The 72089-nt window shown below is 47.0% G+C and overlaps 1 protein-coding gene, 1 long non-coding RNA gene and 1 pseudogene across 2 annotated transcripts; 2 read left to right on the plus strand and 1 right to left on the minus strand.

Moving 5' to 3' along the window:
* LOC124694979 overlaps positions 1 to 3348 on the plus strand; it is an 8562-nt pseudogene extending 5214 nt beyond the window's left edge.
* Positions 3349 to 32012: 28664 nt separating this feature from the next.
* On the plus strand, positions 32013 to 54958 carry LOC124694980 (disease resistance protein RGA5-like). The gene is made up of 2 exons (XM_047227898.1): positions 32013 to 32813; positions 53026 to 54958. Exons 1-2 carry the CDS (start codon positions 32014 to 32016, stop codon positions 54956 to 54958), a joined length of 2733 nt encoding a protein of 910 aa, XP_047083854.1. The 5' UTR covers position 32013.
* A 2913-nt stretch (positions 54959 to 57871) lies between these two features.
* On the minus strand, positions 57872 to 58750 carry LOC124698617. Its single transcript, XR_007001022.1, has 3 exons — positions 58644 to 58750; positions 58186 to 58573; positions 57872 to 58096 (listed from the first exon to the last, which is right to left on the minus strand). It is a non-coding gene; the product is annotated as an uncharacterized LOC124698617 (long non-coding RNA).
* Between the last annotated feature and the right edge of the window lie 13339 nt (positions 58751 to 72089).

The raw sequence follows: 72089 nt of genomic DNA on the forward strand, positions 1-72089 counted from the left end.
TAAAGATCTTGCTCATGTGACCTCTTTTTTTTTCTTACGCGACGTACACATACCGTATCAACATAGATGGGTATACATTGGCTGGATATGGGTTTCAGCGGACCCAACATAGAAAAAAAAATCCAACTACAACTCTTCAACTTTATTTAGGGGGGAGCACCGGAGCAACCCTCGTAGGGAATAGGGAAGTGAACAAGATCAAATCAATTGACGTCCGCCAAATCAACTGCTTACCCCGCGTGGGAGTAATTCATTTCGCCCTTTGTGAGCTGTGGCACTGTTGGCGTATCAAGCCTCCATACTATTAACACATTTGCATTATAAGCACTATTTTTTGCTTCACACAGTTAATGTAGACACTGAAGTTAGTTGGATGTTAGGCCTCCACTGATAAATGTTTCCTTGTTCTAGTGAGAGTACATGTCTTTATTTACTATCTAGTTCAACTAAATGATGAACTGACGAGGACAAGGAAACACAAGTTATTATATATATTGCAAAACGAATTCTACTTGATTTATATCTACTTATCATGGACGATTCAAAGGCTGTTATACTGTGTACAATGTAATTTACTTAGATCTAGTAATTAATAGTACATGTTATCATGGTGTTGACATGTACACGTAGAATTTGTGGTTTTAGGTAATAGGGCTATAATTTCCCAAGCTTATAAGATCTCACTATCAGCTAACCTTTATGTGTTCTCAATGGTGATGTGATTTGCAGGTACTTTATTATAATTGATGATTTATGGGATACGTCAGCATGGGATATTATTAAATATGCTTTTCAAGAAAATAATCATGGCAGTAGAGTGCTAACAACTACAAGGAATTATTGTGTTGCTGCTGCTTGTTGCTGTAAAAGCAGAGGTTGTGTTTACAAGATGAAATCTCTTAATGAGCATGATTCAAGAAGAATGTTTTTTAGCAGAATATTTGGTTCAGAAGATTCCTGCCCTACTGAATTAGAAGATATTTCAAAAGATATTCTGAGAAAATGTGGTGGTCTGCCACTTGCTATCATCAGTATATCAAGCCTTCTAGCTGAGCAACCAAAGACAACATTTGAGTATGTAAGGAAGTCTCTCGGGTTCATGTTTGACGGAAATCCTACTCTTGATCAGATGAGGCAAATTTTGGAGCTTAGCTTTAGAAACCTTCCTAACCATCTTAAGACATGTTCGCTCTATCTTGGCATGTATCCAGAGGACCACGAGATAGACAGGGTTGATTTGTTGAGGCAATGGATAGCAGAAGGTTTCGTGTGTCCAACCCCTGGGCTCGATGCAGAGGATGTTGCAATAAGCTACTTCAATGAGCTTATTAATAGGAGCATGATCCAGCCTGTGGATACTGACATTAATGGAGAGGTGCGGAGCTGCAGAGTACATGATATAATGCTAGATGTCATCAGATCCAAGATTGAAGAAGAAAATTTTATTTCTGTGCTGAATGACCCGGAAGCTGTGTTAGGGATGCACAAAAATATCCGGAGAGCTTCACTCCAGTGCTCTGGTGAAGAGTGCAGAGTGACATCAGCAGTGGTCAATGGGCCATTATCAAAAGTTCGATCAGTCTATGCTTTTGGAGGGTTTTCTTGCCAATCTTTGATGCTACTGAAATATGTCCGAGTTCTACATCTAGATATCGGCTACGGCAGAAATGATATGCTAGATCTCACTGGTATATCTAGGTTGTTTCTATTGAGACACTTAAAGGTGATTGGCAATACGAGGATTGAGCTACCTAGCCAAATTGGTGAGCTACAGCAACTGGAGACACTTGATGTAAGTTTTATCGTCGGAAAGCTTCCATGCGATACTGCTAGTTTGCCCAAGCTATTGCATCTCAGTGTTTCCGGATATACATGTTTTCCCGATGGTATTGGCAGATTGGGACGTCTGCGAACTCTGAGCTTATTTAATTTGGAGAAGAACTCTATCGAGAATATCGAGGGCCTAGGCGAGATGACCAGCCTAAATGATTTTTCTTTTCAATGGAGGGGAGAGGACTTGGTGGAAGGGGCGAGACGTATGGATGTGTTGCGCTCTTCTCTACAAAGGATTAGCGGCAGCCTCAGGATCCTTCACATGCATCCTGTTTCTAGTTCGCGTTATACGGAATTGGATGGCTGGACCACATTTTCCCCTCCACCTATCCATCTTCGAGCGATGAAGATGTGGGGCTGCATGTTTTCGACGATCCCCAATTGGTTTGGTCATCTCCGCGACCTCCAAAGCTTGTATTGCAAGGTCAGGGGGGCAGGGTTGAAGGATAATGGTGTTGCTATTCTTGCAGGGTTGCCATCACTTGTCTATCTCAGGTTGGACTCAGAAGAACCTCTCGAAGAAAGGGTGCGCATCCCTGGCAGCGGCATGGCTTTCCAAGCTCTCAAAGACTTTCAGCTCTGTTGTTGGGCCCCGTTGCTGACTTTTGAAGCGGGTGCTATGTCTGTGCTCAAGAAGCTTTATCTAAAGTTAAAACTGAGTAGTTGCGAGAGTGGTGGGTCTGTGGAGGGTCCACTAGATGGCATTGAGCACCTGCCAGCTGGCCTCAGAGTAATCAACATAGATATCAGCGGTGAAAGAGATGAGGATAGAGAGGCTCTAGAGTCTTCGTTGAAGGAGCATCATCCCGACGCTGCCTTGCACATCACTCATTGGCGATGATTCTCGTCTCCTGCCACTTCCAGTCGCACGTAAATCGTGCACTTGTATGTGTTTGTTTGAACCATTTATTGATTAATTTCTACGTGGAAGTTCCATCCACCTTTAGACTAGTCACAATGGAGAGTATCATACACTAGTATCATGCATATGATACTAGTTTGTGATACTAACCTTACAACGGAATTGCTTCACACACGATCTTTTCCGTCCGATAAACGTACGACGCTTCTTTCTTACATGTGCCAGTTTGTACCTCACCAGCCTTCACCGCAACAGAAGATGTTCGAGGACTGCTCTGGGTGATCAAGTCCATCCTCCACGGCTACAACCTGCGCCTTGACGAGCGCGACCTGTCGCTGCATGACGGGTTCAAGGACGAGCTCCACGCGTCACTCGGGCAGACTGCCACAGGCGTTCGTCGACGGCGAGCACCCAGGCAGCGCCGTTGGGCATCGTGAGCTCCTCTGCAGCAAAGTCGTCATCGGGCCGGTAGGGTGCTTGGGTTGGGGCGGCTTGTGTTTCGTGCCGTGCGACTGTGCGAGGAGTGCTCCGGCAGCTGCAAGGTGTTCCTGGAGGAGAGCTCAAGGCTTTGCCCCGAGTACAACGAGAACGGCCTCTTACGGTTGCATCTGTGCTGCTAAGTTGTTTTTTCTGGGTAGGCAGTTAGGCACTAGGCAGAGTCAAAGAAGAGTCAGAGAAGTGAGGCTGCCAAGTAGTAGTATCGTACGGGGTTATCGGATGGAATTTATCGTATGTATATCATAAGATAGTATCATAGTATCATCATATTTAATGTTTTGTAGAATCTCAATGCAAATGTGTGTACATGATGTGTTTGCTATTAAATTTTCTAGTTTTACGTGCTATGATACGGTATCATATTATGATACCACTCTCATCTCTCATCTCATTAATTGGTGTGCCACATCAGATTTTTGCCAACATGGCATGCATGATACTACTTATGATACTTCCATTGTGGCTAGTCTTAGTATTTCTGCCACACTTCTCAGTTGTCAGCGAACCTTTTTCGACCTTTGTATATTTAATCATGTCTGCTATCTTCTGCAATCATGAGCCTTTTAATCAAGCGAGATATGTACTCCTATGCCGATTTTGTTGCATGGAGAAATGCCTACTGTTGTTCCTGCAAGAAAAATTCGGCTCCATCTAGTGGACGCTGACAGTTACATTACTTAAGCAGGTTAGGGCATCTTAAATGGGGCGACCCATCCCACGCCCGCGCGTCCGGATGGGTTCAGCCGGACAAAAAAGCATCACAATACGGCGACGCACCGCAAATGCGGATGGCCGCGGCGTCCGGAACGACGCAAACCTGTAAATCTGGGCTAGGTTTGCGTGGCCGTGGATGACACGCGGCGTCCGGTCGCGTCTGGCCGCTTGGCTGCTCGCTCCCTTGGGCCCACCTGTCGGTGACCGGGGAGGCTTATTAAATGTGGACTGGAGGGATCTGTCCCTCCAGTCCACTCCCCTTTCCACTGTCCACTCCCCGAGCGCAACCACCGCCATGGCCCCGAAGCGACGGTTCGCTCCCGGAGCCAACGACGAGGAGGCGAGCAGCAGCCGCCATCCTCCGTCGGCGCTGCGGGCCGGAGGAAACCGCGGCGGCCTACACATCGGAGAGGACGCCCGCGGCGGCGCGGCATTGGCGCAACCGCCGCCGCTGCTGCTCGATCCGAAGCTGGAGTCCTCGGAGGGGGACCCCGACCTTTGCGCCGCTCTGCTCATCTCGGCGGCGGAGGAGGAAGCGAAATGGTCGCACCTCCAAGTGGCCATTCGCACCACCGTGATGGAGGAAGAGGCCCGACAGGCGGTGGAGGAAGCCGAGGCCTGGGAGTTGTACGCCCAGGCGCGACGGGAGGAGGAGGAAGCGGCGCGGCGGGAGGAGGCCAGGCGCCGCGCGGAGGAGGAGCGGCGCGAGAAGCAGCGGCGGTAGGAGGCCAAGCGCCGCGCGGAGGAGGAGCGGCGCAAGAAGGCCGGGCGCTGCGCCTGGCAGGGGAGGGAGTAGCGCCTCACGGAGGAGGCACAACCGCTTCCTCGGGTGGCTCCGAACCCCCATTCCGCATGGGAGGAGGCCCTGTGGTCTTCGTGGCCGGAGTCCCCGGCGCGGTCGAGCGACAACAGTGCCTCGCCGCCCGGGGACGCCGTCGATTCCGACACCGACGTCGCCCACAGGGACTAGGCGGCGCACCGGCGGCCACCGCGCCGTCGACCAAACCCTAGCTTAGGGTTTTTTTATTTTGTTTTAAATTTTAAAGCCCATATAGAGGGCTTCTTTTGTTAGTTTATTTGCCCAAAATAAGGCTATGTACAAATTTGCCCAAAATAGGGCATATGCTTAATGAAATTTAGTTCGAATTAACGTTTTAATTTTTTTTTAATTTTTTTCGAATTTGCGCTGCGTCCGCGCGTTTGGTGCAGCGTGCGATCCAAACGGACAAGCGGACGCGGGACGCTGTCCGAATATCCACACGGGCAGCTAGCCCAAAACGAACGACCTAGGCCTTCCGTTTGTGGCGCATGGTTGAAGATGGCCTTACGGCTGGTGCAAACGGACGGTGGCCTCTCGTAAAGAGCTTTGCCGGGGCGTGCGTCGGCGTGTGGCCATTACTGGTCAGGCTTTGTGGGGCTCAGCGTTGCAGCTGGCGTGGGTCGGTGCGAACGTATACACACACGCGTCCAGTCATTAGTGCGTTCCGCGGGTCAACCATTCCAACCAAACCGAAAAAGGCGGCGATTTGCACAAAAATAACCCTTTTATCAAAGAAATGCATAAAATAACCTCCGGGCCAAACTATTTCACTTCACTAACCTTGTGTGTGGCGCCTACGCAAGCGGCGCCACACTATACTGTGTGTGCCACACATCTTGCCTGCGTGGTGTGCATGTGCGTGCGTGACCTACAGCCGCTAACGTGAAAGGCATGTGTGTCGTCCATGGCAAAGGTACCACACAACTCTTTATAAATAAATTTTGTCTAGAGTTGATAGAACATGGTGGTAGCTCAGCTGAATGGAGTCTTTAATGCAAACCTGTAGATCTTGATTTCAAATCCCCAAACCACTTAATTTTATTTTTACTTTTTAAAATTGTCCTTGACATTGTGTATGTTTTAAAATATAGAACCCAGCTCCGTATTGTTTTTAAATATTTTTATCATTTTTATTAAAATCATTTAGGAGTTCAAAATGAAACATATCCTCCTGTTTGTTTTAATTGATACGCATGTACAACATACATATGCACAAATTCTTCACAAGTTGGCATCAATTTAATCTTACCAGAGGTACTACATAATATTTTCTTTAAGTCTCATGTAAGACTATAGATTAGGATATTAATTAAGTAAATTCTGCGTGGGTGAAAATTCTTTTGTCACCAGCAGATTTCTTAAAGGACTTTTTTGCATTCTCATATTCCTTTTACGTTGCATTGATTCCACGAGTATCCAGGAAATGACGCATACCAAAGAAATATTTGTATCCGTATTGTTTCATCAAATATGCATCTTATGATAAACTAATAGCAATGATTTAGCTTGTGTTTGTTTCTCTAATAAGCAGATCGGCCTTGCTATGTATATCTAATATATTCATTTAGATTGTAAAGAGAAGGTTACAGCCACCCAGTTCGTTAAAATGCATATAACTAGATGATACTCTGTGCGTTGCTGCGAGATATTATTATGTTGAACTCTTAAGAACAGTGATGTGCATTCTTAGTGGACGAATAAGAGATAATGGAAAGTGAATTTTACCACTTCAATATGGGATTTTTGTGAGATCAGCGAACCAAATGATAAATATATAGCTTGTCAAACCAATAAAACAATAGCAATGTATTAATTCTAAAATATTTTCTTACAATGGTTTCCAGCAAAACAAAGGTTACAATATGATGCTAATCGGATAATTGTATTTTCCTCAATGACACCAAATTTTCAGCTATGGTAAAGGCTAAGACTATGAAACCCTGTCTTTTTAGTACCTAGCCAAATTGGTGAGCTACAGCAATTGGAGACACTTGATCTAGCAGGATGCACATCCGTCTCCAATCTTCCATCTGATATTCTTAGTTTGCCTCTGCTGTTGCATCTCAGTGTTTACGGACATATAGGTTTTCCCGATGGTATTGGCAGATTGGGCGAGCTCTGCTGTTATTTGATTTGGCGAAGAACTCTGTGGAGAATATCGAGGGCCTACGTGAGATGACCAGCCTAAGAGATTTTGTGGATGTTAGCTTTTAATCTTGATTTTTGTATCAGAATGTTTTCTTAGTACCGCATGTAGTTAGGTGCAATCGTTGTATTCAGTTTTAGAGCCAGCCGGGTATACGTGAGATACGTATAAAGCAGGGGAGTATCCAGCCGGAGGCGAGATGCCGAGATGGTGTCGTGCGATGCAACATGAATGGCGAGACGAAGCTGTGGTACAAGAGCTGAAGACAACATGCTGAATAGGAAGTAGCTGGCGATCTGGTCAAGCTCGTGTTAGCCGTTTGCATATGCATGTAATTAGCCTGTGGAGTGCATGCGTGGGTTATCTTGCTGGTGGCCTTGTGAAGAGGTCAAGTTAGTTAGTGGATTAGTGCATGGATTAGTGGAGTAGTGGAGTAGTGGGTACGGTAGTGGACTAGTGGCGTGAGTTGCATGGCAACGGTGCCAAACCTCTTGTATATGTTAGGATTTAATTAGTTTACTTAATTAAAGGGAATCCTCCCTATGTAACCGACGCTTCGGCAACCGACGCGACGCTCCCTCACACCCCCACGATCTGTCGCGTCTCCTCTTCGCGACGGTTGACCTTGTATAAATACCCGATTGTCAATGGAATAAAAAACACAGTTCGATTCATTTGCTTCTCTCTCGATCGCTCTCAGTTTTCCTTCGAACACGTTATCAGCACGCTCTACATCTGGCGATTCGAGATCGAGAAGAACAGGAGGAGAAGAACAGGGGAAAAGTTATCTACGGGAACAATCCGATGGAAGAGGAATTATGCCTTGTGGACAGTGCTACCACAAACTCCATACTGAGGGAGTTAAAATATTTTCATACTCCGAAAAAGATGAATGGAGATATTTTAACTATCACTGGACGCGATACGGTAATTGTTGGCACCGGACGTGCCATATTTACCCTCCCAAACGGTACACAAGTGATAATTGAGGATGCCTTGTTGTATCCCGATTCTTCACGTACCTTAATCAGTTATCGATATATCCGTAAGAATGGTTTTCACATCGAAACCCATGAAGACAATAAAGAGGAGTATCTACTCTTCACAAAAGATTACGGATATGGCAAGCAAGTACTTGAAAAGATTCCTTCTCTGTCGTCTGGATTGTACTATACGTACATCAAGCCCGTAGAACATGTTGCTTACAAGGTAATTTTCCAGAATGTTGACGCATTCCAAACCTGGCATGATCGCCTAGGCCATCCCGGCATCGGGATGATGAGGAAGATTACTAGCAATTCCATTGGTCATAATTTGCATGAGTCCAAATTTCCTCAGTCATCGGATTTTGTGTGCACATCATGTGCCACGGGAAAGCTTATTTTGAGACCTTCGCACCTCAAGATACAAGCTGAACCACTTCAATTTCTTAAACGAATTCAAGGAGACATTTGTGGTCCCATCCAACCATTGTCTGGACCGTTTAGGTATTTCATGGTTCTAATTGATGCATCTACACGATGGTCACATGTGTGCCTTCTTTCCACACGGAATCATGCATTTGCCAAGATAATGAGTGAAGTAATTAAGTTACAGGCCCATTATACGGAAAGTCGAATTAAATCAATTCGCATGGACAACGCTGCAGAATTCTCTTCACGTGCCTTCAATGACTATTGCATGGCCCTGGGGATTGAAGTTCAGCACTCTGTTCCATATGTCCATACTCAAAATGGTTTGGCCGAGTCCCTTATTAAGAGGATCAAACTCATTGCAAGACCTTTGTTAATGAATTGCAGCTTGCCAACCTCGTGTTGGGGTCACGCAGTTTTACACGCTGCTGACTTAATCCAATTGCGACCTACTGCATATCACAGTACTTCCCCTCTGCAATTGGTACGTGGAAATCCACCTAGCATTTCCCATCTGCGTAAGTTCGGATGTGCTACATACATCCCGATCTCACCACCTCAGCGGACATCCATGGGCCCACACAGAAAACTGGGGATCTATGTGGGGTACAAATCGCCGTCGATTATTAAGTACCTGGAACCTCTTACTGGGGACGTATTCACAGCCCGTCACGCTGATTGCATATTTGACGAGGAACACTTTCCGGCATTAGGGGGAGATTTCAAGTACCAGAAAGAATGCCCAGAAATTGATTGGAATGCTCTTGCCATTTCAGCCTTCGATCCACGTACCCAAGAGACCGAACTACAAGTTCGGAAAATCATAAATTTGCAACATCTTGCAAATAATCTGCCAGATTCATTTACTGATTTAAAAGGTGTCACAAAATCCTTGAATCCGGCCAGAAATGCGCCCGAAAGAGTGGAGGTACCAACTAAAACCACTCAACTACCCGTTCCCAGAAAGAGGGGGAGTAGTACGGCCTCTGACCAGGATCCTGCTTCTCGCAAGCAGCAAAGGAGAGTGAGGAGAAACTCCTCAAAGTCAGTAAGTGCAAGTCAACTCAATGTTGACACACACCTTATGGGTAGTATACACCCAGTGGAAGGGCAACCTCCACAACCCAGCTCCAGCTTGCACACACTGGCTGGGACATCGGAACACCTAGACTCACGCGTATTGGGAAATCACGAAGAGTTATCAACGGTGCACGAGATATCCATCAACTATATCGATTCTCGGGGAATCATTCAACCGTAAGTCTACGATTGTCGACACTTATTTTTCTGCTACAATTGCAAATACCCTTCTTAATGATCATGATCCAAGGACTATCGTTGAGTGTGAAAAACGCTCCGACCGGCCTCAATGGAAGGATGCAATACAAGCAGTAACTTGCCTCGCTTAATAAAAGGAAGGTATTCACAGAAGCAATACCAACACCTCCCAATGTTTTCCCTGTGGGATTCAAATGGGTTTTCCTCCGGAAACGGAATGAGAACAATGAGGTGGTGAGATACAAGGCAAGGCTCGTAGCACAGGGTTTCACGCAGAGACCCGGCATTGATTTCAATGAGACATATTCTCCAGCTATGAGTGGTATCACTTTCCGATATCTAATATCTTTGGCAGTGCAAAATCGTCTATCTATGCAGTTGATGGACGTCGTGACCGCATATCTTTACGGTTCACTAGATTCGGACATTTACATGAAGGTTCCAGATGGAATCTCTGTCCCGGATGCAAGCGCAAAACGCAACATGTACTGTGTAAAACTGAACAAGTCTCTATATGGCTTGAAACAGTCGGGACAGATGTGGTACAACCGACTTAGTGAGTTCCTTCTTCGCAAGGGTTACTCCAACAGTGATGACTGCCCATGTGTCTTCATCAAGAAGTCCTCTTCAGGATTTTGCATCATTTCAGTGTACGTCGATGATCTCAATATCATTGGCAACACACAAGATATTGATGAAGCACGCAATCATCTAAAGACAAGAATTTGAGATGAAGGATTTGGGTCAAACCAAATTTTGCTTGGGTCTCCAACTCGAGCACCTTCCCTCAGGAATAATGGTACACCAAGCTGCCTATATCCAGAAAATATTGGAGAAATTCAATATGGACAAATCCTATCCGTCTAAAACTCCCATGGTGGTTCGATCTCTAGACGTAGAGAAAGATCCGTTCAGGCCGAGGGATGATGGAGAAGAGGTGTTGGGACCCGAGGTTCCATATCTCAGTGCCATTGGAGCGCTTATGTATCTTGCAAATTGTACGAGACCTGACCTCGCATTTGCAGTGAATCTACTTGCTAGACACAGTGCAGCTCCTACCAAACGCCATTGGTCGGGAGTAAAGAATGTCTTTAGATATCTCCAAGGCACAAAGGATCTTGGCCTATTCTTTCAGTTTCAGAGAAATCTGGACACCAATATGATTGGATACACAGATGCTGGCTATTTATCTGATCCCCATAATGCCAGATCACAAACCGGCTTTGTGTTCCTACATGGTGGAACTGCAATATCATGGAAGTCTTCGAAACAGACTCTAGTTGCAACATCCACCAATCATTCTGAAATAATCGCATTATATGAGGCATCACGCGAATGTGTGTGGCTTCGCAGGATGATAAACCACATACAACAATCATGTGGAATTGGTTCTATCGAATCACCTACCATTATCTACGAAGATAATGCAGCTTGTGTTGCACAGATGCAAACAGGATACGTCAAGAGCAATATCACCAAGCATATTGCCCCTAAGTTGTTTTATCCCCATGAACTCCAAAAGGGTGGGAAAATAAACATCTTGCAAGTCAAATCATGCGATAACCTCGCTGATCTATTCACAAAGTCTCTACCAATTTCAACGTTCCAGAAATATATTCATGGAGTTGGTATGCGCCGACTTCGGGATTTGCAAAAGTCAGGGGGAGTATCTTCCTGAACTATTCCTGTTCAAAGCATCATATTACACTCTTTTTCCCTTTATGAGTTTACTTTACAGGTTCTCATAAAGGTTTTTAATGAGGTAATATCAACATAAGATTATATGTCATATTTTCTGTTTTCCCCACCGGGGTTTTTAGGAAAGTATACACGACATATTTATTGCCCTCTAAATTCTATGGATATACTTCATATCGAGTTAACGGAGGCAATAATCATTATATGTTGGATCATTTTCTCCTTATTTTCCCATAGGGTTTGAAGGAGTTTTACCAGCATATCCTACACTACTTCTCATATTTTTCCCACAGGGTTTTTGGAGAAGATTATTCCAAGGATGTTCAATCGCAAGTACAAGGAAGGATTAGGGGGAGTGTTAGGATTTAATTAGTTTACTTAATTAAAGGGAATCCTCCCTATGTAACCGTCGTCATGCGGTTGCTTCGGCAACCGACGCGACGCTCCCTCACACCCCCACGATCTGTCGCGTCTCCTCTTCGCGACGGTTGACCTTGTATAAATACCCGATTGTCAATGGAATAAAAAACACAGTTCGATTCATTTGCTTCTCTCTCGATCGCTCTCAGTTTTCCTTCGAACAGTATATATACTGCATTGAGTTAATGAGAAAGGCAACGGTGAAAGAAACAATGTAGCATATTTTGTCCTAGGGGAAGTGCCTCTCGGCAAAGCAAGTAGTGCTTCTCCTTAAGTGTGTGTGCGTGTGTTCTAGAGAAAGAAGCAGATAGATAGTTTGTGAGTGAGAGAGAAGTTGAGTGTTGAGAGATGAGAGGTAGAAGATGAAGATGGGGCTGCGAGATGCAGCCCCTAACATTTGGTATCAGAGCGAGAAGATCTTGGAGCTTTCGGCGATGGCGGTGCGATGCCGCTGAAGCCGACGACGGTGGTGATGGCAGACTCCACGAGAGGTGGAGGTCGCCGACGCGAGGTGAAGGTCGCCGGCGCAAGGTGAAGCTCACCGGCTGGTGGCGGTGCGATGCTGCTACGAGCGGTGGCCATCCCGGCGTGATGGGCGGAGCTACATGGGGCACCGGCGCATGGAGGCCGGGTGCAGCACCATGTACGTGCGATGACCATGTCGAGGTTGGCTGCTGATGGAAGGTCTTGTGAGCACCGGAGGCAAGGTACGGTGGCCCGATGGCGAGGAGAGCACGGGCGACGCACCAATCTCCATGAGATGTGGAGGTCGCAGTGGCGGCAAGCTCCTTGAGATGAGGAGGCGAGGCTGCAAGTGGCGGCAGACTCCGTGAGATGCGGAGGCCGGTGTAGGTGTCCATGGCTACCATTGCAGGAAGGACCGTGTGATGCTGATGGTGAACACAAGAGGCGCTGCAAGAGGTTGCGGGTGAGCTGCAACGAAGAATTTGGAATCAAGATTAGGGGGGAGATTGTTAGCTTTTAATCTTGATTTTTGTATCAGAATGTTTTCTTAGTACCGCATGTAGTTAGGTGCAATCGTTGTATTCAGTTTTAGAGCCAGCCGGGTATACGTGAGATACGTATAAAGCAGGGGAGTATCCAGCCGGAGGCGAGATGCCGAGATGGTGTCGTGCGATGCAACATGAATGGCGAGACGAAGCTGTGGTACAAGAGCTGAAGACAACATGCTGAATAGGAAGTAGCTGGGCGATCTGGTCAAGCTCGTGTTAGCCGTTTGCATATGCATGTAATTAGCCTGTGGAGTGCATGCGTGGGTTATCTTGCTGGTGGCCTTGTGAAGAGGTCAAGTTAGTTAGTGGATTAGTGCATGGATTAGTGGAGTAGTGGAGTAGTGGGTACGGTAGTGGACTAGTGGCGTGAGTTGCATGGCAACGGTGCCAAACCTCTTGTATATATACTGCATTGAGTTAATGAGAAAGGCAACGGTGGAAGAAACAATGTAGCATATTTTGTCCTAGGGGAAGTGCCTCTCGGCAAAGCAAGTAGTGCTTCTCCTTAAGTGTGTGTGCGTGTGTTCTAGAGAAAGAAGCAGATAGATAGTTTGTGAGTGAGAGAGAAGTTGAGTGTTGAGAGATGAGAGGTAGAAGATGAAGATGGGGCTGCGAGATGCAGCCCCTAACAGGGGAGAGGACTTGGTGGAAGGGGCAATACGTATGGATGTCTTGCGCTCTTCTCTGCAAGGGATCAACGGCAGCCTCAGGATCCTTCGAATGCAAAATGGGAATTCTCAGAAATTGGATGGCTGGACCACATTTTCCCCTCCACCTATCCATCTTCTTGAGATGCAGATGTGGGGCTGCGTGTATTTGACGATACCCAATTGGTTTGGTCATCTCCGCGACCTCCAAACCTTGAGTTTCAGGGTCAGGGCGGCAGGGTTGAAGGATGATGGTGTTGCTATTCTTGCAGGGTTGCCATCACTTGTCTACCTCGAGTTGGAGTCCCGTTGGTGAACCTCTCGAAGAAAGGGTGAGCATCCCTGGCAGCGGCATGGCTTTCCAAGCTCTCAAAGACTTTCAGCTCCGTTGTTGGGCCCCGTTGCTGACTTTTGAAGCGGGTGCTATGCCTGTGCTCAAGAAGCTTTTTCTGCAATTAATAGCGAGAGTGGTGGGTCTGTGGAGGGTCCACTAGATGGCATTGAGCACTTGCCAGCTGGCCTCAGAAAAGTCAATATAGCGATCAAGGGTGAAAGAGATGAGGATAAATACGCGGTGAAGTCTTCCTTGAAGATTGCATTGGAGGAGCGTTATGCCGTTATCCCGGCGCTGCCTTGAACATCTGGTGTGACTTGTGAGTGATTCTCGTCCCCATTGTCACTTCCCGCAGCACGTAATTGTGCACTCGTATTCGTTTGTTTGAACCATTTTTATATTGATTATTAATGTGCGATTATTAATGTCTGCCTGGAAGTTCCATCCACTGATCCACGTACCGTAGTACTCCGTATTGTCTTTCTGGCACATTCTTGAGTTGAGACTAAACCTTTTCGAACTTATTGTATTTAATTGAACCGTGGCTGTTGCCAACTTATCTGCTATAATCATGCACTCTGCTGTTGTTGGTCTCGTAAAGCCTTAATCAAGCGAGATGTGTGCTCCTATGCCGATTTTGTTGCATGGAGAAATGCGTACTGTTGTTCCTCAAAGAAAAATTCGGCTCCATGGGCCCTGGCGCATGAGCATAGTTTTTGTTTGAGATCATCTCCAGTGGAGTCTCTCAAAGCCTGCCCCAGCTTTGGGCGCATCGGCTATTTTACTGCCCCATCCACGCGCCACAAAGGGGTTTTTTGTCCGGCGCGGCCAATACGGTGTACGGTGCCCCAAGTTCATCCCCGCTTCAAATGGAACACCGCGAGTGCCCCAAGTTCATCCCCGCTTCAAATGGAACACCGCGGGTGCGCTGGACAGACAGAAAAGCGAGGCGGGGAGTGGCGGCCCGATGCGTCATTGAGGCACGAATTGCGCAACCGTCGCCTACCTCTCGACGAAACTAAATGGCCCGCAGCAACGGTGCCGTTCCCCAGAGGCGCAACGACACGTCTCGTCGCGCCTAGCTTCCCGTGCTGGCGTTAATGCATGTCACCACTCCCTCGCCTCCCCCTGGCGTATAAAAAGGGGTGCTCGCGCATCGCCCCCTCACACAAACCCTAGCACCACTATCCCCAACCCTAACCGCCACCATCTTCGGAGTCGAGGTCGCGGGCCGCTCCATGGCTAGTCGAGGTCGAGGGCGTGGCCGCCGCGGCGGCGGCCGTGCTAGAGCAGCAACGCCTGCACGGTCGCCATCACATGCGTCGTCGTCATCTTCCGAGGAGTGGAAGTTCGAGTTCATCATCGTCCTCAATGCCGGACAAGTTTGGCGAGTTCGTCGCCGGCAACGAGCCTGCGGGAGGCTCACTGCAGCTTTTGCCGATGGCTGATGGATGTGCTCTTCGACGGACACGGCTGCGTGCTCACCTTCCGCTACGAAGGCTATGACGAGATGAGCATGAAGGTGTTTAACAACACGTCCTGCCGCTGGCATTACCACACAGACGACGAAGAGGACGATGATTGAACATGTTCTTTCTTTGCAGCGAAGATGGCCGTCGACCAATTGAAGCCACTAGTGTAGGTTTCTGTATGTTATTCCTGTGCATCGAAGAACAACAACAAGGCACTCTCAGAGCCAACTAGATTTTCCGGTTTGAGTGACTGAGAGTATTCTTTCCTGGCAGTGAACACACGAAACCTGTGAGATCGACACTAGTTAGATTTCCTCATTTTGCAATGTTTCAACCATGGTCCAAACTATGTATTAATTTGTGTAATGTTTCACCTATCTATTTAAATGAAAATGCAACAAAAACAAAAGGAAAATTATTTTAATGTAAAAAAATTTAGAGGACGAGTTTGGGGGATGTGGTTGGGAGAAACACGCCTCAAACGCGACACGAAGCGGAGCCATCCCCAAACGTTCAGTCCGACACCGTTTTGGGACTGTGACATGAGCCAATCCTACAAGTATTTGGAAAGTCAGCGAATAGTGGGCTGCGCACACACAAATATATAGCTAGCAGATTATTCTTCAGGGTTGAACTGTTGTTATGTTCATCCAAGCTTTGGCGTTTCTTGCTTCCGGAGGATTAGCGGGAATGCATGGTTTCTGGATGCAACCGTCTTCGTATGGTTGCTCAGGATATTTTCTACCAGGCTACTTGGCGGCATGTTAGGAGATTACATGATGCTTAGATTGCTTAGTAGTCTTTTATTTTTTCGATGGTTGATTTTTGTATCGACCCTCGTTGATCCATTAGTTGTAAACTTTGAACTTTGAATGTTTTAATAAAAGGCTGTGTGCATCAACCGATGCAGAGGCCGGGGTACACCCCATTTCGAAAAAAAATCCAAGATTTTTGTAAGATGTGATGCTTGAAGGAATCATTAGCTGGTTTGATGGATCAATGCCTTCACTGGTTTTCTCTAGCTGGTTTGGACAATCAATACGTGTGAAATTTTGCTAATTCGTTCACCGTTCATACATTTTGCCAGATAATTATATTATTCAAAATTTCCCAGGTAATTCTTATTACATACTGCAGTGGTGAGCACATGCTCATGAGCGCTCAGTAGTGTTATCACCAGATTTTGGCCAAATCAGGAGGTGGACCGTAAGGGAGATGGACTTGGAAGATTACACGTAGAAGATCTCTGAAGCGGCCTTGCACGAAGAGTTTGGGCAAGTTTGCCCTTGTATCTGTAATATAGTAGATCGCATCTTAGATTAGAAGATGGAGTTTTACCCGTGCACGGTTAGGTGCACGCCTAAATTAGAAAGTCCCCTGGACTATAAATATGTATCTAGGGTTTATGGAATAAACAACAACCAACGTTCAACCAACAAATCAATCTCGGCGCATCGCCAACTCCTTCGTCTCGAGGGTTTCTACCGGTAAGCATCATGCTGCCTAGATCGCATCTTGCGATCTAGGCAGCTTATGCTCGTTGTTCACGCGTTGCTCGTACTGAAGCCTTTTTGATGGCGAGCAACGTAGTTATCGTAGATATGTTAGGGTTAGCATTGTTCTTCGTATCATATGCTTTCGTAGTGCAACCCTTGCATGTCTAGCCGCCCTTACACCTATCCTAGGTGTAGGGGCGGCACCCCGCTTGATCATAATTTAGTAGATTCGATCCGTTACGGTTGCTCCTTGATTCTTCAAGGATTAGTTTAATATCTGCAATAGTTAGGCCTTACAAAGGGTTGGAGGATCCAGCGGCACGTAGGGTGTCGTTTGCTAGTCCTAGACAGGATGTTCCGGGGATCAACCTCGTGTTGGTTTTTAGGCCTTATCTAGGATCGGCTTACGATCACCGTGCGTGGCCGCGAGGCCCAATCGTGAGTAGGATGATCCGATTATGCGGTGAAAACCCCAAATCGTCGTAGATTGCATTAGCTTTATCTTGATCAAGCAGGACCACCATATATTCGTGCACCTCGTACGAATCATGGGTGGATCGGCTCTTTGAGCCGATTCACAGGATAACCTGAGAGCCGATCGAGGCTCGTATTTAATGTTTACGTGTATGCCATGCAGGAAACTAAGCGAGGCATCTCCATCACCTTCCTGACCAGGTATAGGTCAGGTGGCACGCCCTTGCATTCAGCATCGGACGTGTGTACTCGCAGGCTTTGCGGGCCGTCGCTCGGAGGGACCAGGGCCAGCCGCAGCCCTAAGTTGTTCCCGGCTCTACTGTGTTGCCCGTCGCTGCTCACCGGTGGGTTTCGACCGCAACACATTCTGGCACGCCCGGTGGGACCATCTTCGACAACAACCCCATCGCCATCTACATCTGAGATGGCGGAAGGCACGCCAGTCACGTACGACGACCTAACCGAGGAACTCAAGAAGAAGTACGACGAGGTCAAAGCACTCCTCGAAGCCGACCTCATCGGCTCTTTTCACAGAACCCACTCACATGGCATCAGGTGGAAAGGGTTCTCACCTCAAGGTGCGCTCGATGGAATAGACCTATCCGCCCCATCGGAAGAACGCACCAGGTCCCTGCGGCAGGAGATCAACTACTTGGTGGCTCACTCGCTACACCGCCACTCTGAGAACCTGGTGAACACTTTGGAGCGTGTCGCTCTTCGGGTGATCCAGGAGATCATGAGCCACCGCACTCGCCGTCGGGACCAGCTCTCGGACGCATCAAGGAGAGTTGCCACTCCAGTCCCGTCCACCGTTGCCATTCGCGTTGGCAGCACCAGAAGTGCCGAACTCACCGGCATTCGTCGTCTACAAGATCGGTGGTGACCCTAGTGACTGTCAGTTCTTGCAGGAGGCGCCTAAGGAGATCCCTCACGGGTACATGTGCACGTATGTGCCAGATTGCGGTAACTGGGTGCTCACAAACCAGGCCGCGACATCAGGGGCTTCTGGGAAAACAGGAGGAACGTCAGCAACGGATCGTGAGAAGCAGACGTGGCTAACTAAATACGCCACCCCAACGAACCTCCAGAGCACAGCTCCCGCAGTTGGCTCAGAGCTGGAAAAGCAAGCATGGCTGGCTAAGTACGCCACCCCGGCGAATCTTCAGAGTTCGACTCCTACAGCCAGCACCGCGGATCAGATCAGCACGATCCCGAGGGGACCAGTTCGGCATGGTGCCGAAAAGAAGGACGATCGGCTATTCCAAGCCGTATCCCGATGAATACGAATTGGTCCCACTACCACCTAAGTATCGGCTCCCTGATTTCTCCAAATTCAGTGGATCAGATGGCTCCAGCTCCATCGAGCATGTAAGCCGATACTTGGCTCAGCTTGGAACGGCTTCAGTGTCGGATCCACTACGCGTGAGGTACTTCTCACAGTCCCTCACGGGATCGGCTTTCGGGTGGTACACCTCGTTGCCACCGAACTCGATCCAGACTTGGAAGTAGTTGGAAGAATAGTTCCACATGCAGTATCACTCAGACGCTGCCGAGTCTGGCCTTGCCGATCTAGCACAAGTACGTCAGAAGCGTGGAGAAACCGTGGCAGAGTACATCCAGCGCTTCAGAAATCTGAGGAACCGATGTTATTCGGTTCGTGTGACTGAAAAAGAGGCAGTCGAGTTGGCAGTAGCGGGCCTTGCCTCACAAATCAAGGACATGGCCTCCCAAGCAGACTATCCTTCGCTGGCGCACATGGTTAAGAAATTGTCAGCCTATGAACAGCGCCACCCAGACTTGTACCAGGACAAATTCAAGCGTGCAGTAGTCCTGGTCGAAGCGGAAGAAGACGAAGTCCCTGCGGGAGATCAAGAGGTAGCAGTGGCTGAATGGACTCGGGGGGCAACCCCCGTGTCCTGCAAATGGGTAAAGCCACCAGGCCCGCCCGTGGGGTTTGATTTTGACGTGACCAAGACTGAACAAATCTTCGACCTGTTACTCAAGGAGAAGCAGTTGAAGATACCCGAAGGTCTCAAGTTCCCCACGGTACAGGAGCTGAATGGAAAGCCATACTGCAAATGGCATAATTCGCTCTCCCATGCCACCAACGACTGCAGGGTGTGGCGTCAGCAGATCCAAATGGCGATAGAACAAGGACGTCTGATTTTCAACCAGTACGCCATGAAGGTCGACACTCACCCCTTCCCCGCCGTTAACATGGTGGGATACACTTACCCTGAAGGTTGCCAGCCAGGACCCTCGTTCAGCATCAACATGGTTGGACCTGGGCACCACTCTGGCAAGGATGAAGACGAGGGCAGCTGCTCTCGTAGCAAGGACATAGAGGAAGCCGCTCCACGCGATCGGCTCCGTCATGATGGCAAGCGCTACGTCACAGAGGGAGAAGTAAAGAACATAAGATATCAGCGACCCCTCTCTGATCACCTCCTCAACAAGTATGTGAGTCAGTATGACCAACGCCGACGATCCAGCGATGAAGATGAAAGAGATCATCTGGCTAGAGAAGCCAGAAGACAGCGTCGGCATGATCACGATGAGGAGAAGTACGAGCGCCGTGCCAAAGAAAAATCAAGGGAGCAAGACGACAACGTTAGGCACTGGGACTGCCCCTTCTTCAGACACTGCTGGGATTCAGGAATGAGCCGATTGCCTACAATCGGCAATTGCCCAGAATGCAACCAGAAGAAGAAGGAGGCAGCCCACGTGTCTGTGTTCCAACGCTTAGGGCCTCTCCCGCCTCAGAGCAAACGCGCTGAGTCCCCTCGATTGGAAGATCTCAAGGATTCCGAAGACGAGGGAGAAGAAGAAGAAGACAGGTTCCACCGTCCAAGGTGGTGCCCTGATGGACTCAGCCGTTCCCAGAAGCGCAGGGTTCAGCGATTGCGCGGCTTGGAGGAAGCCGAAAGATTATACTTGCATACGCTAAGGAAGGCGCGACCTGATCTGGCTGCAAAAGTTCAGCGAACCCTGGATGAAGAGGGTCGACCGTGGAAAATGGAGTGGCGCCCCAAACAAAGGAAAGCCGATGACGAGACATCGGCTGACACAAACATGGTGGGAGTTATTGCTCCAGGATTGAACGGTGCACTCAGGATGGATAACAGCAAGTGCATCGGCATAACAAAGAATGAGGTTGGGCTGGTCTTATCCACCGGCCTGACCGAGTAGCGAAGGACAAACCAATGATAAACATGGCGAGGCCGATCCTTTGGATCGGCCCCAAGGATCTAGGAAGGAACGCTACAGAGCCTTCATTCAGCGCTTCGATCAATATGGAGGCCGATTCCAGTAATCGGCCAAAATTTATCCTCACCACATGATCTGCTGGTGTTCAACATCGATCTACTGGGCCGTGGTTTTACGTCGGTTGATGAGTCAGGAAGAAACGGGACATTGGTCCTACCATAGCCGACGTGCAAATACAAGAGCCTAAGTTAACTACAGAGCCGATATCTGCAGTTCCCTGACAGATTCGGCTCGGGGGGCACCTAATCAGATGAACATGTGCAGTAAACTACTGGGGGTCGATAGGAAAAAATCGGCCAGTAAAATTTTTTTTATAACATACAACCGATGCGGACATCGACTTCAGAACTAAGAGACAAAGCCGATGCACAGCCATCGACTCTAGTATAACGATGCTACGTGTTCAAAGCATGGATCTTCACCAAGCATGGATGCTACGTGTTCAAAGGTGATCGGCTTTGGTGCATCATCACCGACGTTCTCGCCTTGAGTAAGGCTCGGGGGGCAGCTTGCCTTAAAATATCTTTGCTCTGGAGAGCCGATTTTGTTGGAATCGGCCGGCTTTGCATTATAAAAGCCGATAGCGACACACTCGGCTGATTCATGAATATTCTCGCCTTGGATGAGGCTCGGGGGGCAACTCGCCCAAAAGGTTCTTGAAGCCGATTTTGGTGGAATCAGCTGGCTCTACAACGCAACTATTCTGAAGAGTGGTGCTTCTGTTACAGCGTTATCAGTTTCAACATCCAAGCCGATTCAGCAATAGTTCCAGGGCTCCCTTGAAGGCGCCCGCTCAAGACCAAATCGCTGGCCTGCTGTGATCAACTGTACCAAGTGCTATCGTCATCGGTGGAGCTGACTGACTTGGAGGGATGAATGAATTGGCCTGCCTTGCAGAATATCGTGAGAGACTAATGCGTTGCCACCGGGTATTGAGCATTGGTTAGGCCAATAATCGACAAAGTCAGGTGAGGAAAAGTCGGCTAAATCAGCATAGAGGGCATCGGCAAAATCAAAGGAAGTTTTCATTGATAATAAGATTTCTTACAAAGAGGAGCCGATTGTTCAACAAAAGGGAATAAATTACTACTGCTAATCCTATGCTAGTAGATCCCTACTCTAAGGGCTGTTGCTGTCTTCGCCGTCGCTGGGGTAACTGCCGTCATTGCTACTGTTGACGAGTTCCTCGTTGCTGCTACTGTGACCTTCAGCGGAGGCTTCTTCCTCGTCGTCATCATTGTCCTCGTCTGACCAAGCCCAGCCCCGGATGCGCTTTGGCGGCGGTTCGACGGAGGAGGTGTCGTCCTCCTGTTCTTTCTTCATGTCGGAGGAGATGTCTTCGTCTTCGTCATCCTCTGCTTCTTCTTTGGTGACGGAGGTGAATTTACCCCGGAAGGGAGGGTCGTCGTCGTTGCTCTCCGCCTCCAGTTCTCCGTCAATCAGGAACCGGAAGTCATCCTCCCCGTCAGTTAGGGGCATGTCCCCATCTGACCAGACGAGGTCCTCGCCCTCTGGCACGAAATCGAAATCCCACTCCCGCTTGTCCCAATACTTGGGAGCGCGCCGGTTGTACGCCTCAATCTGGTTGTGCTCTGGAATCGACTCGCTTGAGGAAGAGGATTGGAGGGAAACGGAAGAAGAGGAAGAGGACGACATGGCTATGAAAGAAGGGGGTTTTGGCTGACGACTGATGTGGAGCAGGGGGACGAAGAGGTGAACTGTTCGATGAATGGAGGGGATAGAATAGAGATTTATTGTTCGAGCAGTTTCCGAGGAGGTGGAGCCAAAATTGTCAAATCGTGCAGAGAAGTTGAGAAGGCAAGTCATCATGATGAAGAATACTGCGACGGTTCTGCTCTGCCACGACATGACCCTTCGAAGGAAAAATAGAATGGTTTTGAAATTATCATTGCCAAAACCAGGGGGGCATGTGTTATCACCAGATTTTGGCCAAATCAGGAGGTGGGCTGTAAGGGAGATGGGCTTGGAAGATTACACGTAGAAGATCTCTGAAGCGGCATTGCACGAAGAGTTTGGGCAAGTTTGCCCTTGTATCTGTAATATAGTAGATCGCATCTTAGATTAGAAGATGGAGTTTTACCCGTGCACGGTTAGGTGCACGCCTAAATTAGAAAGTCCCCGGACTATAAATATGTATCTAGGGTTTATGGAATAAACAACAACCAACGTTCAACCAACAAATCAATCTCGGCGCATCGCCAACTCCTTCGTCTCGAGGGTTTCTACCGGTAAGCATCATGCTGCCTAGATCGCATCTTGCGATCTAGGCAGCTTATGCTAGTTGTTCACGCGTTGCTCGTACTGAAGCCTTTTTGATGGCGAGCAACGTAGTTATCGTAGATATGTTAGGGTTAGCATTGTTCTTCGTATCATATGCTTTCGTAGTGCAACCCTTGCATGTCTAGCCGCCCTTACACCTATCCTAGGTGTAGGGGCGGCACCCCGCTTGATCATAATTTAGTAGATTCGATCCGTTACGGTTGCTCCTTGATTCTTCAAGGATTAGTTTAATATCTACAATAGTTAGGCCTTACAAAGGGTTGGAGGATCCAGCGGCACGTAGGGTGTCGTTTGCTAGTCCTAGACAGGATGTTCCGGGGATCAACCTCGTGTTGGTTTTTAGGCCTTATCTAGGATCGGCTTACGATCACCGTGCGTGGCCGCGAGGCCCAATCGTGAGTAGGATGATCCGATTATGCGGTGAAAACCCCAAATCGTCGTAGATTGCATTAGCTTTATCTTGATCAAGCAGGACCACCATATATTCGTGCACCTCGTACGAATCATGGGTGGATCGGCTCTTTGAGCCGATTCACGAGATAACCCGAGAGCCGATCGAGGCTCGTATTTAATGTTTACGTGTATGCCATGCAGGAAACTAAGCGAGGCATCTCCATCACCTTCCTGACCAGGTATAGGTCAGGTGGCACGCCCTTGCATTCAGCATCGGACGTGCGTACCAGAGGCTTTGCGGGCCGTCGCTCGGAGGGACCAGGGCCAGCCGCAGCCCTAAGTTGTTCCCGGCTCTACTGTGTTGCCCGTCGCTGCTCACCGGTGGGTTTCGACCGCAACAAGTAGAAAATATGTTCGTTCCAAATATTGCTTAATTTTGAACTATATGGCTTGCTCCATCTCTCCATTCATTGTTGGGCTAAGTGCATCTCCAGCGATAGCCCCAACGTAAACGGACCAAACCCAAAACAACCGGTTTGTCCGCCTCGATGCAAATCTAACCTAAAATTATGTTCGAATTGCCAGTGGTCCCCCTCCGCTACCTATATAGTCCGCCTGCCAGTGTCACAGAAGCCATTTCTTCACCCGCCACCCAATACACGAAATTGGCCGGCGCCAAAAACCCTACCCACCTTGTGATGGATGTTGTCGCCGCCATGGACATCGACCCTGCCGCCCCAGCTCCGGCACCTGCCGCTGCACCCCCGGCCAGAAATTGTGCCGCCAAGCGCAAGCAGAAGGCTAGGGTGCCAAAGAAAGAGATGCCGGTGGAGGAGAGGAGTCCATAGCAAGTCTTTTGTTAAACTAGCTTGTTGATTAATATATGATCATGGTTTCCTGGTCATGAATATTGGATGTTATTAATAACAAGATCATATCATTAGGAGAATGATGTGATGGACATACACCCATAGTAAGCGTAGCATTTGATCAAGTCATTAAGTTTGTTGTGCTTCATGTTTTAAATATACATAGTAACCTAATCCTTCGACCATGAGATCATGTTAATCACCTACATCGGATGGATGCTTTGATGACACCAAACACTACTTCGTAAATGGGTTGTTATAAAGGTGGAATTAAGTGTTCGGAAAGTATAGGGTTGAGGCACGTGGATCAAGAGTGGGATTTGTCCATCCAAATGACAGATAGATATACTCTGGACCCTCTCGGTGGAATGACATCCAATTAGCTTGCAAGCATGTTACTGACTCACAAGGGATAACATACCACAGTACGAGTAAAGAGTACTTATCGGTAACGAGGTTGAACTAGGTATGGTGATATCGACGATCAAACTTCAGATAAGTAAGATATCGTGAGACAGAAGGAATTGTTATTTTATGTGAATGATTCTTTCGATCAGGAAGTCATCGTTGAATATGTGGGAGCTATTATGGATCTCCAGGTCCCGCTATTAGTTATTGATCGAAGAAGAGTCTCGATCATGTCCGCATAGTTCTCGAACCATAGGGTGACACACTTAAGGTTTGATGTCGTTTTAAGTAGACATGGAATATGGAATGGAGCTCGAATGTTGTTCGGAGTCTCGGATGGGATCCGAGACCTCACGAGGAGGTTCGGAATGGTCTGGAGAATAAGATACATATATGGAAAGTTATTTTCCGGGGTTCAGAAAAAGTCTGGTGTTTTGACCGGAGCTTCTAGAAGGTTTTGGAAGGACTGGAATAGTCCGGAATATTATGAAAGGTTCCGGAAGTGTCCGGGCGGAGGGTTCCATAATAGGTGCAACCATGTTGCCTTGAGGGAAAAGAAGTCTTTCCTTAATGCAATTTCGGAACTGGCAAAAGAGTCCGAGTAGGAGTATGTTTTCGGAACCGGAAACCTGTCGGAACTCAGTCAAATTTGGGGGCAGGTTTATGGACGACCCAAGGAGCTTGGCCACCTATTTAAATGGACTAAGGGGCACCCCAAGGGCACCACAAGTCGCAGCCCCAGCTCCCCAAGTCGCAGCACCACCCTACGCCCAAACCCTAGCCGCCCCTCTCCTCCCTCCTCAATCTGCGCCGGCTTGGCGAAGCCCTGCAGAAATTTCTCCTCCACAACCACAACGCAATCATGCTGCTGCGATTCCATGGAGATCTACTACATCCGCTGCCTGTTGGAACGGGAAGAAGGACGTCGTCATCAACACCAAATGTGTGACCGAGTGCAGAGGTGCTGACCGATTGTGGCACCGTCAAGATCTTATACGCACTTTTGAAAGCGGCGAGTGATCGACTACATCCACCACGAGATTTATCTTATTAACGCTTAGTGATCTTCGAGGGTATATTGATCTTCACCTCGTTGCTACCATCTACTAGATTAGATTTTGGCTTGTTATTCGTTTTTGCAGTAGGAATTTTTTCGTTTTCTATGCTACGAATTCCTACATCAATCTCAATCATAGTATTCAATATTCATCGGATCCCAACAAACACAACATGTAGCATTACATAAAGATGATCTTGATCATGATAGGCAGCTCACAAGATCTAAACATGAAGCATAAATTGGAGAGGACAGCCATCTAGCTACTGCTATGGACCCCTAGTCTAGAGATGAACTACTCACGCATCAGTTCGGACGCGGGCATGGTGATGAAGAGGCCTCCGGTGATGATCTCCCTCTCCGGTAGGGTGCCGGGAAGAGCTTCAAAACCTTACTGAACTAGGGTCGACGGTGGCGGCGGCTACGGAAATTTTCGTGGATGGAGGCTCGGGTGCTTAGGGTTTTCCCGAGGATGTCAATTTATAGGCGAGAGGACGAGGTCGGTGGACGCCCGAGGGGCCCACACCACCCCTAGGCACGGCCACGCGCCTAGGCATGGTGCGGCCGCCTCCTGGATCTTCTCTGTCTCTGCTTTGGACCCCGTCTTTGGGTCAGGAAAAATGGAAGGTTTGGCTTTTGTTTCGTCCAATTCCGAGAATATTTCCTATACAACTTTCCTGAAATACAAAAACAGCAGAAAACATGAACTAACACTGTGGCATCTTGTTAATAGTTTAGGTCCAGAAAATGCATAAAAATGCCATGAAGTGTAAACAAAACATATAGAAATTGATGTAAAACAAGCATGGAGCATAAAAAATTATAGATACGTTTGCAACGTATCAGCCAATAGCTACACCGCCGGGGACGAAACCACTTGGTATGCAACCACCGAAGATCGCCACACTTCTGGCCAGGAGGTTGTTGATGAGATGATGCCAGCAACTGATCCGAAGATCAGCTGAAAACGCGATAGCTCGGATAGTGGATGTCGAGGCACGACGCGGAGGCTCAGATGTGGCGCCACCACCTCTAGAGCGTGCTCGTGCAAACCACCTCCCTGTGGGCTTGCATGAAAAGATATGATGGCGCATCTCGTATGGGAGGTCAGTGATGCGGTCGCGGCCACTGCTACCGCCTCCACTGCCGCCACCACCACCACCCCCGTCGGACGTCCTAGCTGTCCTGTCACTCGGTGGTCCCGCCCTGCACCCCCCAAAGCATTTGATCGAAAAGGTTCCCAACACTGACAACCAGATCAACATAACCACCACGGGAAACCAAAATATTTGCAAACGCATCAAGAAACCAAGAAGAGCTAGTGATGCTGCATATGGATGAACGAATTCGCGATCAGGCAACCCACTCCAATCTCATGGCCACTAACGCAAGAAAAATCCAGTGAGAAGAAACAACATGCACGTAGTAGATGGGCAGGCACCGCGATGCCACCCAAACCCGCACGCACCGCCGCAGCTCGGCCGACGAAGAGGAAGAACATATCATACTGAGCGAATAGACCTGCCGCCACAACCAAAAGAAAAAGGATGAAAAACGGACCCAAGCGCCAGTCAAAACAATCCCACCGACCCGTGCCCACTCGCTCACACGTGACGCACATGCGACTCCAGATGGTGAAACACAACGACAAGCATGCGCGCGAGGTGGGGCCTACGGATAGGACGTGCCGCACGACAACCCTGGGAGCTTAGTGTTTTTTGGGATATAATAATGGATAGTTTGTTAACCTGCAGAATTAGCAAGGTTACTTTTTAGCTGAAAGTTACATAAAAATGGGGAGGCACCTTCCTCACGCCCTTCATCCAATTCAGCTCCACAATGTTCAAAGGTACAGAAACACACAAATTAGATATTAAACGAACACTACTCAGAGTCTTCTTTCATTTGTCCCAATGTTGAGAGGTACAAGAAATGAGGAACGTAACTGGACAGAGGGTGAAAATAACCATGTTAAGGAAGAGGATAAAAAAAAATGATTTCCACCGTGGGAGGGGCCACGTGGTATTTTTGATAGCAGGGATACAACAACACCGAAATTGCAAGCATGAGGACTTGAACTCGGGTGGGTGGGAAGGCATCAGCCCCTCCCCACCACTAGGCTATGCCTTAGTCTGTTTAAGGAAGAGGATACAATCACCTTATCTCGCCATAAAATTTCTTCGATTCTACCCGGACCTGTCATGTGCAAAGCAAAGAATACACCCGATCAAACGGCAAAATATCATTGCCAATGTCAAGTAAAAAAGGGGGGGGGAATTTGCATCTGTGTCGTAAATCGATCTGTCACCCATACATGAAGGCCTTGGCCCCGTCCCGTAGCATTCGATGGAAAGCAAACAAGCGTCTCTGAAGTGGTGCGGGGGTTGGGTAGATCTATCCATGATTGAAGTAGTTTTTGAGGCGAGAGCAAAAGAACAGGCCACAAGAAGGCCAACCGCGTGACCCAAACGGACGCGCTGGGTCGTCCGTTTTGGGCCGTTTGGGTGGCCGAGCGGACGCGCGGACGGAGCCCCGCGTCCGCGCGTCCGTTTGGGTCGCGCCCTGCGCCCAACGCGGCAGGTTTGGGTCGCGGTCCCGTACAATACTTTTTCTTGTAAATCCACTATAAAAACACAAAATAATTTGTAGAAAATATATAAAATAGTTCAAATGCTCAAAATTTATTACACATTACATTGTCCACGTAATGAAGCATAAAGTATTATTCAAAAAAAATGAAAAAACGATACAAATGATCTAGTCTTCCGGATTTCCTTCATCATCGTTGTTTGCAGCATTGTTGCCTACATGCTGCCAGACGTGCTCGATCAAATCTGCCTGCAGCTGGTTGTGTACAGCTAGATCTCGAATTTCATGGTGTGCATGAAGAACTTCCTGGAATGATGCCGGGCCACGTTGAGGAGTAACCAACTCTCCCTGGCCCTCCCAGTCATTATCATAGAGTGAATCATCCCGCTCTACCTCAACAATCATGTTATGCATGATTACACATGCGGTCATCACCTCCCACAGAGTTTGCACATCCCAGGCTCTGGCAGGGTGTCTGACGATAGCCCAACGAGCTTGGAGGATGCCAAACGCCTGCTCGACATCTTTCCGGGCTGCCTCCTGCTCTTTGGCAAACCTTGCCTCCTGCACTGAGTTGGGTTTTCGGATTGTCTTCACGAGTGTAGCCCAAGGTGGATAGATACCATCAGCAAGGTAGTACCCCTTGGTGTAGTGGTGGCCATTGATCTCAAAATCCACATCAGGGGACTGACCGTATGCTATCCTATCAAACACCGGAGAGCGCTGAAGCACATTGATGTCATTGTGCGAGCCAGCCATTCCGAAGAATGAGTGCCAAATCCATGTATCCTGTGAAGCAACAGCTTCAAGAATGACTGTGCACCCCTCAGAATGGCCACTGTATGCCCCCTGCCAACCAAAGGGGCAGTTCTTCCACTCCCAGTACATGCAGTCTATGCTGCCAAGCATCCCAGGAAACCCCCTGGAAGCGTTGATTGACAACAGACGAGCTGTGTCATCTGCAGTAGGTTGCCGGAGGTACTGTTCTCCGAACGAACCGATCATAGCTCTGCAAAACCTGTACATCGCTTCCAATCCGGTAGACTCACTCATGCGCGTGTACTCATCTACGAAATCACCGGCAACGCCATATGCAAGCATCCTAATCGCTGCCGTGCATTTCTGGTACGAAGAGAGGCCTACCTTGCCAATTGCATCCACTTTCGCGTGGAAGTAGTCGTTGTAGAGCTTGACGCCATCCATTATCCGGCGGAACAACGGTCTGGACATCCGAAAACGACGGCGAAACATGGACGGCGTGTACAATGCCTTGGGGTGGAAGTAATCGGTGAAGAGCTGGTCGTGGCCGCGTTCTCTTTTGCGGTCCAAGGCGGTGGCGCGCCTCGGCAAGGACCCCCGGTGCACGGGGATCTGCGAGACAATGTGATCGTGGATGATCAGCGCAGCATCCGTGAAATTTTTTTCGTCCGAGTCCTCGTCGGACGACGTGTCGATGAAGTTCTTGAAGAAGTAGTCGTCGTCGCTGTCCACCATGATCTACAGATGAAAAGGGACAAATTTTAGTATGCCCATTTCATCGAACACGTCGCACGCGGAGGGCATCCGGTGCGTCCGTAGGGACCTGCTGGCCATGGCCGTCTCGGCCCACTTGCGGTCTGCAAACACGGTGCACGAGAGCTCACCTCCGGCGGCAACGGCGCAGCTGCGAACGGTGGGAGGTCTCGCGACAGTGGGAGGACAGCGGCGACGGCGACGGCGTCCTCCGACTCTGCTACGACGCGGCGAAAGCACCGCGGGGCCGCGACCTATGCTTCCGCCCCGCTTGCCGGCGTGTCGACGCCTCTCCCAAATCGCCGGTCCTTGGCTGGCGGCGGAGCGCCGGGAGATGTGTGCGAGGGGTTTGTGTTTTGGGAGACAGACATGCGGGCCAGGGGCGGACAAGGGGAGGACGCGAGCGACCAGCATCCGGCGTCCGCGGCCACGCAAACTCGTCCCAGATTTGGATCGGGTTTGGGTCGTCCCGGACGCCGCGGCCATCCGTTTTAGGGATAGGTCCGCGCGCTGGGCCGCGTTTTTGTCCGGCTCGATCCAAACGGACGCGCGGACGCGGTTTGCGTCGCGCGATTGGAGATGCCCTAATGGCATGGAGAGTGTGCCTCGTCACACGGTCACAGCACAGCCAGGTACCGCGCGGCACCGCCTTGCCTGGGTGTCGGTGCAGGGCGCTGGCTGCTGTGCTGCAAACTGCACGGCTTCGTGAGTGCGGACACCGAGAGGGCGCATGGGCTTCAAGGCGGCGTTGGAGAGGAGGGGAAGAGCAATCATCGGAGCTTCGTGGACCTCGCTGGATGGGATGGAGGCGGTTAGAGAAGGGGAACCGAGGGGCGGAGCTGCAGATCGGTGAGGGAGTGCTTCCGGTGATGGCTCCTCCCGCCATCGCCATGGATGGTGGTCTGATGCGGTGGCGCGGCAGCGGTAGCGGGCAGCCTGTTCCCACTTAATTAGACGCGTGGTCTGAACTATGGATCGTCTCCAGGTCATGGTATCCACAGATAAAAAAAAACCTCGAGGAAGCAAAGGAAAACGCATGGTGACGTACGGCCATGTGCTCCTCGCTCCGCTATAGCATCTCGACTCGCACCCCCATTCGTGCCTCGCACTGGATCTCGGTCAAACTTACTGGATCTCGACTCCCTCCAACCAAGCAGCCAAGAACTCCTCCGTATTGAGGCCGCCTGCAGAGCAGACCAACCGGAGAAATCCTTCCCACTCTCGCCAGGTACATTCTTTGCTCCCTTTCGCTCTCGTTTTGTTTTTGCTGCGGAGCGGCGCGTAGCTCGGGAGCCCCGCCGACATTCTGCTGCTCCGCCGTCACGCGAGTGAGAGGGGCAGAGGAAGGAGCTGTCAGGGTTTTTTCGGGGCGCAGAGTGGATTCAACTTTTTTAGCTACATTTGTTTTGCGGCAGATTCAACTTTTTCGGCGACCTCTGATAAACAGTAGCTATCGATGACAACTTTTCGGCGAGCTCCGACCGCCTTTATCCTTTGTTATTCAGGTCCATGCGTAATGGCCTAAGGCCGGTGCCAACGCGGGCGTGAGCGCGGGCGCTACCGCCCGGTTTGGGGCGGGAGTGGGGCGGGACGCTAGCGCGGGGCGCTGCGGCTGGCGCCGGGCGCTACCGCCCGCTGCCGCCCGGCTACCGCCCGCGTTGGGGCGACATCGAGGCGTTAGCGGGGCGATAGCGGTGCTAGTGGGAGCGGTAGGGAGGCGATAGAGAGAAGAGAGGAAGTGAGAGATGGCACTATAGCCCGTGCATTGGCACCGTGGGGTGAGAGTGGGGTGAGAGTGGGGGTGAGAGCTGACGTGGCGAGGCTATAGTGTGGTGATGCATTGGCACCAGCCTAATGCTATTGCAGTATCGCTAGCTGCTGTAACAGAAAATCATATTTAAGTGTAGATCAGAACTTTTATTTCTTTGCATTTTCATCTCTGATTTTGAATGAGAGCAGAAATCATTTATACTCCCACCAATAATTCAGCGATCACATCTTCTTTAGGTACCGCATTGCCTATTCTGTTTCATGAGGAAGGCATGCTGCCTTACAAACAATCTAACATGGTGCTCCACAAAATTCTATCTTTTCCTGCAGTCTTTCTTGCTCCTTAAACGTGAAGAGAATTTGTCTCCGGTGATCAGGCGGTGACCACTGAGAAAATCAAATATTGGCTTCCCAAGATCTGAGTTCAAAGCTCAGGTCACCTACTATCGTCTGTGAAGTACTTTTGTGTGGCTTCAGTGAGTGACACAGGTAAAGGTTACTTTTGTCTTCAAATCATGATGTTTACTTCTTGAATTTTCAATGTTTATGGTTTCTGCAAGCACATAACATATTTGCAAACATTATGGTCATGGTTAGAATCTGCAGCTGCAATAGTTTTGCATACAATTACCTTGAGTCTCTTATACTTAATTTTTTTAAGGTCTACTCATGTGCATTTGGGAAATCTCAACAAAATTTGTAACCCAATTTTGTTATGTTTTACAGGAATATGACCCTATCAACCATGGCAGTGAGCGCTTCCACAGGTGTGATGAACTCCCTCCTTGGGAAGCTCACTACCCTGATGGGGGATGAGTATCGGAAGCTCAAAGGCGTGCGCAATAAGGTTGTGTCCCTTCATGAAGAGTTCAGTAGCATGAATGCTCTTCTTGTAAAGCTGGCAGGAATGGACGAGCTTGATGTTCAGGCTAAGGTGTGGAGAGACCAAGTGAGGGAGATGTCCTATGATATTGAAGACTGCATCGATGACTTCATGCATGACCTTGAAGTAAAAGGTGCAACCACTGGGTTTCTCAAGAAGACCGCTGAGCGCTTTAAGAAGCTCAAGGTGCGTCATCAAATCGCCCACAAGATCAACGGGATTGAGGCTCGTGTACTTCAAGTGCATGAGCGGCGCATAAGATACAAGCTTGATGAGTACAACCCTACGACATGTATTGTCCATATTGATCCACGAGCACTCGCTATTTTTGCGGATGCGGCTGGTCTCGTGGGTATTGATACCCCTAGAGATGAGCTTGTTGAGTTGTTGATGGATCAAGGTCGAGAGCTGAAGGTGGCTTCTATTGTGGGATTTGGAGGTCTCGGAAAAACCACCCTTGCCAATGAAGTGTGCCGTGAGATCAAAGGGAAGTTTACCTGTCATGCATTTGTATCAGTATCTCTAAATCCTGATATACCAAGGCTTCTCCAGAATTTATTATTGAAGCTTACGAGACAACAGTCGTCTCCAAGTAGCAGCTTGGATGATGTGATTACAAATATCAGAGAGTATTTATTGAATGAGAGGTAACATTTTTTCATTATGTGTACCTTATTGTACCAGTATGCACTTTATGCGTTCTTACCAAAACATATTAGCAAGTACTATTGATTTATTTGCACTCTTAAAGTCTATTTTGATACCTTTGATAAATCATTTCGAAATAACCATTTGCAGTGCAACCATAGGATTTTCCTTAAAGGTTAGGACTTATATGTCTCTGTTAGAGAAGTGTCACACATAAAATGAATTAGTCCACTGTAATATTGGACTATGAACAGTTTTTATATAATGAAAGAAGTTCTATATTTCCCGATCTAACTTTGCATACAGCTCAAACCACCTTGAAACTTGCCAAGATTATGATATACCTCAGTAAAATCAAACTCCTTCGAGGAAAAAGGGTATAAATGTTTTGCAAATTTTACTTGTAAGGATTTAATTTTAATTTTATTTCAAGACTCGAATACTCAAATTTATAACTCTGAAGCAACAACCAATTCAAAATGAGTAAAAATGGGGCGGACGGCTTCACCATCAACTTTATTCGTGCTTGCTGGCCGATCATCAAGTTCGACATCATGAATGTCGTAGATGCCTTCTCGGAGCTTAGTATCAGCAACATGAACGTCATCAACACAACTAATATCGCTCTGCTGCCCAAGAAAGATGGGGCGGATTTCATTTCGGACTTTCGTCCAATAAGCCTCATTCATATTATCCCCAAGATCATCACCAAGGCTATGGCTCTTAGGCTTCGCCCGAAGATGAACGACATCATCTCTCCTTGCCAAAGCGCCTTCATTAAATCTTGAAGCATCCACGACAACTTCATGTACGTCGGGAACGTCGCTCGCTGGCTACATCGAAACCGCTCTCCGGCCTTACTCATCAAGCTCGACATTGCCAAGGCTTTTGACTCTGTCCGATTTTGGACCTAATGCTGAAGCGAGGCTTCCCCCCAAGATGGCGCGCTTGGGTAACTCTGCTCTTTACTACTTCGATATCCCGAGTTCTCCTAAACGGCATTCCCGGCAAGGAAATTCTTCATGGACGGGGCCTCCGGCAAGGTGACCCATTATCTCCGCCTGCTTTTTGATCTGGCCATGAACCCCTTGCCTAGGATTCTTGAGGTGGCAACTCAAGCTAGGATGTTGAAGCCTTTGCCGGGAAGGTTCATCAAGTCCCGCATCTCCCTCTACGCTGATGATGTCGTGATCTTCCTTGCACCGGAGGCCACTGATATTGCAAACTTGAAGGCCTTGCTCCAAAATTTCGGGGACGTCACAGGCTGATGACAAATGTGGAAAAGAGCTCGGTGGCTCCCATTCAGTGTGACGACTTCGATCTCCCAAGCGTCCTTGCGGGCTTCCCCGCCATGCTCACCCAGTTCCCCATCAAGTACCTTGGTCTTCCACTCTCGCTTAAGCGCCTTCGCCGGGTGGACCTCCAGGCATACATTGACAAAGAGGCTTCACGCCTGAACCCTTGGAAAGCCAAGTTCCTCAATCGTGCAGGCTGTGCAGCTCTGGTGAAGTCGGTTCTGACTGCACTGCCAATTTTTCTACTAACTCTATCAAGGTTGACAAGGTCACCCTCAAGGCTTTCGACAAAATCAGGCGAGGTATGCTATGGGCTTGCAAAGCCTCCTCAGTCAGTGGTGGGAAGTGCAAGGTTTGTTGGACGAAAGTCTGTTGCCCTAAGGAGCTTGGAGGTCTGGGCATCCTCGACCTTGACAAATTTGCCCGCGCGCTTCGGCTCCGCTGGCTTTGGCTTGAATGGGTGGCCTCGGAGAAGGCTTGGGTGGGCCTGGAAGCGCCGAATGATAAAGTTGATAGGTCTCTCTTCAACGCCGCAACCAAGGTTACTGTCGGTGACGACAACAAAGCCTCTTTCTGGTCCAGCTCCTGGCTAAATGGCGCTACCCCTCAATCCATCGCTCCTAGGATTTTTGAGGTCTCCAAAAGAAAGAAAAGATGTGTCCAGGACGCTCTTGTCAATGACAAGTGGATTGCGGACATAAATGTCGACAACTCCACAGTGGATCACATGTCTCAGTTTGTCAACCTTTGGGGGTTGCTGCAGGGCACTGTCCTCACCCCAGGAACCGAGGACTCCATCTCCTGGACCCTCACTCACAGCGGCACCTACACCACTGTTTCAGCCTACAAGGCCCAGTTCATGGGATCAGTTCCTTGCTCCTTCAAGAACATTGTTTGGAAAGCGTGGGCCCCTCTAAAATGCCTCTTCTTCGCGTGGCTGGCCGTCCAGAATAGGCTTTGGACCTCTGACCGCCTTGCGATCCGTGGTTGGCCTCACCAGCCAACCTGCCAACTCTGCAAGTGTCAGCCCGAAACTGCTAGGCACATTCTTTTTGAGTGTCGCTACTCCAAGCGCGTTTGGCAGCAAGCCGCCGGCTGGCTTTCCCGCCCATCGTTGTCTGAATGATGCGGGGTCGAGGCCGCGAGACCGTCCCGCATTGCGGCATGCTATCACGGGGTCGCCGACTGCCCACCCGCAGGGGCTAAAAACTGCGGTCACCCTCATAGCTTGGGAGCTATGGAAGGAAAGAAATGACAGGATTTTCAACAACAAGGCCTCCATGCCCATGGCCGTCGTGGAAAAGATCAAGGAAGAGAGCAAGATTTGGATTTTGGCGGGTGCTAAACATCTGGAGGATATAGTTTCTTAATTAGTTGTTTTCCTTTTTTTTGGATGGCCTAGGCCCCTGTATTTGCTCCTTCTATATCGCCGGCAGGGGCGCCGGCACCTTCGTTTAGGGGGTGCCAGCACTGCATCCTCTATTTGGGGAGCTGTTCCCACACCGGCGCCCCCAAAACGGCGGTCCCGATAGATTTTTTTTTACAAAAACTACATATTATGCTTAAAGTTTCATTTTAATGTCATTCAGGATCGAGGAATGAATAATATTTTCGGGCAAATCCGATGAAAACATTATTCACTCCTCAACCCCGGATGGCATATGAAACCCGCTTCACCTCTAGACTACTACCTCTACTGGCCACTTGGCTCTATGGAGGTGGATGATCGCCCGCTGCTCTCTCCGCTGGTCTCTCCCCTGCTCTCTACGGTGATCCTCCGTCGATGATCCCCTGCTCTCTCCGCCACGAACGTCAAGTAGGCGGCTCTATCCGCGGCCAACGCCTCCTGACGCAGCTGCCGCTCCAGGTCCTCCCGCCGCCGACCGTGATCCAACTCCTGCCTCTGTAGGCGGAGCTGCACCGCCGCTCGCAGACTTCCTCCTGAATCTGCGTCTCTTCCCGCTGTAACCGCCGCAGCGCAAGCTCCTCCCACCCCCTCTGATGGCGCACATCCCACCGGCGCTGGGTCAGCTCCTCCCGCCGCCGCCGCGCCTCCACGAACTCCAGCCGCTCCGCCTCCTCCGTTTCCGCTCCGCCTCCTCTTGCTGCCGCGCCACCTCTTGCCGCGCCACCCGCCGCCGTCGCGCCTCCTCGGTCACCCGCAGCCGCCGCTCCGCCTCCGCCCGCTCCCGCCGCTCCGCCTCCTGGCGCTGCCGCTCGCCCGCTTCGTAGGCATCTACGGTCGCCGCTAGCGCCGCCTCCTCCCACGCCTCGTACTCTGCAAGCTGCGGGTCCGCCTCCACGACTTCCGCAGCCGCCTCTAGCGCCGCCTCTTCCCACGAATCCCACATTGTGCTATTTTCTAGGGTTTTTGCAGCAATGGCGGGGGAGGAGGGATAATATAGACCGCCAGCGAGGCGGGAAACTTCCCGCGCGGTGTCGCAGCGGGAGAATTTCCCGCGCGGCGTCATGGCGGGAGCGTCGTGGCGGTAAAATATCCCGTGCGGCGCCCTTGCGTCACTGATAGGCGGCTCCCACGCCCAAAAATTTCAGCCTCGCGAGGCGCTGGCGCGCCCGATTCGCGCCCTTGGCGAAGGGGCCGGCACGGGGTTGCCGGCAATTATATTGGGCTCCAAAATTGACCGGCGCCGTTTGGGGCGCGCCGGTGCGAGCCCACTTTCGCTCCCGGCCCCCAAAATGCTATCGGGGGCGCCGGTGGAGATGTCTTAGGCCTCCGCTGATAAATGTTTTTCTTGGAGCAACCGACAGGAGCACTGCCTTTTCATTAAGCAAGAGGTAAAACTATACAAAAGTACAAAGGGGTGGCATGTTTGTTAACAGGTGAGAACATGCGAGAAACCACCAAGGTAAATCCAAAAACTTGACCCTAATCCGGCTCGGCCGGGATGGTCTGCCTGTTGACGGCAAAGGCAAGATCTCTTTGCGTGATGTCATCCCTTGCGAGTGAAGCCACCTCAAGGAAAGTAAGGCGCCGATCCGTGAAAATGTGTCTGTTTCTTTCCTTCCAGGTGTTCCAAAGGACATAAAGGAGATGTCCGCTGAGGCGATGCTTGTTATCCGCGGACTTTCCATCGATGATCTCGTCCCACCAAGCGGAGGTGGAACCGAAGGTTTGACCATGTGTGACGGAGTCGTCAGAGTAGTCTTGCTGGATGCGAGTCCAAATGGCCGAGGTGAAGGGGCAATCCTTGCAGAGATGATCAGCGGTTTCCATAGCAGATAAACAGAGGGGGCATACAGGGTCATGCGGCCATCCCCTAATAGCAAGCATGTCCGCAGTGAGGAGCTTCCGATGTAGGGCGAGCCAAGCGAAGAGCTTGCATTTGGGCTCGGCGTGCGCATACCAAATCTTCTTGGCATCGAACTTGGGAAAGGATCCCAAGAACTGCATGTGGTATGCCGAGCCGGCGGAATAGACACCGTCGGCGTTGCCACCATTGGGGTGAGCTGCGTTTGTGCGACAACCTCCCAGACAACTGAACAAGCGTAGAAAGCCTGGCAATGGAACGAATCAATTGTCGTTGTGCATCTCTTTGGCCACCGATCTTCCTTTTCTAGAGGCAACCTTGTAAAGCTCTGGGGCCCAAAGCCGGATGGGGCCCCTGTCCGTCCACGGATTGGACCAGAAGGAGGTAGATTCGCCATTTCCAATGGTAATATGCATGGCGGCCCAGAATAGATCCATGTCAGCCTCATTGCACGGGAGCTTAGACCCCGCCCAAGTGCGCAGCGGTCCATTGTAGCCAAGGCCATCGCAGTCTTAGGGCGCGGCCAGAGCGTTCGAGGTCCGTCATGCCCAGACCCCCCAAAACCTTAGGTCTGCAGACCATCTTCCAGTTTACCAGGGCGAGCCCTCCCGAGGCATGGTCGGCATCATCACCCGCCCAAATGAAATTACGGGCAATCTTGTTGATCTTGTCGCGGGCCCATTTAGAAAGAGGGATAGCCGTGGCGTGGTAGTTAGGTGTGGCCATTGCTGCTGCGCACAGTTGATGTGGGCGTAGTAGCTTCCTTGTGATGTTGGGCACCCCAAGAGGAAGGTATGATGTGTACAGCAGCAAGTTTTCCCTCAGTAAGAAACCAAGGTTTATCGAACCAGTAGGAGCAAAGAAGCACGTTGAAGGTTGATGGCGGCGAGATGTAGTGCGGCGCAACACCAGGGATTCGAGCGCCAAAGTGGAACTCGCACAACACAATCCAAGTACTTTGCCCCAACTTAACGGTGAGGTTGTCAATCTCACCGGCTTGCTGTAACAAAGGATTAGATGTATAGTGTGGATGATGATTGTTTGCGAGAAAACGGTAAAACAAGTATTGCAGTAGATTGTATTCGATGTAAAAGAATGGACCGGGGTCCACAGTTCACTAGAGGTGTCTCTCCCATAAGAAATAGCATATTGGGTAAACAAATTACAGTTGGGCAATTGACAAACAGAGAGTGCATGACAATGCACATACATGACATGATGAGTATTGTGAGATTCAATTGGGCATTACGACAAAGTACATAGACCGCTATCCAGCATGCATCTATGCCTAAAAAGTCCATTTTCAGGTTATCATCCGAACCCCTTCCGGTATTAAGTTGTAAACAACAGACAATTGCATTAAGTATGGTGCGTAATGTAATCAATAACTACATCCTCAGACATAGCATCAATGTTTTATCCCTAGTGGCAACAGCAGATCCACAACCTTAGAACTTTACGTCACTGTCCCAGATTTAATGGAGGCATGAACCCACTATCGAGCATAAATACTCCCTCTTGGAGTTAAGAGTAAAAACTTGGCCAGAGCCTCTACTAATAACGGAGAGCATGCAAAATCATAAACAACACATAGGTAATAGATTGATAATCAACATAACATAGTATTCTCTATCCATCGGATCCCAACAAACACACATGTAGCTTTACAAATAGATGATCTTGATCATGATAGGCAGCTCACAAGATCAGACAATGATAGCACAATGAGGAGAAGACAACCATCTAGCTACTGCTATGGACCCATAGTCCAGGGGTGAACTACTCACACATCAATCCGGAGGCGACCATGGCGGTGTAGAGTCCTCGGGAGATGATTCCCCTCTCCGGCGGGTGCGAGGGCGATCTCCTGAATCCCCCGAGATGGGATTGGCGGCGGCGGCGTCTCTGGAAGGTTTTCCGTATCGTGGCTCTCGGTACTGGGGGTTTCGCGACGAAGGCTTTAAGTAGGCGGAGGAGATAGGTCAGGGGGCCACCCGAGGGGCCCACACACTAGGCCGGCGCGGCCAGGGCCTGGGCCGCGTCGCCCTAGCTTCTGGCCGCCTCGTGGCCCCACTTCGTCTCTCCCTCGGTCTTCTGGAAGCTTCGTGAAAAAATAGGCCCCTGGGCGTTGATTTCGTCCAATTCCGATAATATTTCCTTACTAGGATTTCTGAAACCAAAAACAGCAGAAAACGACAAGCGGCTCTTCGGCATCTCGTTAATAGGTTAGTGCCGGAAAATGCATAATAATGACATATAATGTGTATAAAACATGTGAGTATCATCATAAAAGTAGCATGGAACATAAGAAATTATAGATACGTTTGAGACGTATCAAGCATCCCCAAGCTTAGTTCCTACTCGTCCCGAGTAGGTAAACGATAACAAAGATAATTTCTTAGTGACAATGCTACCAACATAATCTTGATCAATACTATTATAAGCACATGTAATGAATGCAGCGATTCGAAACAATGGTAAATGACATGAGTAAACAATTGAATCATAAAGCAAAGACTTTTCATGAATAGTACTTCAAGACAAGCATCAATAAGTCTTGCATAAGAGTTAACTCATAAAGCAATAATTCAAAGTAAAGGTATTGAAGCAACACAAATGAAGATGAAGTTTCAGCGGTTGCTTTTAACTTGTAACATGTATATCTCATGGATATTGTCAATGTAAAGTAATATAACAAGTGCAATATGCAAGTATGTACGAATCAATGCACAGTTCACACAAGTGTTTGCTTCTTGAGGTAGAGAGAAATAGGTGAACTGACTCAACATAAAAGTAAAAGAAAGGTCCTTCAAAGAGGAAAGCATCGATTGCTATATTTTTGCTAGAGCTTTGGTTTTGAAAACAAGAAACAATTTTGTCAACGGTAGTAATAAATCATATGAGTTATGTAAATTATATCCTACAAGTTGCAAGCCTCATGCGTAGTATACTAATAGTGCCCGCACCTTATCCTAATTAGCTTGGATTTACATGGATTATCATAGCATAGCACATGTTTCAACCAAGTGTCACAAAGGGGTACCTCTATGCCGCCTGTACAAAGGTCTAAGGAGAAAGCTCGCATTGGATTTCTCGCTTTTGGTTATTCTCAACTTAGACATCCATACCGGGACAACATAGACAACGAGATAATGGACTCCTCTTTAATGCATAAGCATTCAACAACGAGATAATATTCTCATAAGAGATTGAGGTTTGTTGTCCAAACTGAAATTTCCACCATGGATCATGGCTTTAGTTAGCGGCCCAATGTTCTTCTCTAACAATATGCATACTCAAACCATTTGATCATGATAAATCACCCTTACTTCAGGCAAGACGAACATGCATAGCAACTCACATGATATTCAACAAAGAAATAGTTGATGGCGTCCACAGAAACATGGTTATCGCACAACAAGCAACTTAATAAGAGATAAAGTGCATAAGTACATATTCAATACCACAATAGTTTTTAAGCTATTTGTCCCATGAGCTATATATTGCAAAGATAAAGAATGGAAATTTTAAAGATAGCACTCAAGCAATTTACTTTGGAATGGCGGAGAAATACCATGTGGTAGGTAGGTATGGTGGACACAAATGGCATAGTGGTTGGCTCAAGGATTTTGGATGCATGAGAAGTATTCCCTCTCGATACAAGGTTTAGGCTAGCAAGGTTTATTTGAAACAAACACAAGGATGAAGCGGTGCAGAAAAACTCACATAAAAGACATATTGTAAACATTATAAGACTCTATACCGTCTTCCTTGTTGTTCAAACTCAATACTAGAAATTATCTAGACCTTAGAGAGACCAAACATGCAAATCAGATTTTAGCATGCTCTATGTATTTCTTCATTAATAGGTGCAAAGTATATGATGCAAGAGCTTAAACATGAGCACAACAATTGCCAAGTATCACATTATTCAAGATATTATACCAATTACCACATATATCATTTTCCAATTCCAACCATATAACAATTTAACGAAGAAGAAACTTTCGCCATGAATACTATGAGTAAAGCTAAGGACATATTTGTCCATGTGCAACAGCGGAGCGTGTCTCTCTCCCACACAATGAATGCTAGGATCCATTTTATTCAAACAAAATAAAAACAAAAACAAACAGACGCTCCAAGCAAAATACATAAGATGTGATGGAATAAAAATATAGTTTCGGGGAGGAACTCTGATAATGTTGTCGATGAAGAAGGGGATGCCTTGGGCATCCCCAAGCTTAGACGCTTGAGTCTTCTTGATATATGCAGGGGTGAACCACCGGGGCATTCCCAAGCTTAGAGCTTTCACTCTCCTTGATCATGTTGTATCATCCTCCTCTCTTGATCCTTGAAAACTTCCTCCACACCAAACTCAAAGCAACTCATTAGAGGGTTAGTGCATAATTAAAATTCACATATTCAGAGGTGACACAATCATTCTTTATACTTCTGGACATTGCACAAAGCTACTGAAAGTCAATGGAACAAAGAAATCCATCTAGCATGACAAAACAGGCAATGCAAAATAAAAGGCAGAATCTGTCAAAACAGAACAGTTCGTAAAAACGTATTTTTAACAGGCAGCATACTTGCTCAGATGAGAAAACTTAAAACTAATGAAAGTTGCGTACATATCTGAGGATCACTCACGTAAATTGGCATAATTTTCTGAGTTACCTACAGAGAATTAGACCCAAATTCGTGACGACAAAGAAATCATGTTTCACGCAGTAATCCAAATCTAGTATCATACTTCTATTAGAGACTTTACTTGGCACAACAATGCAATAAAACTAAGATGAGGAGAGGTTGCTACAGTAGTAAACAACTTCCAAGACTCAAATATAAAATAAAAATACTGTAGTAAAAACATGGGTTGTCTCCCATAAGCGATTTTCTTTAACGCCTTTCAGCTAGGCGCAGAAAGTGTGTATTAAGTATTATCAAGAGATGGAGCATCAATGCATTGTATCTTATCTATGTAAGTTTCAGAGGCTCCTTTTACATTACTTTTAGGCTTGCTATTCTCATCAAACAAATTTTCAGGAATAATCCAATCAAAATTCTTTTCTACTGCTTCATGCATTCCTAGGAGCTTAATAGGTATTGGTACTTTAATCTCTCCACTATCATTAACATTATTAGTGTACATTATTCTATCCATATCCAGTTTTTCAAGGATACTAGCAAAGTTGGTATAAGAGCCAAGCATATTATATTTAGTAAAAACTTTTCTAGCTTCTCTTGCTATACCTCCAAATTCTTTGAGGAGGGTTTCTAAAACAAAATCTTTCTTTTCTCCTTCTTCCATATCTCCTAGTGTAAGAAACATATGTTGTATTATAGGATTGAGATTAACAAATTTAGCTTCTATCATGTGTACTAAAGAAGCAACAGCAATTTCATAAGTAGGAGCAAGTTCTACCAAGTGTCTATCTTCAAAATCTTCTTCCATACTAACATGGGTGAAGAATGCTTCTATATTATCTCTTCCAATGATAGACCCTTGTCCTACCGGTATGTCTTTTAGAGTGAACTTAGGAGGAAACATGATGAAATAAATAAAGTAAATGCAAGTAACTAACTTTTTTGTGTTTTTGATATAGCAAACAAGATAATAAATAAAGTAAAACTAGCAACTAATTTTTTTGTATTTTGATTTAGTGCAGCAAACAAAGTAGTAAATAAAATAAAGCAAGGCAAAAACAAAGTAAAGAGATTGGATTGTGAAGACTCCCCTTGCAGCGTGTCTTGATCTCCCCGGTAACGGCGCCAGAAAAATTATGCTGCTGCGCACAGTTGATGTGGGCGTAGTAGCTTCATTGTGATGTTGGGCACCCCAAGAGGAAGGTATGATGTGTACAACAACAAGTTTTCCCTCAGTAAGAAACCAAGGTTTATCGAACCAGTAGGAGCCAAGAAGCACGTTGAAGGTTGATGGTGGCGAGATGTAGTGCGGCGCAACACCAGAGATTCCGGCGCCAACGTGGAACCTGCACAACACAATCCAAGTACTTTGCCCCAACTTAACAGTGAGGTTGTCAATCTCACCGGCTTGCTGTAACAAAGGATTAGATGTATAGTGTGGATGATGATTGTTTGCAGAAAACAGTAAAACAAGTATTGCAGTAGATTGTATTTGATGTAAAAGAATGGACCGGGGTCCACAGTTCACTAGAGGTGTCTCTCCCATAAGAAATAGCATATTGGGTAAACAAATTACAGTTGGGCAATTGACAAATAGAGAGTGCATGACAATGCACATACATGACATGATGAGTATTGTGAGATTCAATTGGGCATTACGACAAAGTACATAGACCGCTATCCGAGCATGCATCTATGCCTAAAAAGTCCACTTTCGGGTTATCATCCGAACCCCTTCCGGTATTAAGTTGTAAACAACGGACAATTGCATTAAGTATGGTGCGTAATGTAATCAATAACTACATCCTCGGACATAGCATCAATGTTTTATCCCTAGTGGCAACAGCACATCCACAACCTTAGAACTTTCTGTCACTGTTCCAGATTTAATGGAGGCATGAACCCACTATCGAGCATAAATAGTCTCTCTTGGAGTTAAGAGTAAAAACTTGGCCAGAGCCTCTACTAATAACGGAGAGCATGCAAGATCATAAACAACACATAGGTAATAGATTGATAATCAACATAACATAGTATTCTCTATCCATCGGATCCCAACAAACACACATGTAGCTTTACAAATAGATGATCTTGATCATGATAGGCAGCTCACAAGATCACACAAAGATAGCACAATGAGGAGAAGACAACCATCTAGCTACTGCTATGGACCCATAGTCCAGGGGTGAACTACTCACACATCAATCCGGAGGCGACCATGGCGGTGTAGAGTCCTCCGGGAGATGATTCCCCTCTCCGGCAGGGTGCCGGAGGCGATCTCCTGAATCCCCCGAGATGGGATTGGCGACGGCGGCGTTTCTGGAAGGTTTTCCGTATCGTGGCTCTCGGTACTGGGGGTTTCGCGACGAAGGCTTTAAGTAGGCGGAGGAGATAGGTCAGGGGGCCACCCGAGGGGCCCACACACTAGGCCGCGCCGCCTTAGCGTCTGGCCGCCTCGTGGCCCCACTTCGTCTCTCCCTCGGTCTTCTGGAAGCTTCGTGGAAAAATAGGCCCCTGGGCGTTGATTTCGTCCAATTCCGAGAATATTTCCTTACTAGGATTTCGAAACCAAAAACAGCAGAAAACAGCAAGTCGGCTCTTCGGCATCTCGTTAATAGGTTAGTGCCGGAAAATGCATAATAATGACATATAATGTGTATAAAACATGTGAGTATCATCATAAAAGTAGCATGGAACATAAGAAATTATAGATACGTTTGAGACGTATCAAGCATCCCCAAGCTTAGTTCCTACTCGTCCCGAGTAGGTAAACGATAACAAAGATAATTTCTTAGTGACAATGCTACCAACATAATCTTGATCAATACTATTGTAAGCACATGTAATGAATGCAGCGATTCGAAACAATGGTAAATGACATGAGTAAACAATTGAATCATAAAGCAAAGACTTTTCATGAATAGTACTTCAAGACAAACATCAATAAGTCTTGCATAAGAGTTAACTCATAAAGCAATAATTCAAAGTAAAGGTATTGAAGCAACACAAAGGAAGATGAAGTTTCAGCGGTTGCTTTCAACTTGTAACATGTATATCTCATGGATATTGTCAATGTAAAGTAATATAACAAGTGCAATATGCAAGTATGTACGAATCAATGCACAGTTCACACAAGTGTTTGCTTCTTGAGGTAGAGAGAAATAGGTGAACTGACTCAACATAAAAGTAAAAGAAAGGTCCTTCAAAGAGGAAAGCATCGATTGCTATATTTGTGCTAGAGCTTTGGTTTTGAAAACAAGAAACAATTTTGTCAACGGTAGTAATAAATCATATGAGTTATGTAAATTATATCCTACAAGTTGCAAGCCTCATGCGTAGTATACTAATAGTGCCCGCACCTTATCCTAATTAGCTTGGATTTACATGGATTATCATAGCATAGCACATGTTTCAACCAAGTGTCACAAAGGGGTACCTCTATGCCGCATGTACAAAGGTCTAAGGAGAAAGCTCGCATTGGATTTCTCGCTTTTGGTTATTCTCAACTTAGACATCCATACCGGGACAACATAGACAACGAGATAATGGACTCCTCTTTAATGCATAAGCATTCAACAACGGATAATATTCTCATAAGAGATTGAGGTTTGTTGTCCAAACTGAAACTTCCACCATGGATCATGGCTTTAGTTAGCGGCCCAATGTTCTTCTCTAACAATATGCATACTCAAACCATTTGATCATGATAAATCACCCTTACTTCAGACAAGACGAACATGCATAGCAACTCACATGATATTCAACAAAGAAATAGTTGATGGCGTCCACAGAAACATGGTTATCGCACAATAAGCAACTTAATAAGAGATAAAGTGCATAAGTACATATTCAATACCACAATAGTTTTTAAGCTATTTGTCCCATGAGCTATATATTGCAAAGATAAAGAATGGAAATTTTAAAGATAGCACTCAAGCAATTTACTTTGGTATGGCGAAGAAATACCATGTGGTAGGTAGGTATGGTGGACACAAATGGCATAGTGGTTGGCTCAAGGATTTTGGATGCATGAGAAGTATTCCCTCTCGATACAAGGTTTAGGCTAGCAAGGTTTATTTGAAACAAACACAAGGATGAAGCGGTGCAGCAAAACTCACATAAAAGACATATTGTAAACATTATAAGACTCTATACCGTCTTCCTTGTTGTTCAAACTCAATACTAGAAATTATCTAGACCTTAGAGAGACCAAACATGCAAATCAGATTTTAGCATGCTCTATGTATTTCTTCATTAATAGGTGCAAAGTATATGATGCAAGAGCTTAAACATGAGCACAACAATTGCCAAGTATCACATTATTCAAGATATTATACCAATTACCACATATATCATTTTCCAATTCCAACCATATAACAATTTAACGAAGAAGAAACTTTCGCCATAAATACTATGAGTAAAGCTAAGGACATATTTGTCCATGTGCAACAGCGGAGCGTGTCTCTCTCCCACACAATGAATGCTAGGATCCATTTTATTCAAACAAAACAAAAACAAAAACAAACAGACGCTCCAAGCAAAGTACATAAGATGTGATGGAATAAAAATATAGTTTCAGGGGAGGAACTCGATAATGTTGTCGATGAAGAAGGGGATGCCTTGGGCATCCCCAAGCTTAGACGCTTGAGTCTTCTTGATATATGCAGGGGTGAACCACCGGGGCATTCCCAAGCTTAGAGCTTTCACTCTCCTTGATCATGTTGTATCATCCTCCTCTCTTGATCCTTGAAAACTTCCTCCACACCAAACTCAAAGCAACTCATTAGAGGGTTAGTGCATAATTAAAATTCACATATTCAGAGGTAACACAATCATTCTTTATACTTCTGGACATTGCACAAAGCTACTGAAAGTCAATGGAACAAAGAAATCCATCTAGCATGACAAAACAGGCAATGCAAAATAAAAGGCAGAATCTGTCAAAACAGAACAGTTCGTAAAAACGTATTTTTAACAGGCACCAGACTTGCTCAGATGAGAAAACTTAAAACTAATGAAAGTTGCGTACATATCTGAGGATCACTCACGTAAATTGGCATAATTTTCTGAGTTACCTACAGAGAATTAGACCCAAATTCGTGACAGCAAAGAAATCTGTTTACGCGCAGTAATCCAAATCTAGTATCATACTTCTATTAGAGACTTTACTTGGCACAACAATGCAATAAAACTAAGATAAGGAGAGGTTGCTACAGTAGTAAACAACTTCCAAGACTCAAATATAAAATAAAAATACTGTAGTAAAAACATGGGTTGTCTCCCATAAGCGCTTTTCTTTAACGCCTTTCAGCTAGGCGCAGAAAGTGTGTATCAAGTATTATCAAGAGATGGAGCATCAATGCATTGTATCTTATCTATGTAAGTTTCAGAGGCTCCTTTTACATTACTTTTAGGCTTGCTATTCTCATCAAACAAATTTTCAGGAACAATCCAATCAAAATTCTTTTCTACTGCTTCATGCATTCCTAGGAGCTTAATAGGTATCGGTACTTTAATCTCTCCACTATCATTAACATTATTAGTGTACATTATTCTATCCATATCCATTTTTTAAGGATACTAGCAAAGTTGGTATAAGAGCCAAGCATATTATATTTAGTAAAAACTTTTCTAGCTTCTCTTGCTATACCTCCAAATTCTTTGAGGAGGGTTTCTAAAACAAAATCTTTCTTTTCTCCTTCTTCCATATCTCCTAGTGTAAGAAACATATGTTGTATTATAGGATTGAGATTAACAAATTTAGCTTCTATCATGTGTACTAAAGAAGCAACAACAATTTCATAAGTAGGAGCAAGTTCTACCAAGTGTCTATCTTCAAAATCTTCTTCCATACTAACATGGGTGAAGAATGCTTCTATATTATCTCTTCCAATGATAGACCCTTGTCATACCGGTATGTCTTTTAGAGTGAACTTAGGAGGAAACATGATGAAATAAATAAAGTAAATGCAAGTAACTAATTTTTTTGTGTTTTTGATATAGCAAACAAGATAATAAATAAAGTAAAACTAGCAACTAATTTTTTTGTATTTTGATTTAGTGCAGCAAACAAAGTAGTAAATAAAATAAAGCAAGACAAAAACAAAGTAAAGAGATTGGATTGTGAAGACTCCCCTTGCAGCGTGTCTTGATCTCCCCGGCAACGGAGCCAGAAAAATTATGCTGCTGCGCACAGTTGATGTGGGCGTAGTAGCTTCCTTGTGATGTTGGGCACCCCAAGAGGAAGGTATGATGTGTACAGCAGCAAGTTTTCCCTCAGTAAGAAACCAAGGTTTATCGAACCAGTAGGAGCCAAGAAGCACGTTGAAGGTTGATGGCGGCGAGATGTAGTGCGGCGCAACACCAGAGATTCCGGCGCCAACGTGGAACCTGCACAACACAATCCAAGTACTTTGCCCCAACTTAACAGTGAGGTTGTCAATCTCACCGGCTTGCTGTAACAAAGGATTAGATGTATAGTGTGGATGATGATTGTTTGCAGAGAACAGTAAAACAAGTATTGCAATAGATTGTATTCGATGTAAAAGAATGGACCGGGGTCCACAGTTCACTAGAGGTGTCTCTCCCATAAGAAATAGCATATTGGGTAAACAAATTACAGTTGGGCAATTGACAAATAGAGAGTGCATGACAATGCACATACATGACATGATGAGTATTGTGAGATTCAATTGGGCATTACGACAAAGTACATAGACCGCTATCCAGCCATGCATCTATGCCTAAAAAGTCCACTTTCGAGGTTATCATCCGAACCCCTTCCGGTATTAAGTTGTAAACAACGAGACAATTGCATTAAGTATGGTGCGTAATGTAATCAATAACTACATCCTCGGACATAGCATCAATGTTTTATCCCTAGTGGCAACAAGCACATCCACAACCTTAGAACTTTCGTCACCGTCACATGATTTAATGGAGGCATGAACCCACTATCGAGCATAAATACTCCCTCTTGGAGTTAAGAGTAAAAATTTGGCCAGAGCCTCTACTAATAACGGAGAGCATGCAAGATCATAAACAACACATAGGTAATAGATTGATAATCAACATAACATAGTATTATCTATCCATCGGATCCCAACAAACACACATGTAGCTTTAAAAATAGATGATCTTGATCATGATAGGCAGCTCACAAGATCAGACAATGATAGCACAATGAGGAGAAGACAACCATCTAGCTACTGCTATGGACCCATAGTCCAGGGATGAACTACTCACACATCAATCCGGAGGCGACCATGGCGGTGTAGAGTCCTCCCGGGAGATGATTCCCCTCTCCGGCAGGGTGCCGGAGGCAATCTCCTGAATCCCCCGAGATGGGATTGGCGGCGGCGGCGTCTCTGGAAGGTTTTTCGTATCGTGGCTCTCGGTACTGGGGGTTTCGCGACGAAGGCTTTAAGTAGGCGGAGGAGATAGGTCAGGGGGCCACCCGAGGGGCCCACACACTAGGCCGGCGCGGCCAGGGCCTGGGCCGCGCCGCCCTAGCGTCTGGCCGCCTCGTGGCCCCACTTCGTCTCTCCCTCAGTCTTCTGGAAGCTTCGTGGAAAAATAGGCCCCTGGGCGTTGATTTCGTCCAATTCCGAGAATATTTCCTTACTAGGATTTCTGAAACCAAAAACAGCAGAAAACAGACAATCGGCTCTTCGGCATCTCGTTAATAGGTTAGTGCCGGAAAATGCATAATAATTACATATAATGTGTATAAAACATGTGAGTATCATCATAAAAGTAGCATGGAACATAAGAAATTATAGATACGTTTGAGACGTATCAGCCATGAGGACCGACTTTGCAAGCGTGATCCTTCCAGGGTGTGCGAGGTTTTTCCCGAACCATCTCGGGAGCTTCCTGGCGATCTTGTCGATGAGCGGTTGCAGATCCACTTTCCGAAGACGGCGGTGATGTAGAGGCAGCCCTAAGTATTTCCCAGGGAAAGAGGCGATCTTGGCGGGGAAGTCCGTGAGGATGTCTTGAAGATCTAAGTCGTCGCACCGAACAGCGAAAACCTCAGTTTTGGCCAGGTTGGTAATAAGGCCACTAGCCTTGCCAAAACAGTCCAGGATGCCGGAAATCGCCTGAAGCTCAGCTTTTATGGGGTTGATGAAGATTCCGGCATCGTCGGCGTAAAGGGAAATCCTGCAGTGCATCGTGCGCGATCTTATGGGGCTGAGGATCCCATGGGAGGTAGCAAGTTGTAGCATATGCTGAAGAGGGTCAATGGCAAGGATGAACAACATGCGTGACAGCGGATCCCCCTGACGTAAACCTCTGGCGTGCGAGAACGGCTTTCCAGGCTCTCCGTTGAGAAGGATTCTCGAAGTAGCAGAGGCGAGCGAAAGGCATACCCAATCTCTCCAGATCTGGCCAAACCCCAAAGCTCTCATCACCTCAAGGAGGTAAGCCCATCCAACGGAGTCGAAGGCCTTGGAGATATCCAGCTTTAAGAACAGAGACCGGGTCTTAGAGGCGTGCAACTCTTTGATGAGGTTCTGGACGTGCAGGAAGTTGTCATGGATGCTTCTCTTTTTGACGAAGACGCTCTGGCACTTAGAGACGATGTTCGGCAGGACCAGCGCAAGTCTGTTTGCCAGAAGCTTGGAGAAAACCTTGGAAAGGCTATGGATGAGTCTGATCGGTCTATAATCTGAGACGGAGGCGGCGTCCGGCTTCTTGGGGATGAGAATGATGTTAGCGGAGTTGATGAGATTAGTGCATCCCCCTCTGAGGTTGGCCATGTGAATAATCGCCGTAGAGATGTCATGGTGGATGATGTCCTAGCAGGATTTGAAGAAGGCTCCAATAAAGCCATCCAGGCCCGACGCTTTGACAGAGGGCAAGGAGAAAACGGCGTCCTTGATCTCCTCTACGCTGAATGGGACGTCAAGGTCCGAAAGGTCGTGGGTGGGGTAGTGAAGACCCTCCCAATCGAGGCTGACGTGCCTAGCCGCCTTAGTGCCGAGGATGCTTTTAAAGTGAGCCAGCATCACCTCTTCCTTGTCCTCCTTGGTGATAGCAGGTCCCGAAGCAGTGTTGAGAGTCTGGATGTGGACCTTGCGGCGACGGTCGTTAGCTTTGGAGTGGAAAAGCTTAGAATTCGCGTCTCCCAGCCGGATCCAATTGAGCCTCGATCTTTGTCGCAACTTCATCTTCTGGATGGCAAGCAAACCCAAATAAGAAGACTTCAACTGGGATTCGCAACGACCTTTCTTCATCCGAAAGGATCCTCGCCTCTTCAGCGTGATCAAGGCGCCAGATAATCTCTTTAGCCGTAGCAATTTGCGTGCGAAGATCACCAACGCAATCCCGTTGCCATTTTTTCAGGGCTTTAGCGACCCGAGACAACTTTATATGTACTCGGTGAATGGGGTCCTGTGCTTGAACATTCTTGGCCCAAGCCGAAGCGACGGTCTCTTTGAAGCCATGCATGCCCAACCAAAATTCCTCGAACTTGAAGGACGGCTTCCTAACATTAGCGACAGAACCTGGAGGAGCAGCGGGGCGTGGTCTGAGCAAGCCGAAGTGATGGCCTAAAGGTAGGCATCTGGGAAGGCCTCATCCCAGTCAGCGGAGAAGAAAACATGGTCGATCTTGGTGAGGACGGGGTCAGCTTGTGCATTGGACCAAGTGAACTTGCGGCCATCCATGCGCATGTCTTTGAGTTCAAGAAAGTTTCGAGCCGCCCTAAATTTTCCGATGAGGTTCCGATTGATGTTCAGATTATTCTTATCAGAGGTTCCGCTGATAAATGTTTCACTGTCCAGTGAGAGTACATATCTTTGTTTACTTTCTAGTTCAACTGTCGTGGTATCGTCACCGTCACGGCATATGCCATAGGATGGCTAAAGATAGGTGGCCCCTGCTATGGTCTACGGCGGTATCCGGATGCGGGTATGAGCACAAGGGACACTGCGATGTACCCAGGTTCGGGGCCCTAGTATGGAGGTAACACCCCTACTCCTGCTCTAGAATGTATATGATATATGACAGTACAATGATGCTCGTTGACCTTTGTCCTGCTGCGAGAGGAGGGCTAGAGGTAGACGAAGGTCTCTCTCCCGAGCAGCTCTAAGTAAGGAAATGAGAAATGATCGATCGTCCCCCCGCACAGGAGGGGTAGCGCAGCTTATATAGACGCTGGCAACTTTACAATGAAGTCCCTATGACCTACTGGCCGGCTCCGCCGGCTCCGGCTTTATCGCTCCTTCCCGAGGCGCTGGCGTCACCGGCCGTTGAGGCTCGCCCGTCCTTTCTGCTGAGGTCGGCGGCGACAGGACGTGCCAAGCGACGTGGGGGAGGCGTCCGCTGTCTGCGCCGACGCAGCTAGGCCATGATGGCCTGTCCGCCACGGGGCACTATTGCTCCAGAGCGCCCCTTACTTTACGGGAGGTGAGATCAGTGTGGACTTTTGCACCCGGATAACCCTTCCGGTTCCTTCTCTTGTAAGGCTCACCAGCCTCGAGCCGGTCAGGGGAGAACGATACCAAGCCGGACATGGCACGTAGAAGCCGGCCCGGCCACAGCGCAGACGGCCGTGGCTAGACCAGCGTAGAACTGGGGTTAGCCGGCTCGCAAGGCAGCCGGCCACGGCTCCAGCTGGCTGCTCCTCAGCCGGCCTTTGCCGCGGGCCAGCCGGCCTCGAGCCAACTGTTCCCATTCTTTTGCCATACCCAGGGTCTTCGCCCGACATCAACTAATTGATGAACTGACTAGGACAAGGACGGAAGTTACTACATATATTGCAAAATGAATTCTACTTGATTTATATCTAGTTATCATGGACGATTCAAAGGCTGTTATACAGTGTACAATGTAATTTACTTAGATCTAATTAATAGTACATGTTATCATGGTGTTGACATGTACACATAGAATTTGTGGTTTTAGGTAATAGGACTATAATTTCCCAAGCTTATAAGATCATTAAATTAACTAACCTTATGTGTTCTCAATGGTGATGTCATTTGCAGGTACTTTATTATAATTGATGATTTATGGGATACGCCAGCATGGGATATTATTAAATGTGCTTTTCCAGAAAATAATCATGGCAGTAGAGTGCTAACAACTACAAGGATTTATTCTGTTGCTGCTGCTTGTTGCTCTAAAGGCAATGGATGTGTTTTCAAGATGAACTCTCTTAATGAGCATGATTCAAGAAGAATGTTTTTTAGCAGAATATTTGGTTCAGAAGATTCCTGCCCTACTGAATTAGAAGATATTTCAAAAGATATTCTGAGAAAATGTGGTGGTCTGCCACTTGCTATCATCAGTATATCAAGCCTTCTAGCTGATCAACCAAAGACAACATTTGAGTATGTAAGGAAGTCTCTCGGATTCATGTTTGACGGAAATCCTACTCTTGATCAGATGAGGCAAATTTTGGAGCTTAGCTTCAGAAACCTTCCTAACCATCTTAAGACATGTTTGCTCTATCTTGGTATGTATCCAGAGGACTACGAGATATACAGGGTTGATTTGTTGAGGCAATGGATGGTAGAAGGTTTCGTGTGTCCAACCCCTAGGCTCGATGCAGAGGATGTTGCAATAAGCTACTTCAATGAGCTTATTAATAGGAGCATGATCCAGCCTGTGGATACTGACACTAATGGAAAGGTGAAGACCTGCAGAGTACATGATATAATGCTAGATGTCATCAGATCCAAGATTGACGAAGATAATTTCATTTCTGTGCTAAATGACCCGGAAGCCGTGTTAGGGATGCACAGAAATATCCGGAGAGCTTCACTCCAATGGTCTGGTGAAGAGTGCAGAGTGACATCGGCAATGGTCAACGGGTCATTATCAAAAGTTCGATCAGTCTATGCTTTTGGAGGGTTTTCTTGCCAATCTTTGATGCTACTGAAATATGTCCGTGTTCTACATCTAGATATCGGCTACGACAGAAATGATGTGCTAGATCTCACTGGTATATCTAGTTTGTTTCTATTGAGATACTTAAAGGTGGTTGGCGTTATGAGGACTGAGCTACCTAGCCAAATTGGTGAGCTACAACAATTGGAGACACTTGATGTTAGACATTTCGACTCCAAGTTTCCATCTGAGCTGCTGCTGCATCAGCTCATTGTTGACGAAGATACAGTTTTTCCCGACGGTATCAGCAGATTGGGACTTCTGCGAACTCTGCGGAATTTTGATTTGAAGAACTCTATGGAGAATATCGAGGGCCTAGGCGAGATGACCAGCCTAAGTGAATTTGTTTTTGAATGGACGGGAGAGGACTTGGTGGAAGGGGCAAGACGTATGGATGTCTTGCGCTCTTCTCTAGAAAGGATCAGCGGCAGCCTCAGGATCCTTGAAATGAATCAGGCTGGTTGGCTTAAGCCGAAATTGGATGGTTGGACCACATTTTCCCCTCCACCTATCCATCTTCGAGAGATGTGGATGCGGGGCTGTGTGTTTTCGATGATCCCCAAGTGGTTTGGTCATCTCCGCGACCTCCAAAGCTTGAATTTCATGGTCAGGGCGGCAGGGTTGAAGGATGATGGCGTTGCTATTCTTGCAGGGTTGCCATCACTTGTCGTTCTCTACCTGGATTCAATAGAACCTCTCAAAGAAAGGGTGCGCATCCCTGGCAGCGGCATGGCTTTCCAAGCTCTCAAAGACTTTCGGCTCTGTTGTTGGGCCCCGTTGCTGACTTTTGAAGCGGGTGCTATGCCTGTGCTCAAGAAGATTCATCTACGGTTAATAGCGAGTAGTTGCGAGAGTGGTGGGCCTGTGGAGGGTCCACTAGATGGCATTGAGCACTTGCCAGCTGGCCTCACAGAAATCGATATAGGGATCAATGGTGAAAAAGACGAGGATAAGGACGCGGTGAAGTCTTCCTTGAAGATTGCATTTGAGGAGCGTTACCCCGGCGCTGCCTTGCACATCCTGGTGTGAGTGATTCTCGTCCCCATTGTCACTTCCCGCAGCACGTAATCGTGCACTCGTATGTGCGTGCACTCGTATCTGTTAGTCTGAACCATTTTTATATTGATTATTAATGTATGCCTGGAAGTTCTATCCACGTGCTGTAGTATTGTCTTTCCGGTACATTCTTAAGTTGAGACTAAACCTTTTCGAACTTGTTGTATTTAATTGAACCGTGGCTGTTGCCAACTTATCTTCTACTAGTTGAATGCTCGTGCGTTGCTACGGTCTTTTAATCTTTTCTAATATGTTAGTGAAATTCTTAATTTTCTATATCATTAATTCTGGAGATAAGGATGGATGATCCTTGATTCGGATAAACTCATGGCACATTTAACTTCAGTCGAATCTAACATTTAATTGCACTTCACCCGCTATCTGTAAGTGCCCTCCAAATCAGCTATAGACATCGGTAAGAATAATAGGCTATTTGTAGCACCCCGTAATCCAGGAGAGTGAACTGGAAAATATTTTCTTGCCCAATAGAACTTGAGAATGCCCACGATAAACGAGCACTCCGTACAATGGCAAATAAGCAGTCGGTAAGCTGCGATTCTTACAAAAATCGATCCTATGTACTCCAGATGATGTCATCTGTTGTACATGTCCTAACAGCCTAACCAGTGGCACTTAGTCAGTTGATACCATTATTTTACGTGGGTGGTCTCTTTACACATCGAGAGGAACATTTAAGAAACTGATTGTACAACAACTTCTCGGTCGGTCTATTTGTTACTTACCTTTCTCTATAAATACTCATGCGCTCCATAGTTTCTCTATTTCACGATACGCGTTACCACCACACTCTAGTTGATAACACCGAGAAAAGTTAAACAACGAATAGCGCAATGACTTGGAAGGCATCAAATATTCCAAACTGTTGCCACTATTCTGGAGTTCAGCCCAGCACAACCCGCAACATCCCAAGAATACAAACACTAAGTCAATGGAGCATGTCTTAATCATGCAATCATGAGGCATGTCAAATAGCAAATACAAAAAAATTCACAGTAATTTAAAAGCAAATCCCAGAAAAAGGACCTGTCAAAGAATCTCAGAAAATGATGATAACATAGGGAAAGATGAATAATATTTACCACAAGAATGTACTCACTCTGCACTATTGACTAACCCTATGTAGTTTCCGAAAGCTAGACAAAGTAAACTTTGATGCTAACTTTGGATTCAATTGGTACTTCTTAATTGTTCTATAACGCAAGGGTAAATGACAACTTGGCTGAACTGCTTGTAGCATTAGATTGCAGCCAGTGGCACCAAATCCATGACAAAGACTGATGTGCTTACTGCAACACAACTCAACATAACAAGAGACTTAGGATGGCATGCACATATGAAATCTGAAATGAAATGCTCTAACTCTTCCCATCTCTACCAAAATCAATGAGTTCCTGGAATATTTAGATGCAGCATTTATTGGTCCATGTTAAGAACATGGTCCTACCTCGGTACAGCATAATTGTGCAAATAAAATGTATGTTCAAGAGGTGCAAATAAAATGTACGTTCAAGATCTGGCGCCTCATCAACTCTCTGTTCCGTACTTATAGTGAAGCACGGGCTTTGTCCTAGTTTTATTTAAATGTAAAACTCAACATTAAAATTGCACTACAAGCAAACTGCAACATGATTTAAAGTTCATAATGCATCATTGTTCATGTAATCAGATAATTAGTATGGGTATATTACGGCTGGTCTATGGGGAGCAAGTACTTCAGTTGTAATGGCTGGTCTGATCGTTGCACAGCCAAAGTAATCACCCATATGGTCATAGCATAATTGCCGTTTTCGGTCAAATGGATTTACTCATCTCAGTTCCCACTACATTGTCGCATCTGTAGTTAAATTAAATATAAAACACCATCGATTTTGCAGTGGTAATAAATCAGCAGAGCAATATTTCCTTGGCAAAAAAATGGCCTAGTCGACAACAGTAATTGACTGATGATTTTTTTTCAAGGGAGATGGATGGTGTATGTCAAGGCTGAGAGTGCAATCCAAGGTCACTTGGTGAAGAGCTGTGAACCAAGAAATTATAGTTGTACATGCTCATAGAAACATATGACATAAAATGCTGCTCTGTCCATTAATTCACATGATGATTTTAAGGAGAACTGACCTCCATACAAAAACTGATGCATGTCAAAAGTGAGGTAGAATTAAAGGATAAAACTAAATCTTCCAATATTAATGGTCTGGTTTCAGTCTCAACCTCACGTGAACAAGATTTTTTTTTAAATCCTTTTGGTTTATGTAGAAGAATTCACGCAAGAAAGAGTGTGGTGGCTCTCTCCAACACATAGTGTAATATACTGAATGAACAAAACACGAATTTGCAAATGCCGATTGTCTATATCCAGCACAAAGGCTATCTAAAGCAATGAAGGGCATCGCAAAATTAAATCGAGAACTACAATGGCACAACGTCCTATTCTGAAAGTAATTGTATGGAAACTAATTTGAAATAATAGGTTTGACTCTCTAAAAGTAGTGCCCTCGGCCAATCAGATGTTAACAAAAAGAACAAAACTTCCAATCTGCAAAAGTTCAGCAAAGAAATACAGACACCTATTCCTAGACACATGTGTATACTGATTGTTTGAAGTAAGCAAAATAAAATTATCTACAAATAACAAAGAGGTGATTAGAGGCGCAATAAACCAACCTGGCTCGAAGACATCTCAGAATTTTGATGCAGCGCACCCCCCTGGTGTCAAACTCAGAGCTATCTACATGAGAAACAAGAGGTTTAGCATTGGCAGTCCAGACAACAGTAATGGTACCGCAAGAAGAAATGATGTGCTCTATGGTGACAAAACCAAAGCTAAACACTGAGCCATTATAGAGCAGAAATATTCTGTGTAAAGTACACGGTAAAGCACCCAGTGTGCATCACCCCTGACATTATAAGATCGACTGCCCCGTCGGCAATCAATACCTCAGCGCCATCGGAGATGACCTTGGTGACATCCGGCATTAAATTCAGGCCTCTGTAAGGCCCTTCTCTGCAAACAAGGGCGCACTGCAGTTGTAGTTGTTGCCACCAAATTCGACAACTACCAATAGCCGGTTAGAGACTACTTGCATCCTTCTGCAAAACCATCAAGAGAACCAAACGTTCAGACCAAAATTTAATTAATTTCATCGAAGTGAATCCAGCAACTACAATACGTAGCTCACATGTGGGATAGTGGCCGAATTCTTGCTGAATTAGGTCTGATCATAGGGCAGCCTCCTGGAGGCGAGGATGTCTGACTGAGAGGCCGCTGGTTATCAGGTTGCCAACGTCGACCAGTGAGTCCCCAAAATTAAAGTGAGAGCGATACTTTAACTTGGGCGCAAGGAGCCGCCGCCTTGGCAGCGTCCGCTTTCCAGCCACCTCTGCCACCGCAAGAAGGACCACCGCCAGTGGACAGAGCAAGAACTGAACCCTGGGTGGCTGTTTCAGCCAATGTCGCTGCAGCCGAAGCACCACCACAAGAGGAAGAACCGAATCCTAGGTGGTCGCGAGAGAGGACATGTGTGGTCGCGTTCAGGGGGAAGGGCGAGACAGAGGCAGCGGTGACTCCTGATTGGGGGCAAGTAAGTAGGGTTGGCAGATTAAACAAGTAAAATTATGCAAATGATTTGCACCATACCTTGAAGAAGGTCCTGCTCGTCACCTGATGTTGCAGCGTTGCACTCATGGACTAAATAAGACCATGCACGCAAAGTCGAAACACCCAGCGACTGGAACCTGCATCAGTTGGCATCGACGACCAAACCTCATCGAACTGTAGGGGAACCGGATGGCCATCTTGAGGGTGAACACAGCGTCGAAGACCATCTCCGTGACCCTCACGACGATCGAGGACCAGCGGCAGCCATCCCTCCCCGATCCCTCCCTTCCCCTGTAACAATCGACTGTATCAGAATCCAAAAAACACGAGTAGTTTCAGTTATACGACCTAATACTGGAACTGGAATCATGGATAGGGACACAGAAAAATCAAGGATTTGAACAATATTATTGGAGCCACAATGAATCAGAGAACCAATTTATTTCATCAGGCAATTCAACTGCTCTGCTCACATCCTGAATCAATCGATTTGCCATCCGTATAGCGCAAATCGAATCATACTGAGGGGAATGGATGCTCTTACCGCGAAGGCGCGCCTGCCGCTCCCTACCTCCGGCGGGACCTACCTCGAACATGACCCCTGACCGGCCATCCTCCTCCAATTCCTCCACGAATCCCCGCCGGCAGGAAACCGCGGGTGACCTCTCTCCCAGGCGACGCTGCCGCCGGCCGCGGAATCCGACTATTTCTTGCTCCTCCCGCTCCACCACGGCTGTTGCTCCTCCCAGGCCGGAATGTGGGGCAGTGCTCCTCCCGCCCTTGCTCCTCCCAGGCCGGAATGTAGATTATTAAAATACTTAGTCAGTTGGCTGGATCAGGGCCATCTGTCGCCATGACAACCTGCACCTCATCGTGAGAGGGAGATTGAGAGAAAAGGGAGGGGGATTGGAGCAGCCGAGCGGGCCTCACCTCGCCTAGGGTCTCAGCAGTCGTGGATGTGATCCCTTCTACGGACGAAGAGGGGTAGGAGCCCCGTGGTGACCGGACGCCTCCCCCACCCGTTCTTGGCGTGATCTGGGCAAATCTAGCACCCCGCCGTCACCATAGATGAAGGAAAGCTCCACTCTGGCCGCCTATCCATTCCACGGCCTACCTCCAGCGATGGACGACGGAAAAATCGTACTCAACCCTATCCGCCGCCTGCTGTCCGCCAAGGAACAGGGGAAGCTCGGCCCAGTCCATATCCGTAGCATCTATCCCTCCATGGACGAAGGGCGGCTCGTCTCCGGCCGTCTACGCTGCATACTGCCTGCCATGGATGATGCAGGGGCGGAGGTAGCATCACAACTTGGAGGCCCGCAACCGCCATTGTGGAGGAGCCGATGACGGTGACGCCCGTGGGCGCCATTTTCCTTCTTGGAGGCGTCTTCGTTGAGCCTCGGCTCTGGCCCCATCACGGCTGTATGTCTCTAGGTGAAAACCTTGACCTTTATTGGATCGAGCAACAGTGTCACCATGATGTCACTCCCCTTCCTGGAGGCGTTGCTTCTGAGACTTTGGCGTTCTCTTGCTTCCCATTCTGTGGTCTCTTGTGCCTGGCGTCTGCACTTCGGTAGTCAGTTGGTGGGGATTCCGGTGGTGTTCGCCGGCGGCTTCCTCTGTTCTTCGTTTGTTCGAGACGACGACCCCAAGGCTTCAAGCTCTCTGTTTAGTGTAGTCGTTCTCTTCTTGTGTAGGAGTCGTTTTGCTTTGCCCTGTGCTGGTATTGTAAGCTGGTAACCCAGCGGTGTGCGTGTGTGTGTGCTCGAGGTGTGTTGTATTCCTGGCCGGTTGAGGGCTTTGTTAATTCAAAGTCGGGCTCTTTGAGCCTTCTGTTTAAATTGTGGAGGAGGCAGAGAGTGGAGGCGAGGAGAATGGAGGAGGTCGTGGCTAGTGGTGTGGAGGTCGTTCGGTTGATATTTTTTACTGGTTTTTTAAACGTGGCGCGGTTCGGAAGGTGCATCGGTTTTTTTCCATGTGCGTGGGAGGCTAGGAGCAGGACGTACCAAGGGACACCACCTCTAGCCATTTAATATAGTAGAGATAATCATGCACTCTGCTGTTGTTGGTCTCGTAAACCCTTAATCAAGCGAGATGTGTGCTCCTATGCCGATTTTGTTGCATGGAGAAATGCGTGTTGTTGTTTCTCAAAGAAAAATTCGGCTCCATGGGCCATGGCGCCTGAGCATAGTTTCTGTTTGAGATCATCTCCAGTCGAATCTCTCAAAGCCTGCCCTAGCTTTGGGGGTGCGTTGGCTATTTTACCGTCCCTTCCGTGCGCCATAAAAGGTTTTTTTTTGTCCGGTGTCCCGAGTCCATTCCTGCTCCAAATGGAACACTGCGGGTGCGCTCGACAGACAGAAAAGCGAGGCGGGAAGTGGCGGCCCGATGCGTCATTGAGACACGAACTGCGCAACCGTCGCTTACCTCTCGACGAAACTAAATGGCCCGTAGCGACGGTGCCATTTCCCCAGAGGCGCAACGACACGTCTCGTCGCGCCTAGCTCTCCGTGCCGGTGTTAATGCGCGTTATCACTCCCTCGCCTCTCTCTTGCGTATAAAAAGGGGTGCTCACGCATCACCCGCTCACACAAACCCTAGCGTCGCAATCCCCAACACTAACCGCCACCATCTTAGGAGTCGAGGTCGCGGGCCGCTCCATGGCTAGTCGAGGTCGAGGGCGTGGCCGCCGGGGCCGCGGCGGCCGTGCTGGAGTAGCAACACCTGCACGGTCGCCGTCGCCTCCGCCGTCGTCATCTTCCGAGGAGTGGAAGTTCGAGTTCATAAATGTCCTCAATGACGACCCACTCGACACCCAGAGCTGCCGGACAATTTCGGCGAGTTCGTCGCCGGCAACAAGCCGGTCGCGCTGCAGCTGCGGGAGGCTCACTGCGGCTTTTGCCAGTGACTGGTGGATGTGCTCTTCGATGGACGCGGTTGCGTGCTCACCTTCCGCTACGAAAGCTATGTGAGATGAGCATGAAGGTGCTTGACGACACGTCCTACCGATGGCACTACCACACCGACGACGAAGAGGACGATGATTGAACATGTTCTTTCTTTGCAACAAAGATGTCCGCCGACCAATTGAAGCCACTAGTGTAGGTTTCTGTATGTTCTTCCTTGCATCGAAGAACAATAACATGGCACTCTCAGAGCCAGCTAGATTTTTCAGTTTGGGTGACTGAGAGTGTTCTTTCCTGGCAGCGAACACACGAAACCCGTGAGGCCAATACTAGTTAGATTTCCTTATTTTGCAATGTTTCAACCATGGTCCAAACTATGTATTAATTTATGTAATGTTCCACCTATCTATTTAAATAAAAATGCAACAAAAACAAAAAAGAAAATTATTTTAATGTAAAAAAAATTGGAGGACGCGGCCGGGAGAAACTCGCCTCAAACGCGACACAAAGCGGAGACATCCCCAAACATTCAGTCCGACGCCCGTTTAGGGACTGTGACATGAGCTAATCAGGTATTTGAAAAGTCAGCGAATGGTGGGCTGCGCACACACAGTATATAGCTAGCAGATTATTCGTCCAAGATTTTTGTGAGATGTGATGCTTGAAAGTTGAAGGAATCATTAGCTGGTTTGATGGATCAATGCCTTCACTGATTTTCTCTAGCTGGTTTAGACAATCAATATGTGTGAAATTTTGCTAATTCGTTCACCCTTCATACATTTTGCCAGATAATTATATTATTCAAAATTTCCCAAGTAATTCTTATTATATACTGCAGTGGTGAGCACATGCTCATGAGCGCTCAGTAGAAAGATGTTGGTTCCAAATTTGCTTAATTTTGAACTATATGGCTTGCTCCCTCTCTCCATTCGTTGTTCGGCTAAGTGCATCCCAGCGACATCCCCGATGTAAACGGACCAAAGGCAAAGCGACCGGTTTGTCCGCCTCGACGCAAACCTGGCCTAAAATTATGTTCGAATTGCCAGTGGTCCCCCTCCGCTACCTATATGGTCCGCCTGCCAGTGTCACAGAAGCCATTTCTTCACCCACCACCCAATACACGAAATTGGCCGGCACCAAAAACCCTACCCACCTTGTGATGGATGTTGTCGCCGTCATGTACATCGACCCTACCGCCCCAGCTCAGTACCTGCCGCTGCACCCCCGGCCGGAAATTGTGCCGCCAGCCGCAAGCAGAAGGCTAGAGTGCCAAATAAAGAGATGCCGGTGGAGGAGAGGGCGGTCCAAACCAAGAAACACGCTGAACGGCTCGCCCCTCGTGAAGGCGAGAGAAGCCCAGCTTGTTGATCCAGACCAAAGCCATTCGGGATGCCCATGTCACCGATGCCGCACCAAGGGTGGCCGCTCATATGACATTGGAGATCCAGACCAAAGCCAACGCCCAGCTTGGGCCATCGCTGAAGCCGTCCTCATACTGAAGCGGGAGGCGCTCCGAGGCCATGTCCATGCCACGTCGACAAGCTCTCTAAGTTCCCATGCTGCATGATAACGCGTGAAGCACACGTCCATTGGAAACCCCAAGAGGAAGGTGTGATGCGTACAGCAGCAAGTTTTCCCTCAGTAAGAAACCAAGGTTATCAAACCAGTAGGAGATGAAGGCCACGTGAAGGTTGTTGGTGAAGGAGTGTAGTGCAGCGCAACACCAGGGATTCCGACGCCAACGTGGAACCTGCACAACACAATAAAAATACTTTTCACCAACTTAACAGTGAGGTTGTCAATCTCACCGGCTTGTTGTAAACAAAGGATTAAACGTATGGTGTGGAGAATGATATTTGCTTGCAAAGAACAACAGAGAACAATGATTGCAGTATGTTGTATTTCAGATGTAAAAGAATGGATCGGGGTCCACAGTTCACTAGTGGTGTCTCTCCAATAAGATAAATAACATGTTGTGTGAACAAATTACAGTTGGGCAATTGACAAATAGAGAGGGCATAACAATGCACATACATATCATGATGACTACTATGAGATTTACTTAGGGCATTACGACAAAGAACATAGACCGCTATCCATCATGCATCTATGCCTAAAAAGTCCACCTTCGGGTTAGCATCCGCACCCCTTCCAGTATTAAGTTGCAAACAATAGACAATTGCATTAAGTACTGTGCGTAATGTAAACAATACAAATATCCTTAGACAAAGCATTGATGTTTTATCCCTAGTGGCAACAACACATCCATAACCTTAGAACTTTCTCATCATCGTCCCTGCATTCAATGGAGGCATGAACCCACTATCGAGCATAAATACCCCCTCTTGGAGTTACAAGTATAACCTTGGCCAGAGCCTCTACTAGCAATGGAGAGCATGCAAGATCATAAACAACACATATATGATAGATCGACAATCAACTTGACATAGTATTCCATATTCATCGGATCCCAACAAACACATCATGTAGCATTACAAATAGATGATCTTGATCATGATAAGCAACTCACAAGATCTAAACATGATAGCACAAGAGGAGAAGACAACCATCTAGCTACTGCTATGGACCCATAGTCCAAGGATGAACTACTCACGCATCAGTCTGGAGGCGGGCATGGTGATGTAGAGCCCTCCGGTGATGATTCCCCTCTGGCAGTGGTGCCGGAGGTGATCTTCGTAACCCCCGAGATGGGGTTGACGGCGGCGGCGTCTCGCAACTTTTCTCGTATCGTGGCTCTCGGTACTAGGGTTTTCGCGACGGAAGTATTATATAGGCGAAGGGGCAGAGTCGGGGGACGCTCGAGGGGCCCACCCCATATGGCGGCGCGGCCAGGGGTGGGGCCGCGCCCCCCTATGGTGTGGCCGCTGATACGTCTCAAACGTATCTATAATTTATTATGTTCCATGCTAGTTTTATGACAATACTCACATGTTTTATATACACTTTATATCATTTTTATGCATTTTCCGGCACTAACCTATTAACAAGATGCCGAAGCGCCGGCTCCTGTTTTCTGCTGTTTTTGGTTTCAGAAATCCTACACAGCAAATATTCTCGGAATTGGACGAAACAAAAGCCCAAGGCCTTATTTTCCACGGATTGTTCCAGAACACCGAAGGAGAGACGGAGAGGAGCCGAGGGGGCCCCACACCACCTGGCGGCGCGGCCAAGAGGGGGGCGCGCTGCCCTATGGGGTGGGCCCCTCGAGCGTCCCCCGACTCTGCCCCTTCGCCTATTTATTCTCTCCGTCGCGAAAACCCTATGATCGAGAGCCACGATACGAGAAAAGTTCCAGAGACGCCGCCGCCGCCAATCCCATCTCGGGGGATTCAGGAGATCGCCTCCGGCACCCTGCCGGAGAGGGGAATCATCACCCGGAGGACTCTACATCACCATGCCCGCCTCCGGACTGATGCGTGAGTAGTTCATCCTTGGACTATGGGTCCATAGTAGTAGCTAAATGGTTGTCTTCTCCTCTTGTGCTATCATGTTTATATCTTGTGAGCTGCCTATCATGATCAAGATCATCTATTTGTAATGCTACATGTTGTGTTTGTTGGGATCTAATGAATATGGAATACTATGTCAAGTTGATTATTGATCTATCATATATGTGTTGTTTATGATCTTGCATGCTCTCCGTTGCTAGTAGAGGCTCTGGCCAAGTTGATACTTGTGACTCAAAGAGGGAGTATTTATGCTCGATAGTGGGTTCATGCCTCCATTGAATCTGGGACAGTGACAGAAAATTCTAAGGTTATGGATGTGATGTTGCCACTAGGGATAAAACAACAATGCTTTGTCTAAGGATATTTGTATTGTTTATATTACGCATAGTACTTAATGCAATTTTCTGTTGTTTGCAACTTAATACTGGAAGGGGTGCGGATGCTAACCCGAAGGTGGACTTTTTAGGCATAGATGCATGCTGGATAGCGGTCTATGTTCTTTGTCATAATGCCCTAAGTAAATCGCATATTAGTCATCATGATATGTATGTGCATTGCTATGCCATCTCTATTTGTCAATTGCCCAACTGTAAATTGTTCACCCAACATGCTATTTATCTTATTGGAGAGACGCCACTAGTGAACTGCGTACCCCGGTCCATTCTTTTACATCTGAAATACAATCTACTGCAATCATTGTTCTCTGTTGTTCTTTGCAAACAAACATCATTCTCCACACCATACGTTTAATCCTTTGTTTACAGCAAGCCGGTGAGATTGACAACCTCACTGTTAAGGTTGGGCAAAGTATTTTGATTGTGTTGTGCAGGTTCCACGTTGGCGCCGGAATCCCTGGTGTTGCGCCGCACTACACTGCTTCACCAACAACCTTCACGTGGCCTTCATCTCCTACTGGTTCGATAACCTTGGTTTCTTACTGAGGGAAAACTTGCTGTTGTACGCATCACACCTTCCTCTTGGGGTTCCCAACGGACGTGTGCTTCACGCGTTATCAAGATCTTTTTCTGGCGCCGTTGTCGGGGACCTGAAGAAAAGTTACACCCCAGAGATTGCCAACTCCCACGGCAACAGCTCTTTTTCTGGCGCCATTGCCGGGGAGATCAAGACACGCTGCAAGGGGAGTCTCTCACATCCAATCTCTTTACTTTGTTTATTGTCTTGCTTTACTTTATTTTATTTTCTGTCTTGTTTGCTTTCTTTATATCAAAAACACAAAAAATTAGTTACTTGCATTTACTTTATTTTGTTATCATGACTAGTCCTGTAGTTGTTACTCTGTCACCTGAGGAATTGATCTTTACTTTTAAACAAGGGGATGAGGAGAGTTTTAAGGGAGCTTGGTCTAGAATTTTTGATTCTTATGGTAAAACTGAACCTAAAACGACTCTAAGCCTGATTCTTAGTAACTTTTATTTTGGGCTTATTCTTCGCTATAGATATGCCTTGGATGATGTAGTGGGAGGAGATTCCCTTCATTGCGATGGGGATCAAGCTTTTAATGCCATAAAAAATTGGTTGCATCATCTAGCTCAGCTAATAATTTTGATCCATCTCTTGCTAGTATTTATAATAGACTAAACACTCTCGAGACAAATATATCTTGTTTAAAAGAAGGGTATAGTAATTAGTAAGATTCGTGAGCATTTTGATTATGTTCCAGTAAACTTTGAACCTTCAATGTGGGACCCTAGTATTAAAGTTGTTATTTGTGGTGAAACTTTTTATGCCCGTTGTGATATTATGTCTGAGTGTTGCCTTATGCCTAAAAGTATTTATGAATCTTTGACACTTCGGGGACTTACTGAAGGAGGAGAAGGAATAACTCTTACTGATAACTCTGTTATAATTCCTAAGGGAATAGCTGAAGGTGTTGGAGATATGCCCAAGAGGCAATAATAAAGTGGTTATTATATATCTTTGTGTTTATGATAAATGTTTATATACCATGATATAATTGTATTAACTGAAACATTGATACATGTGTGTTATGTAAACAACAAGGAGTCCCTAGTAAGCCTCTTATATAACTAGCTTGTTGATTAATAGATGATCATAGTTTCATGATCATGAACATTGGATGTTATTAATAACAAGGTTATGTCATTATGTGAATGATGTAATGGACACACCCAATTAAGCGTAGCATAAGATCACGTCATTAAGTTATTTGCTATAAGCTTTCGATACATAAGCTACCTAGTCCTTCGACCATGAGATCATGTAAATCACTTATACCGGAAAGGTACTTTGATTACATCAAACGCCACTGCGTAAATGGGTGGTTATAAAGGTGGGATTAAGTATCCGGAAAGTATGAGTTGAGGCATATGGATCAACAGTGGGATTTGTCCATCCCGGTGACGGATAGATATACTCTAGGCCCTCTCGGTGGAATGTCGTCTAATTAGCTTGCAAGCATATGAATGGTTCATAAGAGACCACATACCACGGTACGAGTAAAGAGTACTTGTCAGGAGACGAGGTTGAACAAGGTATAGAGATGCCGATGATCAAACCTCGGACAAGTAAAATATCGCGTGACAAAGGGAATCGGTATCGTATGTGAATGGTTCATTCGATCACTAAGTCATCGTTGAATATGTGGGAGCCATTATGGATCTCCAGATCCCGCTATTGGTTATTGGTCGGAGAGAGGTCTCGACCATGTCTACATAGTTCGCGAACCGTAGGGTGACATGATACGTCTCCAACGCATCTATAATTTCTTATGTTCCATGCTTGTTTTATGACAATACCTACATGTTTTATACACACTTTATGTCATATTTATGCATTTTCTGGAACTAACCTATTGACAAGATGCCGAAGTGCCAGTTCCCGTTTTCTGCTATTTTTGGTTTCAGAAATCCTAGTAAGGAAATATTCTCGGAATTGGACGAAATTGTCAACACCCGGATTTTTAAGTCCAGATGCCTGTCATGCCATACATCGCAATCCCAGGAATATTGTTGTTGCGAGACATAACAGTTGAATATCATAAGTCATCATTCATTACATACCATAGTCGTCTTACAAATAGAGATCACACGATCCCATATTACACACAGAGTTGATCTAGGGATCAACATTCACCAAGTTCATAGTTTCATAGCGGAAGCGTAAAGTAGAAGGGACTCTCTAGTCCACAGAGCCAACGTCCGACGTCGAAGGCTCCCTAGTTGTCGTGGGCGTCCTGCGGGTCGTCTTCTTCAAACTGTTGTTCTGCTTCGAAATCTGGCCATTTGAATAGCCAGGGACACAGCCGTGAGTACTTTAAAGTACTCGCAAACTAATACTAAGGTAAGTACTAACAATTCTAGTAAGGGGGTGCTAAGCTCTAGTTTATTTTGCATAAAGCTAAATTTGGTTTCACAAACATTTTTGTAAACCACTATTCAAATGCTATCTAACTCAAGTGGGAACATTAGTGTCATTCCCACAACCAGGTTGTGATTCCAAGTCAAAGTCTCCATTCAAGTTCAAAATCATAAGTCATCCTTCAGCATTCATAGTTTTCGAAAAGTTCTGATGACGGAACAGTATGGCCTTTCCAACTGTCCATAACCGAGGACGCGGCTATTCGAATAGGTTTAACTCTGCAGAGGTTGTACACTTGTGCCACAATAATTGCAATAGCTCGTCGTGGGTAATCGGCCCCGATTTATCGTGACGCAAGACGCGAACTACCAATCATAACCTTTCATTTACATACCCTAGTATAGGCACCTCTCCCCATGAGCTTGGCCTCCCAAGGTGAAGACCAACTCGTCAACCTGGGAACTGCACAGGGCTTGGGCCGGACATTCACCTCATCGCGCATCATATCGTATCATCTCAGTTGTTGTGGTAGAGGCAGCTTTCGGCATAACCCCGATGATGCTTGTTTAGAGGGAACCCATACTAAGACACACAACTTCCAGTTAAGCCCTACCCAGATTCAGGTATTGTGGGGGTACGGTAAAATTGGAATGGTATCGCATCCGAACCCAACCATCAGTGTTTTTTTTGTAAAATTCACCGAGTCATTCACCGGTCATATTCACCTTCAAAAATCATTCAATGGAATGCATCTTCATCCCAAGGTTTCGAAACTCCTTCAAAATCTCTCAATAGAATGACTCGTCATTCCAAGGTTTTCGAAATCATTTCAGTTCCCAGTTTCCCAAATGGAGGAGTCACTTTCAAATCAGCACTAGCATCTAGGTATGAGGGGTGCTAAGTATTTTGCTTTGCTTCTAGGCTAAGTTTGATACTCTTGTACTAGTCCAATACTAGCCAAGTGAATCATGAATCAAAAAGTACTTTGATAAAACCAAAGTAAAAAGGCTTGTAAAGTAAAAACTGGAAAATTGGATCAAAAGCCTAAAGTAAAATAGGGGAATGCTCTGCTCACAGAGAGCTTAGCAAGTTGCAAGAGTATTATTGTGCAACCCAAAATGGTTTGCCTCAAGCTAGCTTGCATTGGTGGTAGCTTGCTAACTGTACTACTTTAGTAAACTTCTTTACCTTGACCAAAGTTAACTATAAAAGCAACTTGTTGAGAAAACAAGTAAAAACTGGTAATGTATAAACTTGGGATAGGCTATGTAGGAAAAGGGGTAAGATTCATGGTGCCTTGCCCCAAGGGGCGTTGCACCTTGCAAGAATATTAGTTTGCAAACTACATATCTTAGCTTGCAAACAATATCACCTTGCAAAGGTAATTTCTATCAGTGCTAACTTGCGTTGGTAATAACTTGCAATACTATCAGCTTGCATAGTATTTTAGCTTGCCTTGGTATGAAGTGAGGGTCTAAGTTCTCTTCTCCGTCTTTGTCGTAGAAGTCCTCCTCTTCCTGATGGTCTCCGGTACTAGCGTCTAAAATACGAATACGGGGTACACAATCATCATACCAAACTTACATACTAACTAAGCACACACAAGCTTTACAACTTAACTAGCATCACACTTTCTATTAAGTGGGTGGAGGTGTTCCTCTTATTCACGAGAAATAATTTCCTCTCATTATCTTATTAAGATTTAATTTCTCTTATGAACACAATATGACCTAGGTTGACTAAAGTCAACCTCTTCATACTCATCATGTAAGAAAAGGATTTAAATGAGGTTCCATACCTCATACAATTTAATACTAACAAGGTAGTGATTTAATGTCACCAAATACTCAACATGAGATTGTATAGACCATGGTCACCACCTCATGTTGAAATACTTGAGACCAAGATTTAAATGAGAGGACAACCTCTCATAAGATTTAACACATAGTTGTAACTAGGTTAACAACTACCATTGAGGTGATTTCACATCCTCAACAATTCATTGGTTATTCTAACATCAAATGTAATTACACCAATTTATTCTATTCACACAAATACTACAAAGAGGGTGCATTGGTTGTGTTGCTTGAGGAAAAGTAATTTCCTCTCCTTACATGGAAATGATAATTTCCATCTAGGGTTGGAGAAACACTTCTCTCTTGTTGAAATCTTCTTAAGATTTAATTTCTCAAACAATCATACGTGAAATCATGTTGACCCAAGTCAACCATTCATCATCATCCTTTGAGAAGTAGATTTAAATGAGGTAAAATACCTCATACCATTTAATAACACTACATATGATTTAAATCTCTAAGCAATTCATATCAGTGAGTTTGGCCAGTGGTCCAAACATCACATGAATTTATTGGAGACAAGGTTTAAATGAAGCATAAGACTTCATAAGGTTTACTTAATAGTTTTGGACAATATCCACTAGTTAACTAGCCATATGGCACACTACTCAAACTAGGGCATGATCATGCAAAGTGACCATACCATTTTCTTGCATAAACAATTAGTGCAAGTCAAATGTGAGCTAAAGGAGTTGGAATTGACTTAATAGCTATTTTGGTTGATTTTTAAGAATTAATCTAGGGCAGAAAAGTCCCTGACTTGTTATTTTTGTCAGATTAATTCTACAAAGAGATTGACCATGAGGCCAGTGGCATTGGATAGATATTTTCCTTAGCTTTCCAAAAATATAAAATTCACAAATTTTGGTTCAGCAGATTTGAAACTAATCAATTTCAAAGTGGGGTTCAGTATTGAAAAAGTTTGAAAAGAATTAATTCTAATTCGATTAGGCGGGCTGGCGGGAAAGAAAATGGGCCGAATGATTTAAACACGGCCCAAGCCAGCCCAGCAACGTTTCGGGCCAGCTGACAGGGGGAGGTCCACCTGTCAGTGGGTTTACTCACCCGAATCGGTACGCGCGAGTGTTGGCCGTAGGATTAGAGGAAGATCGTGCGGCGGGGGATCGTCGTCGTCGTCGACGCGAGGGCGGCGCTGGCACGGCGAGGCACGGGGGTCGGCGGCGAGCTGGGACGTCGGCGAGCGGCGGCGTTGATGCAGGTCGACGTTGTAGACGACGGCGAGTGCGCTGGTACCGGTGGCGTCGCCGATGGTGCTTGGATTTGTCGGCGGCGATCTCAGCTCCTCCGCGGGCTCCGGCGAGAAATTGGAGGGCTCCGGTGAGCAATCGAGAGGGAGGAGTGGATGAGGAGATCGAGGAGAGGGAGGTGAGCAGGTTTGGTGTGGAGGAATCAGTGGGAGGGGGCCTCCTTTTATAGGCGCTCGTGGTGCCGCGAGGGTGCCGTGAGGTCGACCAAGGCGCGGCGGTTCCGGCGGGCTAGAGGGCTGGGCAACGACGTGGCGATGTTCAGCAAGTCCAGGCGGTTCTCCAGGTGGTGACAGCGGGGTCGGACGGTGTCGGACGGCGACGCATTGCTTCCGTGTCCGCGGCGGCGTTCACGGGATCCTGTCGTCGTCTCCGGCGGCGGCGGTCCAGGGCCGTGGTCGCGAGTGTGTCTGGCGGGTTCGCGGTGCGGCGCTGATGCTCAGGGAGAAGAGAGGGGGCCAGGGGTGGCGAAGAGCGTCGGGACGACGGGTGGCCGTGGCGCGCGCTGGGGCGTGCCCACGCCGTGATCGGCATGGCCTGGGCCACTCTGGGCGCGCGGTGGTTGACGCGTGTGGGCTTTCTCTCCGGCAATGGTGGCTATGGTTGGATGCAGGGGAGCAAGGGGGGTCCAGGGGACATGATGGCCGGG

Source organism: Lolium rigidum, chromosome 3, assembly GCF_022539505.1.
Source record: "Lolium rigidum isolate FL_2022 chromosome 3, APGP_CSIRO_Lrig_0.1, whole genome shotgun sequence".
Taxonomy (NCBI): domain Eukaryota; kingdom Viridiplantae; phylum Streptophyta; class Magnoliopsida; order Poales; family Poaceae; genus Lolium; species Lolium rigidum.

What these genes read in the sequence shown, in the direction of transcription:
- LOC124694980 (XM_047227898.1), top strand. Translation starts at nt 32,014, where the DNA reads ATGACCCTATCAACCATGGCAGTGAGCGCTTCCACAGGTGTGATGAAC. An exon ending in GAGTATTTATTGAATGAGAG is followed by an intron (nt 32,814 to 53,025) that starts GTAACATTTTTT and finishes TGTCATTTGCAG; the next exon opens with GTACTTTATTATAATTGATG.